General features: G+C 31.6%; 1 protein-coding gene across 1 annotated transcript; it reads right to left on the bottom strand.

Moving 5' to 3' along the window:
* Positions 1-33148: 33148 nt before the first annotated feature.
* Positions 33149-43008, bottom strand: LOC120084401 (putative disease resistance protein RGA4). The gene is made up of 3 exons (XM_039040167.1): positions 38885-43008; positions 38531-38660; positions 33149-33616 (listed from the first exon to the last, which is right to left on the bottom strand). The coding sequence occupies exons 1-2, from the start codon at positions 42216-42218 to the stop codon at positions 38629-38631; spliced, it is 3366 nt and encodes a 1121-aa protein (XP_038896095.1). The 5' UTR covers positions 42219-43008; the 3' UTR covers positions 33149-33616; positions 38531-38628.
* Positions 43009-72089: the final 29081 nt, after the last annotated feature.

Raw genomic sequence — 72089 nt, 5'->3', positions numbered from 1 at the left:
TGTAACAATTTTCACGAGCTCGGCATCCGCAGACCTAAAAACACAAAATAAGAAAATCTATGCATGAAAATGAAGAATCTGATAATTTCATCTTATTGGTATTGCTTGAAAAATCGAGAAGAATGTGTATATGAATTTTGTTTTAGTTTCAAGATTTATGTTTAGAATTCATATCAAGCTTTACCAACTATTTATAAGAAACAAGATTGACAAACTAATTTTCAAAATGTTTGTTTAAATCTAAATCAAATTGATCCAACTTTCAGCAGCATGAAAATTCTTTAAATGTTCTTAAATGTTTGTTATTTTCTATCTTTTATGCACAATGTTTTGCATTTTCTGGATTTTGTGCATTTTCTGTAATTTGGGGATGAATGGATTTTGGTTAGTGCCGATTTTTTTTTAATTAATTTATTTTTTAACATAACAATCAAATTGAATGAAGGCTATGTATGTAATTGTGCTATGAAAGATCTTTTGAAACAGATTACACATATTTGTAAAATTAGAAAATTTTGAATACTTTTTGTAAAAGGATATTTGTAATAGATGGAACAATATGACAAAAAAAATCTAAAAATATAGTAAATCTTCAAAATATTATAAATATTGAATAATTGATGAATCAATTTTTGATTTTTTTTAAATTTCCAATTTTGTCATCCCTTGTGCATGCCTTCTTCTTCCCTTTTTTTTTTCTTTTTTTTTCCTTTCATTTTCTCCAATTTCTTTCATTTTTTTTTTATATCCCAAGACTTGAAAATATTTAAGTCATAAGTAACCTAATACCAACAAGCCAAACATCAAGTTTGATTACTATAATGAAACGTTAAATATAAATAGCAAATGAAAACGGATTTGAAAGAAACTACTTTTTTTAATCCTCAAGTTTGCACCATTTTTAAAAACATTTATTAAAAGTTTGAAATAAGAAACAATAATAGTTATTAAACAAGTTTATTTCTCAAAAAAATGAGAAATGATAAGCCAATAGTTTTTTCCCCTTTTTATAGGACTTTAAAAGATGAAGTCTATCAATACTATCATTGATAATATGTTATCATGGATAGCATGCTATCAGTGGTACTATGATATCATGGTATCAATGAAAACTTTTAGGCATAATCAAACAATCTCGAAGAGTCATTTCATCTCAAATACTACATTACATAATACATAAATACTATCAGTGATATCCCTTATATTATAGCAATATAAAGATATAACTGATAGTAGCTATCAATGATATACTTTATGACTATCAATGTAAAAGGATATCATTCTATACTTATATGCATCGATAACGATATACAAACACACTATATATATCAACAAATTAATCAAAAGACTCTGATTATTTACATACAAGTATAACATGATATTAAATTCAAAACAACAAAAAGCATCAAAACATTACCATTGATAGAAAAATATCAGCAATAGCCACTATTTGGCTATCATAGAAATATATAAGTGATAGCAACTAATAACTCATTTCTTAAATTGAAAACTATAACTAATACATCACTGACAACAACTATCATTGATAGGAACTAAAAGCACATTTTTCGAATTGATAGCTATCACTGATAGCAACAAAACTTTAAGATGAGCTTTGTTTAAAATAAATTGAACAAGATTGAGAGGAAAACAATAATTGGACCTTTAGCAGCCGAAATCTGAGTAGTTTCAATTTCATGCGGACATTTGGAATGAATTTCTTCTGGAATGACTTTAGAAGGAGGTTTGTTTAAATCAAGTTGAACAGGATTGAGAGGAGGAACAATAATAAGATCTTCAACGGTAGGAATTGCACTAGTTTCAATTTCATCCAGAGATTCAGATTAAATTTCTTCTGAAATGACTTCAGAAGGAGTTTTGTTTATTTCATATTTCTCCACTGCCATTGTTGTTTAGCTTTTCAAGCACGGATACCAATTTGTAAACTAAATTCACTCTGATTTGAAGAAAATTTTGAATACGTGTTGTAAATCTACACATGATGGCATCACATCATAAGACAACACATAAGTATAAAGAAAAAATGTTGAGGATAAGTTGTTCTGCTGATATGCGTTAATTGTCATGCGATGATCATGCGATGGTTTGAAGAATATGCGTTATGCGTCAAGTGAATATGCGATAATCAATCGTTCCCGTCACAAGTTTTCTCGCTCTTTCGCCAAGTATCACGAGATCGCAAGTTTCTCAAAATGATCTAAGGTCGAACACAGGGATTTGATGTGATGTTGTTGAAGTAAAGTGAATCATGCAAATGTGTAAATATGCGTTGTTTGTTGCAATGAAAATAAAATACATACAAATAATAAATTTCTAAATATCTGAGTGCTTAACAATCGTGAGGTTGAGATGAGTGAGTAAAGCCACAGACTAAATAAGAGTCTATATGGAGAAGGAAGGGATAGAGGGAAGGCACTAAAGAATCAATAAATCTCATTTTAGATACTACCACGGTTCTTATTCCCGATTGGTGCACACCTTTCGATGGTTGTCTCAATAGTCATATTTCTATGAGTTGTTAATGGGAATGCTGTAGAACACAATGTTGTTTCTATCTCTAGAAATACTTCTTGCTTCGCTTAACAGGTTCTCAACTTTTCTCTCTCGAGGAGCTGATTGTATGACTCAACTCTGCTCTCGCGGCAAGTATCTTTTGACATATGTTAAACGAACGTGGTGATATATTAAGATGCGATTTAAATCATAAAAGTGACCTTCCCCCTACTCTAAAGATTTAGTGATTCATGAGAGAAGAGATGATGAATGCATGAACATGGAATAAAGTAAAGATGAACATGATAATGTATTAAGATAAGAGAATCTTTCGAATACAAGTTGTTCAAGAGATCGATCAAGAAAATTCTACAAATCGTTAATACACAAAGAATGAAATGGATTCACGATCAATATCAATCTCTTGATACGATATGATAGTGGAAATGACCGCTGACTATATGTAATGGATGGAGTGATGAAAGCCCTTCTCAGAATCCTTCTCTAGTGAGCCTCCTAGAAAGGAATGGAATTTGGAATAGAATGTTCTCCGATTGTCAGCTCTCAGATTCCTCCACGAGTTGTCAATGCATGAAGATGTTGAGAATTTGATAATTTCATCTGACCATTCAACAACTTCAGCAGGAGATTTCCTTAAATCAAAAGGCACAGGATCTTCAAGGAGAGGAGGAGGTTGATCCTCAAAACTAGAAGATTCATTAATTGGATGTTCACCGGGCCGCAACCACATAAGTTTCAATTTCATCCGACCTTAGGACTTTAGGAGGAGATTTGTTTAAATCAAAACCAAGAGAATCTTCAATGACAGTGACTTCAGGAGGACTTTTGTTTAAATTGAATTGAATAGGATTGGGAGGAGGAATAATAATCCAACCTTCAATAGTAGTTTCAATTTGAATCTCTTCTGGAATGATTTCAAGAGGAGTTTTATTTAAATCAAATTGAATGGGATTGAGAGAAGGAACAATGATCAGAGCTTCAGCAGCTAGAAACGTAATAATTTCAATTTGATTTCAAGATTCAAAATGCATTTCTTCTAGAATGGCTTCAGGAGAAGTTTGAAGTTTCGTTTAAATCAAATTGAGAGAGAAGGAACAATAATTGGATCTGCAGCAGCTGGAATCACAATACTTTAAATTTCATTTGGAGATTCAGAATGAATTTCTTCTCGAAAAACTTTAGAACAATTTTTGTTTAAATCAAGTTGTAGAAGATTGAGGAGGAATAATAAATTAGACCTTCAGCAACCGAAACCGTCGTGATTTTAATTTCATATGGAGAATCATAATGATTTTTTTTGGAATGACTTAAGGGGAAGTATTGTTTAAATCAAATTGAACTAGATTGAGAAGAGAAATAATAATCGACAGCAGAAATCACAATAGTTTTAATTTCATCCAGAGATTCAGAATGCAGTGACTTTCAGAGGAGTCTCTGTTTAAATCAAATTGAATCAGATTTAGAGAAATGACAATAATCGAACCTTCAGTAGCTGAAATTTTAGTACTTTCAATTTTGTTCAGAGATTCAGAATGAATTTATTCTGGAATGACTTCAAGAGGAGGTGTTGTTTATATCAAGTTGAACATGATCGAGAGGAGGAACAATAATCGTAATTTCAATTTCAGAGATTCATAATGAATTTATTATGAAATGACTTTAAGAGGAGTTTTGTTTAAATCAAATTGAACGTGATTGAGAGAGGGACAATAATCGGAGATTCAGAAGGGTAAATCGCAGTAGTTTCAATTTCATTTTGATATTTAGAATGTATTTCTTCCGGAATGGTTTGTTATCTATGTTTTCAAAATCTTAGTTATATTTATAACGTCAGAATTTTGAAGAAATTTTTAAAACTTTATATTTTAAAAGTTTGGCCATACATACGTGTGTATGTATAGATTATACGTACAAATATTTTGGTCATAGGATACGTATGTAGGTTGGACATATACACATACGTACATTATGTTGACCAAAATTTTATAATTATTTAGATAATGTTATAACTTTAGTAAATTAAATTTTAAGGTTAAATATATTAGTTCATTAAATTTTATGGTTATATATTGGTATTTTCTTTTAATATTTATCATTTTGTGCTGAAAATAGAAAATCAAAGAGCTTAGAACCAGCTATTATAGCTCAATTTGATTTATACAAATCTGAACCAAATTCCAAATCTAGATGATGATTTTCATTATGAAAATGCACTTCATCTTCCACCTCCTCATTCCTTTCGATCTAAACAAAATCTCTAGCTCTAATGAGGATGAACTTCCTCCTCTCATTGAAGATCAATATGTCCTAGAACAAGATCAAGGTGATGAAGGCTTGAAGATCAAGCTGCAATTGCTGAAGATGATCCATTTATATTACTTAGTAGTGATGATGAGAGTCCTGATGAAGTGGGTTTACACATCTCTCCATGTAATAAGTTGAGTCTCATTGCCTTCTCCGATGCCGATTGAGCCTCTAATGTTAATGGCCGACGCCCGATGACTACTTACTGGGAGTATTTTGGGTCCATATTAGTTTCTTGGTTCTTTAAAAAGAAATTTGTAGTGGCTCGATTTGAATCTAAATATCGAGCATAGCTCATGCAACTGGTGAAATTTTTTGGTTGAAACAGCTTCTTCGGGAAATTGGTGTTCTTTCAGCCTCTACTCTAGTGTTGTGGTGTGATAATATGAGTGTATGTGCATTAGTTATTGAAGAAACTTTAACTCAAATACCTCATATTTCTGTTTGTTTATAACTAACACTTGTAACGGTCAGCTCGTATACTCTTATAAATACTACTGATTTTAAATTCATATTAACAGAGTTATCATTATTTTCTTAGTTTTCTGCAAACATCAAAATCTGTAAACAATCTTCATTAAGTACAAAAATTTCAGATCTTTCCGTGGACGTAGGCAACCTTGCCAAACCACGTAAATACTGTGTCTATTACTTCTTCCCTTATCTTTCTTGTTCAATCGAGTAATTCACATTTCAAATCGTATCAAGTAATCAGATTATCGAGTCAATCGTGCATCGGTTCTTCGCTATCAAGTAGCTCCGAGTACATCGTTTTCACCTCCGAGTCGCACCGAGTATCGTTGAAGAACCGTCGAGTACGATCGAGTACTAGTTCTGTTGTCATCGAATTGCATTGAGGATTTAACAGAGACTAGTCGTACGAAGAAGGGAATTCGATCGAGGATCGAGTAGCAAGTAGTCAAGCATCGGGTTCCGAGTATCGAGGATTTGGCATAATAGTTCTGAGTCATTTCTTCATCTCTCCAACGTTGATCTTGAATATTTAGGACTTGTGAAGAGTCATCAGCCCAATAGTTACAAATCCCCTTTTCCACGCTCACACAAAATATATTGTGATTGATATACAGTTCATTGGTTCATTGATGATCAGGTTCTTCAGGGGAATCTAGACATTTGTTGTGTTCCCCTCTCACATAATTTGGCTGATTATCTCACGAAATCCCTTACTCATCATCAATTTAGTACCTTAGTCCATACTGGGACTCGTTGAATTCCCGATTCATTTGAGGGGATGTTAAGGTGACAATTGACTCAGTTTCCAAAAATACAAACAAGGAGAAATTGTAAACAGCAAGTTTATGAGTCCATCTAAATCTTCAATTTTACCAAATCTGTGGCACAGCAATAATTGTTTTTAATTGTATTTTCTTAACTTACATGTATAAATTATTTTCTTAACGTATCATATATTTTGTAAACCAAGTTTACGGCCTTGAGTTGTATATAAAGCACAGTTTACCGATCAATAAAATTATCAAAATACAATGGAAAATTTGCTCTCCTTCATTGTCCATTAAAATCTTGATTTGAATGCTTTGAAGATTTGTTCAATATTGAAGAACATCGGACTGAGGGCAGTGTTGGTAAAGTAGCATGATTAGTTTGTAATGCATGTTATGGTGTCTTATGTTCAAGAACCACTCTTGCATATAACTTCTTCCAACATAATATTTTATGTTGAGGTGAACGTAATGGTTGACTCTTCAGAGTCACATCCTCTTCTTTCGATAGATTTTTGGATTTGGTTCATACTCATGTTTGTAATTACGTATAGGTGTGCATTAGCTTTCCTTTGTTTTGGTTTTGGTATTTGTGAGTCGTCACTGTCCGAGCTAGCTTTCGCGTATCCCGACTAATCTCACGGAACAACCCTCTTGATCCTACAATATTTGAATGTCAAGGAAATCAGTGGATATTAAATCCTAAGTAGGTAGCCACCAAATTTTCCTTATTTCATTCATTCAATGAAATGTTTCTTTATTAAAAAAAAGGTAATTGGCCACAACATCATGTTAGTTCAAGTTGACAGACAACTCAAATTCTGTTTGTGAAAATTGTTTTCAGATTTTATGATTCAAATTTTGTGAACAATATTTCATGTTTCATTGTATACAGATTTTGATTTTTAAAATTTTAAAATATAGAATTGTATTAAATATTAGATAAAAATATTTAGAAATACAATATGTCGTGTTATAAAGTCAATTCATTTTTTTTAAAAAAAATATAATAGGGATTATATGATGTATCGTATATTATATAATATTACAGATTAATTAATTTTTAAACATAAATTATATTTAAAAATAAATTAATAATAGTTTATTGTCAACAAAATATTAGTGGGTGAGTACAATTAGTTTTATGCAGTATCAAACTCAATTTAAATAAATTGTTTAAATTAGAATTCAATCCAAACACATATTTGAAAACATGAAATAACTCTGTTTTTATTGAATCCATTGTTTTTGTTTTCATTGAATCCCTTGTTTTCAAATTTTTGTTTTTATTAGATGATTAATTAGCCTCTTAATTCTAAACTTTCAAATTTAAACCAAACTATTTTTTCTACATTTTATATTTTGGATTAGATAATTTGATTATCCTCTTCACTTTATACTTTAAGTATTATTATTGTTTATTTCGAGATAATCTTATCTGTATTAATTTTTTTTTAAGTTATTGTGAATATCCTTCTAATTTTAAACTTTGAAATAAACTAAAATATTAATTTTCTATTTTTATATAGAATTTCGTAGTAATTCGTTCTTGGTTAAAAAAAAGATGATTTGATTTCTCTAATTTTAATTTAAACAAAAATATTATTTTTTATGAAAATAGAAACCCTAAAAATTTAATCTTCTTACAAAAATTAAAAAAAAAAAAAATAGAAAAACAACTACAAAAGCATTGAAAACAGTCAATCACTCACTTCTCCATCATTTCCGACCTCTAAATTACTTGAACCTTGAGAAATTTCTTGAATTTCAAAACCCTTGTCAGGTGAATCTACGTGTATTAAAAAAACTATAAAAACATATAAACAATAACATTAAATTCAATCAATATGTTGAGGATTAAACAAAAAACGAAAGAGGTGATATCTTCTTCTAGACCTAAAAGAGAGAGGATATAATTTATATCTGAATTATAAAATAGCTATTTAGAGAAAAAAATTTAGATTTCAAATTATAAATTTGTTTTGATTTTTAATTAAATTATATTAACGTGATAATAATATGAGATTTTTTTTTTTTTTTTTGTTTAAAACATTATCATTAAATGTGAAGGATATAATTTATACCTGAATTATAAAATATAGTATAAATTTTGGATCTTATGTCAAATATTAGAATAATATATTAGAGATAACCAAATTTTAAATCAATTTAATTTACGGGTAATTTTTTTTTTTTTAATGATAAATTTTGGATCTTAAATCAAATATTAGATATAACCAAATTTTAAATCAATAAAATCCATGTGAGTGATATATGTATATATATATATTGGAATATGATATTATTGTTTTGTGAATGATACAATTTTTTCAATGCTAATTTTGGAATCAAATATTAGAGATAAATTTAATTAACGTGAACTATAAACTTTTTTTTTTTAATGATTTTAATGTGAGATTACATTATATAACTCTATAAGCCTATAACTAAAAGAGCAAAAGGTAAGGAATTCATATGTTTCTCGCATAGCTTCTTTTATATATATTTTTAATCGATTTTATTGTAAGATTACATTATATAATCCTATAATCAATCACTAAATGGGGCAAAAGAAGAATTCAAATGTTACTTTCCCATCCCATAGCTCTATTTAGATAGTATAAATTTCGATGTGATGGAAGTGTCTTTAGACTTAATTTTTTAAAACTAAAAACCAAAAGTCAAATAGTTACGGAACGTGGTCTAAACAAATAGTATCATTCAAACGGAATATCAACCTACTCGACCTCTTCTTGAAGATCTAATTTTTGTTGACACTCAAATAAATAATAATACATCGTATTCATTGATTTTGTTTTTGTTTTGGGTGTGCATATTTTTGGAATAGGGAGAGCCTAATCTTTCTTGTGAGTTTTGATCAATCAGTTTGAGCTTATGTGTTTGGCTCCATTGTTTTAAGCTTTGTCTCTTTGCCTCGTAACTTTGTGAGTTGTTAGGGTGAAAGATGAAGTGGTGAGTCTTTCCATCAATTAATTTGGCCACTTTTTTTTCTCATTGCATTGTGGCCTGTACTCCTACATGTATCTGCTCCAGCCATTTTTTCCTTTTATCAAACAGCTCTACCATATATTTTTCGATAGAGGTATTCATAGGTTGGGTTGGGTTGAAAGAGTTTTTAGATCTAATCCAATTATTTCGATGGTAATTTTTTTAATCCAAATTTCCCTTATTAAAAAATAACCCAACCCAACCAACTATGAAATATTTGGTTAGGTTGGTTCGGGTTACTCTGTCATTTATTAAAGTTTTTATCCTAAAAAAAGTAAAAACGTAAATACTTAAAAATCTGATGTTATTATTTTCATATATTGAATTAAGATTAACAACTCAATTTCATTTTATATAATGAAAATTTTCTTTTCAAAGTGTTAAAAAACTATTTTTAGGAGTTGTTAGAGAATAAATTATTCAAAAAATAATGAAACTAAATAAAACTAAAATCAATATATATTAAATAATTGTATTATAAGTAACATAATTTTTTTTTAATGTTAACAATAAGTTTGTGATGGTTCAGGTTGGTTTAGTTATATTTGGTGCCATGAACCAACCCATCCCATAAAATTTTCATTTATTTGAACTAATCCAACCCAAATGAGTTGATAACCCAATCGAAACCATAGAGATTGAATTGGGTTGATCGATTTTTCAGATTAAATCCGTATCATTCCTCTACTTCCATTCCCTTCAATCTTGACATTCATCCCTTTCAGTCTGAAAGCCTTCATCCTTTTAACTTGAATCTAGTTTCAAGTCACGGAATTCAACTTGATAATCTAGTTCATCATTCTCCTCATTTACCATTTGATCTCAATTTTCACCCATCTTATTAGCATTGAATCACTATATCTTATTTAACCATCATTGATTTGCCAAGTGATAAATATGAGGATATGACCTTGATCAAGGGCTAAGAGGTCATGTGTTCAATTCATTATGGCCAAAACGAAATGAAAATTATTAAGATGTTTTAGTGATGTGTTGGATTTGTTGGAATAAATGGTATATGACCTTTCGTGTATAGTTGCATCGTTTCATGAATAAATATGTCTTTTCATAAATAACTAAATTGAAGAAGAGATACAACTATTTGAATGACCATAGATTGGTCTATAAATGTTAGACCCCCTCTCGAGCTCACCTTTAGAACCTGAAAGGAGTCCCAAGGACGATAGACACCACCCTTTCATGATATCTACTGCCCCACTCCTCTAGCTCACTTAACAAAACTTGCAGCGGTGTTTAAGAAAACAACTCAAAGCATAACTCTTTTGAAAATCCGTTCATACATGTTCGATAAATTTTACAATATTAGTCCTGGCTAAGCTACAAACTAATCTAGTAACATTCTAACTCGTGGCTTTTGCTTCTAGGCATCGCATAGACTCAACACATGCCCTTGCGCCCAATGCTCACCTTACCTAGCTCATGTGTCAGAGCTTGCACAAGTCACTTGTCGCGCACATCAACCTAGCCCCATCCCATAGCTCCTAGCCTCATCGCATAACTTGCAGCCTCATCACATAGCTCTTAACCTCATCGCATAACTTCCAGTCTCATTGCATAGCTTACCTGCCTCATCGCATGGTCTTGGCATCGAATAGCCCACCAGCCATACGTCTCAACGCATGCCCAGTTCCCTCGCATTTAGCGTCTTGCGCCCATCCTTGCACGCAACCGAATGTTCACCCTAGCTGCATGCCCTTCGACTAGCGCCTCCTCGATCACGCATGGTGTTTACTCGATGCTCGATCTTTGCCTTGTCGAGCACCACACCTCAACACTTGGTGTCCCAGCTTGGCCGCGCATCACAAGGCATGGTGTATGCATCCAACCTTGCTATCTAAGCCTACACATGACATTGCCTAGGCTGCTTCCACTCGACCACCATTTTCACGGCCAATACTTAGTCATTAAATGGATTTGTCTAACCTCTAAAGACATGACCAACGCCTATGGCTCCCATATCAATGCATAATCCTATATTTAGCCAAATCTTGGGCTCTTGACCTACTCTACTTAGAAAATTTCCTTCTTCTAAAGCATAGCTTAGCAAAACTTTTGCCTTCAAGCTTTTACTTTAAGCTACTTTCTACTTCTTAAGAAATCCTGAAAAGGTGAGGGTATCACAATAAATATGTCTGTTCTTCAAATTGGTTTTCAACACTTTGTCATAAGCATTATTTTTCAACATGAAACTTCCTCCCTTTTTATAAAGTCTTTAAAATTATTTTCACAAAGTATAGTTCGTTAGATCTTGTGTGCTGCTTCCATGAGAAAGATAATACGTTATATTCTAGGAAATAATTACTCATGAAACTCAAGCATTGAAATGAGTAAAATTGTCTAAGTCGTTGAGCTTAGAGTCTCTCCTATATATAAGATTCTGTATTTTCTCATATTTTGTGATACCATTCATATAACATTCTAAAGATCGATGTATGTGGAATTTAACGCATCTAATTTTATTTCATAATCCTTCGTACCTCTGTGCATCTAATTTGATGTTTCTGTAATGCATCTGGTTCGTGCAATTCTTTTTAAGAAAATTGCAGTGAGTGGCAAAATAAATTAGGAAAATTGCAAGCATGACTTTGAACTTTTTGATTTTGCAAATATATTAAATAATCAAATTCTATATTTAATTTTTTACCCTTTTTTCAGCACCTTCTTTCTAATTTTTTCGGGTGGCTACTACTTATTTTTTTCACATATTCTCTCCCCAAATTTCTCCCCAGCTAATGAAATTAAGAAAACTCCTAACAGAGAGAGAGATTAAGAGAGGGAAGAAGTTCTCATTTTATTTTATTTTTTTTAACGTGGATTTACTTCCACGTTTTTTTTAAAAAAATTTTAAAATCAATATTTAATTTTCTCTCATGTATTGGTAATTTTCAATTTTTGAATCATCTTTCTTTTCTCTATCACCATTTTTCTTCTCTTTTTAGGATCATCATTTTGCATCTTTATCTGCAAGCCAAATTTTCATCTTCACCATACATTGTATTTTATTTCTGTTTGAGTTATTTTTTCATTTTTCATTTTTTTTTGGTTAAAGATTTAATGGTATATTAGATGTATAATTAATATATCAATTTTATATTTAAATCAAGTTTTAATCGTTCTATTTACTATAAATTTGATATATCAACGGTATATTTAATAACAATCAACCTTCAAAGTGTATCAGTAGTATATCTAACCTCGATTAATACCCACTCAATATTTTATTTTGAAATAAAGCAAAGCATGTGTGTTTAATCTTATAAAGCATGTTATTCCAAGTGTATTAACAATATATCATATACAATACGTGAGTCTATGAAACATCAATCAATCAGTAAATACTTGAAGTAAGACACGAGAGTATCAATAGTATATCTAACAACATATTCCAAGTATATCAGTAGTATATACATCTAACAACAATCAACATTCAATTAGTAACTTATTTAAAGTAAAAGTTGTGTGTTTTATTTTTTTCAAAAAAAAGAAAAAGACATGTGTAAATACATGTTAATATATTATATATCAAATGTATAATGTAATGATATTTCAAATATTGAAGTGTATGAATAGTTTAACATGTAAATATTTCAAATGTATCAACAATATATTATATATCAAATGTAAATACTTAAATAAAAAAAAAAACCATGTTAAAAGTTCAAGTACATCATTATGCTATTAAGCATCAATGATACACCTAATATAAAATATATATATCAGTGAAGTATAAATATTGAAGTGTATGAATAGTTTAATATTCATCCAAAATGCAAGTATAATATAACATTGGATTATTATTAGTATATTGACACCCATTCAAAATAATTTAAATATAATATTGACATATCAAAATACTCACTAAAAATACAATTTTATGTATGTTATTTATGTATTAATAGTATATCATTAAGACGATTGCTTAACTAGCTTCATTAAAAAAAAAAAAGTGTATATAAGTATATAAGTATACTTGGTTCTTTATTAATGAAATATATCTAATATACTTTGGAAAACTCACGTATTTTCCTTCTTCCTGGATGCTTGCATGATTTGGTGGTATAAAAGGACATTTTAGACTTTTACTATTTTATTTGGGTTGGATTGAATTTGTTTGCTATATTTGCAAAAGAGAAAAAATGTAGACACGCTTGCAATATACTCTTCTTTTTCTTTCTTTTTTTCTTTTTAAGATTTACCAAGTTCCCTAGACTTGAATATAGAGTAAAACAATAAAATGAAAATAGAATTAAGAATAATTCAGTAATGTCCATTATTTTTATACACATTTTATAGTCCACCAGATGTTTCTAAATAAAATGTGTGTGTATGGAAAGTTCATTTTGATCAACAAATGTTTTCAATCTCCATATGTTTCCTATTTATTGGGTGAAATTTTGTTATGATTTTCATATGAAGATATGGGTGTTGCAGATTTATTTTGAGGCTAGATTGAAGTAATGAAGATGAGATAATTAATGCAGTTACTATTTTGGAACTTCAAATTTGATTTTGGATGAGATTGAGTTGTTATGATATTTATGTGGGTTTGGAGGTAGAAAACAAAAACCTAATCGAACGCAGCCCAGGTGAGTTTGAGCCACCATCTTCTTCCTTTCCCTCTCCTTCTCACGAATTTCTCTCTCTCTCTCTCGCCACCTGCAGTAGATTCAATCGGAAAAGCTTCGTGCACCGCCCATCGTCGTCAACCAGCACCGTCCGTCTGTCGTGTCTGCCGTCGACGTGGAGCGTTGTGAATCGCCAGTCGCGGTCCAGTTAGTTTCCATTCCGCTACTGTCCACGCGCCGTCCGCCATTCGGTTGCGGCTGTCTGACAACCGTCCATTCATCTCTCTGACGCTCGCCCAACCCTCAACCGTCGCCGGAATTGTATATTTGGGTAAGCTTTTGGTTTGTCTGATGGTTTGTGTGAGTTTTCTTGACAATCATCTTTTCAAGTCTTTGCCCAACACTTGGTTTGCTTACACCCTTCAAGTCAAGAATCGGCATTTGGAGGTTGTTGAAGCTGTTGTCAAGCGGAATTTAGGATTGATTTTTGGGCATTTTTGGTAAGCATTCTTAGGGTTGGGCTTTTGTTGGTCACTTGAGTTGTAATTTGGGGATTTACTTATAAGATTGTGGTGTTTGGTTTAGAAACGTGTTGATTTTGAAGAGCTTGAGACAGTTTGACAATTTGAGGATCTGCGTATTGGGTAAAAATTATTGGAATCATCTAAATAAATTCACGAATTAATTGAAGCTTTAAGACTTAAAATTAAGTATGGGTTTGTGTTTACGATTTAATTCAAGATTTGTTGAAGATTGGCTTCACTTCATTACCAAATTCGAGTGCTATTTTGGACTAAATTCCAAGTAAATGTCTTATTATCGGTTTGCCCTCGAGCTAATCACTCCAACGAATTTGTTGATGTTAAGATTGAGCTTATACTGTGAACACATGCTAATAAATGTTATGGAATGAATTGCTATGCTTCAATATTGTAAGCACTGTGTGGTTGTTCTAGTAATCTATGAGCTATGTTGCTATGAATTGACACGAGATCGTATGTCTGCATTTTTGCATGCTAATATGATGACTATGTTAATATGACTATGATTTTGATATGAGATCTATTGGTTGATTCTAGCATGCTAGATAAGATGGAGATTGTTAGCTTTTCTATCGAGCCGTGTACATCTTATGTTTCGGAACCTTCGGGTTTTCCACTTATGTCTGATTAAATGTTCCTATGGGATCACCATTATTGCTTACAATTTGTGTTCCTTCGGGATCACTAAGACTACCATGATATGTGTTCCTTTGGGATCACTAAGACTTGTATGATATGAGTTTCTTCGAGATCACTAAGACTTGTATGATATGAGTTTCTTCGAGATCACTAAGACTATCATGATATGTGTTTCTTTGAGATCACTAAGACTATCATGATATGTGTTTCTTTGAGATCACTAAGACTATCATGATATGCGTTTCTTCGAGATCACTAAGACTACAATGATATGTGCTCCTTCGAGATCACTACGATTGCCATGTTAAGATGTATACATGAGAAGGTTAATAAGTTCACCTAGTGGGCTTAGTAGTAGGTCACTTATTGAGTATTTTATACTCATCATTTCCTATGATATGTTTTTTAGATAAAGGCAAGGACACACCGGTGGATTAGCCAGACGCTTTAGAGGGACTTGAAACAAAAGTTTCCAGATGTTTTAATGATAATTGATTAATTTTCATTTGGTTTAAGAGATTGTTTTGTTTTATCTAAGCCAAAAAGCTTTATGTTGATATGAGGTTTATACATGCATGTAGTAACGTCCTGTAGGTAGATGTTAGAAAAATTGTTTTGTTACAATTATCTTATTGATTTTATTTTGTGAGAATTTGTTAAGTAAGTTATTTACTTTATTTAACAAATATTTGGTGATCGGTTTCTCACAAATATTATCAACGATACGAAAATATTGTACCACATGTTGGTGGACACCATGGATAATATTTTTTGGAATTTAATTGCAATGATTTCAAAATCGATGATAGGGACAACGACCCTCAAATTATCTCCACAATAGTATGATATTGTCCACTTTGGGCATAAACTTCTCACTTATATACCTATGATCCTCTTCTTATCTAACCAATGTGGGACTTTGGTCACATTCCCAACAATCCTCCCCTCGAACAAAGGACCACGCATTCCCAACAATCCTCCCCTCGAACAAAGGACCACCGAGCCTCCTCTCAAACAGTCATCCATCCGTCTAACTCATATCTAAGCTAACTCCTTTTTCACCCGAGCATACTGCCTATCCAATAGAGTTCAACCACGGATCCCACCATGACTACTTCTAAGGCTCCATCTTTGTTCGGCACCGAGGATTCTACGAGCATGGCTACCATCTTGTTGTCAGGTACGAGGATTCTTAACAATGGCATGGTTAATTCAGAGCATGACTCTGAACCACTTGTTGAGAGTTTCTGAACCTAACTTAAATGGCCAAACAGGACGTAAACAATCAACACCAAGATGTATACTGGTTCGACCAGTTTGGTCTACATCCACTTTGAAGAACCAGCTTGAAATTAATTATTAATGAGCAATAAAGGAATTTTACAAATTACAGATAATCAACAAAATTCACCAATCTTAATTTCAGTATTCACTGATACCGAGAGAGATCTGCACACAACGTTGCCTTCTAAACCACTGAGAACAACCCGCTGCAAAACAGCCCAAATAAATGTGCTATTCCGCTTCTGACCGGAAACAGCCTCCACGGCGAACTTCTCAGACCAGACCGCGGACACCGACCTAACCAACAGCTGAAATATGCGAGAATCGGCTGCTGACTGAAACCAACCCGAGCACGCCTGGGTATGCACACCAAAACTACCACCCACGGTCGGACGAAATTAGAACCGACTGCTGACTGAAACCACCCGAGCACCCCGCGGATGCATACCAGCGCTGAACCACCCACGGCTCGAACGAAATCCGAACCTCCAATCTTCGTCCCAGGCGGCTCCGAATTCCAATTTGTCCCAGGCAGCTTCTCGTTCTTCAGCACGGCTGCTGCTGCACCGAAATCACCCAGGCGGCTCCCTCTCTTCAGCTTTGCGATTTTCAGCCCTATTTTTGGAGAAGAAAGGGATATTACAAAAATGCCATTGTTCATTATTTACAAGAATGCCATTGGGCCTTTAAATTTCTAAAAAACCCAATAAAAACCCATTTAAATACCTTGTTATTTTCTACAAATCTCTTTCATAACAAGAATATTTAAGTGTCAAGCTGATTCTCCAATCTTCCTATCATCCAGATTTAATATTCAGCCCATCTAATAAGTATTTGAACCTATGGGCTGGAAGAACCTTAGTTAACATATCTGACAAATTCTCAACTGTATGAACCTTGACCAGTTCAACATCTTTCTGGGCCACAATTTCTTTGATAAAATGAAATTTGACATCGATATGCTTAGACCGTTCGTAATGAGATGAATTCTTCGCAAGATGAATAGCACTCTGGCTATCACAACGGATGATAGGAATGAACTCCTGTGACAACAACTCACCAACTATTCTTTTCAACCACACTGCCTCTTTCACAGCTTCACCCACTGAAATATACTTTGACTCAGTAGTAGACAAGGCAACAACTGACTGTAGAGCAACCTTCCAACTGACCACATTACCAAACAAACGAAAAATGTGACCTAATAGAGACCTTCTTTTGTCAAGGTCTGCAGCATAATTTGCATCTGTGAAGCTTTCCAACAGTGCTGATTTATCACAATCCCTGCTAAAACACAATGATATACTGGCACTACCTTTCAAATATCGAAGCACCCATTTAACTGCATTCCAATGCTCCTTCCCAGGATTTGACATAAACCTACTTATCATACTCATAGCATATCCCAAGTCAGGATTTGACATAAACATTTAGCCGGATAGTCTAATTTACTATATTTCAAAAAATGTCCACATATTTGAATTATTTTGGTCTTGTTAGATAACCATTTTATATATTTTTTTTATTTAAAAATTAAGCCTATATCATCTACATTTATTTGTAACTTTTTAAGTATTGAATTTTTAACAAATTTCAAATTTCAAAAACAACTTTTTGAAAACTATTTTTTTACTTTTCAAAATTTGGCTTGTTTTTTTTAAACCATTCGTGATTAGTAGATAACAAAAGAAAAAATTGAGAGGTGGAATTAATATCTAGCTTTAATTTTCAAAAACAAAAAATAAAAGATAGAATGGTTATCAAACCAGACCTTTCTAATTAAATTTTAATTGATTTTCTTCAACCAATTTAACCTTTTATCTCTTCAATGAATACATTATTAAACCTTTAAATCTTTCCTTCGTTATAATTATACCCAGTAATTGTACTTCTAAAAAAAACCTCCATGGGCTTGGGTCTAACATCGCTTCAAGTCAAATGAGTCCATTACAGTTTTTCTCGTGAGATTTTTATATAAATAATCATCTTTGGATGATATTTTTTAAAATTGTCTAACTTTAAATTTTTTCAAGAAAGATTTTTAGTATTATTTTTGGACAAATTTACTCTATTTTTTTATTTTTATTTTTTATTTATATATATATTTCTCTATTTACGAAACTTTCTTAATGATGAAGAGATAAATTACATTTTTTTTGGAGAGAGAAAATGCATTTAATATGATTTTTTTTTTTAACATTTTCAAATGGAGAGAGTAATTTGAGATTTTTTCCTTTATTTAATTTAATTGGAGAGAAAAGACGCATTTAATGAAATTTTATTTTCTATTTTCGTTGTTTCACATATTGCTTTTTTTTTTCGAATTCATGGTTATTTAAATATACCTCATAACATTTTGTTAGGTATTTGAAAATATTCTAACAAATATATGAAATATACCAAATTAGAGATTGATTTAAGGGCTAATTGCATAAATAAAATTCAAGCCCAAAATAATAGAGTATGTAATACAAAGATAAAATAATTGCATATATAGATCAAGAAATGGTAAAAGACTAAAAAGCCCATGCCTAACCACCATTTTATTCGCTTCTTCCCAGTTTTCTCAAATTAAAAGCTATCACTGATAGCTGTTATCAGTTGCTATCGTTGATAGCTTCTATCAATTGCTATCGATGAAAGTTGCTATCGGCGATAGCTTTCAATTTGCGAAAAATTAATATAATCTTGAAATATTAGCTTTTAATTTGATATCAATTATTAGTAGCTATCATTGATTCACTTTCATCAATTGGAATCAACATTGAAATATTACTACTTAATGCTATCAGTGGCTATGAATGATAGATTTATAAATAGTGATCAACTTCGAAAGAAGACCAACAACTTTGATTACCATAGTAGTTATTACTAATAATCTTTATAACTATCAATGATAGATTTATAACAGCTATCATTCAACGTTGAAATATTACTACTTAAGGCTATCAGTGGCTATCAATGATAGATTTATAAATAGTGATCAACTTCGAAAGAAGACCAACAACTTTGATTACCATAGTAGTTATTACTAATAATCTTTATAACTATCAATGATAGATTTATAACAGCTATCATTCAACGTTGAAATATTACTACTTAAGGCTATCAGTGGCTATCAATGATAGATTTATAAATAGTGATCAACTTCGAAAGAAGACCAACAACTTTGATTACCATAGTAGTTATTACTAATAATCTTTTATCATGGCTATCACTGATAGCAACTATCAGTCGTTATCACTGATAAACTTTCATCAATTAGAATCAACTCTAAAATATTAACACTTAAGGCTATCAATGATAGACTTCTCTAATTGGTTATCACCTTTGAAAGAAACTCGATATATAGATATCACCTAAATTTTATCACTGATATCACTAACATCACTCATATTGTGGTTATTAGTGATAACTTCTTTCACTGATAACATCACTAATAAGATGCTATCAATGATCTCACTGATATCATGCTCTCAGTGATAGTTCTCTATCACCAATAACGTGCTATCAGAGGTAGCTTCTATCACTGATAACGTGCTATCAGATAGCTTCTATCATCGATAACATGTTATTAGTATTAGCTTCTATAATTGGTAACATGCTATCATGATAACTTCTAGGCATTCCACTTACATTTTAGTTCGAGATTCAACTTTATTAATTAAATTCACTAAGTTGGCTATCAATGATAAATTTCTATAACTGGCTATTAACTACGAAAATATAATTGAAGATTAAGCTATCAATGATAGAAAATATTAGTGGCTATCACTGATAGACTTTCATTTGCTATTTATATTTATTATTTGTTATAATAATCAAACTTGATGATTGACATGCTGGTGTTAAGTCACTTATGAATTGAGTACTTTCAAATCCTGTGTATGAAACTCAACCTCATAATTTTTGTGAAAAAAGAGGGGAAGAAGAAAAAATTCAAATAAAGGAAAGGAAAATTTTAAAAATAAGAGAAAGAGAAGAAGCAAAAACTGAAAAAAAAGGAAAGAAAATTAAATAGAAAAAAAAGAAGCAAAAACCGGACAAATGAAAGAAAAATTAAAAAAAGAAAAAAAAAGGGAAGAAGCAAGAAAGAAAAGAAAAGAAAATAATTAAAAAAGATAAGGGAAGAAGTAAAAATCGGAGAAATGGAAGAAAATAAAAATAAAAAAAGGAATAAGCAAAAACTGAAGAAAGAAAATAAAAAAAAAAAAGGAGAAGAAGCAAAAATTGAGAAAGAAAATAAAATGAAAAAAAGGAGGAAAGAAGCAAAAATCAAAGAAAAGAATGAAAATAAAAAGACTAAAAAAAGTGTACAACAAAATAAGACAAGGGAGGGCTAAATTGAAAATTAAAAAAAATTCAAAGATTGACTAGTCAATTCATTCATATTTGCAAATATTTTAAACATGTAATATATTTTTAGATTTTTTCTCTTATTCTATTAGTATTACAAATATCCTTGGTTCAATTCTCGACATAAATCACTATTTTGTTTTTCAAGTTCATTTTTTATATTATGTGAAATATTCCATTGTTTGTTTACTTGTGCATGAAATATATTCCATTGTTTATTTGGAAACATTCTAAAAAGTATATGAAATATACTGGTAAATATATTTGATATCTACTCAAATGTTCATGATTATTTTTAAATATAACTTAGGACTCAAATATGTTTTGATATGTATGTCAATATATTTCATTGTTTATTTGATGTATATATCCCAAGTATTATGATATATATGCACAATTAATTAAGTATCGATATTCCGTTGCTTTGATATGTATGTCTCTATACCTTGGAACATTATTTTAGATAATTTCAAATATTCAAGCCAGTATATGAAATATACTAGTAAGATGATATATATATATACTATAGTTTAGATTCATGGTTAATTTTAGATATACGTTAGAACATTTGCTTTAGAAGTTTGCAAATATTATAACCAACATATAAAATATACTAGTAAGATTGGAAACAAATATATATAAAGCATACTTATATAAAAAAAACTACACTATATATCATAGTATATATTAGAAAATCACCTTATATATCGAAGAATATATATATATATAAAACCATCCTATATATCGAAAACGAAAAATCACCATACAATAGTATATCATATAAAAAAACCCCCATATGACAATCTATATCATAGTATATATAAAAAAACACCCTAAATATCACTGTCGACCGTCATCATCTAAAACCCCATGCAAACGTTGATCCCGTGTTGGAACTGCTCACCCCCACGCCGGAAAAATAACCCCATGCTGGAAAAATCACCCTACGTCATATCTCCTAGCTCGACATTGGAAAAAATGCCTCGTGCTAGATTTGCTCGCCACGCCGAAAGATGTGTCGGATCTACTTGCCCTGCGTCGAAAGATTTGCTCCACGTGCTGGATTTGAGGAAGAATGTGACGACAACTGGTTAGTGGCCCAAAAAGAGAGAGGTGGCGGATGGATCTTGGCAGGCGCGTTGTTGACGGTGGCAAGGTGGACAGAGGAAGGGAGGTAGTGATAGAAAGATGAGAGAGAGACCATAGATGATGGAAAGACGACCGGTGGTGTGTGGAAGTCGACGATCGAATACAATAGGCGAATGGTGGCAACGGTGGTCGACCGAATGGTGGTGGCAAATGGCGGACTGGTGATCGATGGCGGCGACGGTCGGCCATATCCAATGGAAAGGAGAAAAGAGATGAAGGAGGAAGGAGAAAAAAAAGGAGGAAGGAGAAAGGGGAAGTGGGGAGTCAATGATTTTTCTTTTTTTAAGAAAAATATTGATAGACGTGAACAGGAGGAATATCTATGGATAATGTAATATAAACCCCCTATTTTAAGGTCTTTTACGTCGAAACCCCTTTTCTCATTTACAAGACACTTAATCCAAACAAATTTAAATAATTAAATTCAAAGAGAGTTTTAAGACAACAATTTTCTTCTTATTCTTGAGTTTTGTTAGAAAACAAATTTATTCTATTCAAAACTTAAAGGGATTTTTATTTTATTTCTTTTAAATAACATCCCTTCTGGAAATATATATTCCAAATCTCGTTTATAAAAAATTTAACCATTTCAATTGGGTATATATATTCTAAATCTCTAATATAAATTTTTTTATGAGTATTATTCATTATAAATTAAAATAATACCAAATAGCACAACTAACGAACGAAAATAATACTTAAATTTTCGATGTAATACAACCAAATGGATTTCAAAATATAACTTGACAATTAAGTTAAACAAAAGACCTTCCTTTTTTCCTTTTTAATAAATGTGAATTAGGAATGGCAGAATATAGGTCAATTACTAGGGTTGTTCATGGATTGGATTGAGTTAGGTTGAACAACTTGTTAAACCCAATCCAATTATTCATTGTAAATTTTTTCAACCCAAATGACGTTTATTAAAAAGTAAACCCAACCCAACCCATCCATGAAATATTTGGGTTGGGTTAGTTCGGGTTAATCGGGTCATTTATTTAAAATTTTGTTCTAAAAAGAAACAAAACGTAAATTGTAAAAATATAATTTAATCGTTTTCATATATTAAATTAAGATTAAAAACTCAATTTCAATTTATATGGTGAAATTTTTTTTTATCTAAAATGCAAAGAAACTATTGTTGAAAAATAAATTATTCAAAAAATATTGGAATTAAATAAAACTAAAATCAATATATGTTTAAATAATTGTGTTATAAGTAATAAAAAATATATATTTTAAAGTTAATAATAAATTCGGGTTGGTTCGGGTTATATTAGGTGAATCCATGAACTAACCCAACCCATAAAATTTTCATTTATTTGAACCTAAACCCAACCCAAACTGCACGGTTTTTTCAGGTCATCGGATTTTTTAAACACCCCTATCAATTACTTATAAGCACACTTAAACAATTATTATTCCAATTCAAATTTATAAATTCTTGTTGTTATTGAGTTCAAGTATTGTAAAACTGTAGGTGGTTAATTGTGTGTTCAAAATCCAAAATTGTAATAATCTTTTTGATGAAAAAGTTTATGAAATCATCTTGTGAGGAATTGTGCCTCACCAAATTGAATTATTGGTGTTAATAAATATATTGGAACTTTTACACACTATCTAAGATTTTTATAAATCAATTTGATCAATGTACAATATGGTTCATTGCCAAAACTCAATAAATTCGACAAAAAAAAAAAAAAAAAAAAAAAAAGAAAAAAAAAAAAAACATATAAGAAATGAAAAATAAAAAAGAAGACAATTCTATTGATTTCATGCAAGAGACATGTTCACATATAATTCACTAAATTCAAGCCAAATTAGCCCATTACAGTTTTCCTCATTTACAAAAGTAAAAAAAAAAAAAAAATTATTTTTATTTAACATTAATTTTAGTCGTACGTATAGTATATATATAATAAACATATACATTTTGTTGACCAAAATTTTATAACTGTTTATGTTATATACATTTACTTTATATATGAAATTTTAGGGTTACGTATAATCTAGGAAGCACAGATATTTTTAATTGTGCAGAGAATCAGTATCAGATACGGATACGTTCAGATATGTGGTAGATACGTGTCTAATACGTGATTTGAAGTATCTGATTTTTTTATTTTTAATTTTCAGATACGCGTATCTGCTTCCAGATACGTGATACGTAAAGGAGATATGGGAATCATTTTTTTTCTTTCAAATTTAAGCCTAACCACTTAAAAAACCCAACTCACAATCCATTTTATTTTAGTGCATGTTTAGGAGAGATTTTAAAATCATAAAAAATCACTGTTTTCATTTTTAAAAATCACTTAAAAACATACTTTTAATTACTTAAATTAATTTAGTTTTCAATTTTACACTTTTGAATGTAATTTTCATATCATCAAAATTAATTTTGAAGAATTAAACATGTTTCATAGTGATTTTGAAAATGACAAAAGTGATTTCAACCATTTTAAAATCACTTCCAAATATAAAAGTACACTTAAATTGAGCAATCCAAAATAAAATAAATTAAAAATGATAAAAATATAATAATAATTTTTTTTTAAAAAAAACTCGAAACATAATTAAATCTTCGTTTTTCCCTTTTCTTTCACTATTTCAATCATTGATTTACACCCACTTCATCCACAACTTCATTCTTCAATCTTCATATTCTACTTTTTTTCTACCGTCTACTCTAGTTGCTCAACAATCACTCGACGTTACTAGATTTTTTTTCAAGTTTTCACTCTCTTCTTGAATCTATTTTAATCTAACTTAAAATAAGTATTTTATAATAATTAACTAGACATTATATATATATATATATAAAACGTATCTTTGACGTATCCGTATCTTAGTTGTTTAGAAATCAACGTATCGCCATATCGTATCGTATCCATATCATATATCTGTATCTGTATCTGTGCTTCTTAGCGTATAATTATTATTTTTCGTTATTTTCATCGTTTGACTTGAATATGGAAAATTAGAGAGAGTTTCATCTTGAAAATGAAAATCAAAGTTGTACCACTACTCCTCTCTTATTCTCCTTGATCTAAACACTCATCCGTTTGATTTGAATCAAATTCCAAGTGCTTATGATGAAGATCAATCTCTTGATGTCTTCGAAGAAGATCAAGCTTGAAAGACTGGATTAAATTGTTAATATTTGTGAAATATTCTTGCTAATGATTTCTTATGTACTTTTATAAAATGTTTTCAAAATCAATGTCATATTTGAATCAATGTTTTTAAGAAAATAAACTTGTTTTTATTTTAAAATTTTGGTCATACATACATATGTACATTTTTTTTTTACCAAATATGTACATACATATATACTTACATTATGTTGTAGGTACGTACAAATATTTTGGCCATGTATGTACGTACTCACAAATTTTATAATTAGTTAGGTAATATACATATACTTTAGTATATGAAATTTTAGGGTTATGTAAATGGTTGTTTTTAATTTTTTTTTATCATTTGACCTGGATATGAAAAATTAGAGGAAGTTTCATCTTGAATATTAAAATCAAAGTCCTATCATTACTCCTTTTTCATTCTGCTTTATCAAAACACGCATCCATTTGATTTGAATCAAATCTCAAGTCCTTACGATGAAATTTCACTACAAGAATTTTGGACTTTAATGTCAGTTGAAAAAGTGAAATCAGATGTATAATGTTAGTTTTGTTTTTTTTTTTTCTAAAAAAGCGGATCTTTAATGTCGGTTTAAAACTAACATTGTTCTTGGCCAAATATCCCCGTAATTTTCAATACTCTACTTCTCAGTTTTAAAATTTGACTGAAAATAAATCCCCGGAAAGAAAAAAAAATTTAATAGATACCTTTTAACTTTTGAAAATAGAGCTCTAACAAATGAGATCAAAGATTTTTGTGACAGTTGCTTTTATTTACTCCTGATATTTGACATACACAATTGATGTAACCCACAAATCTGTAAAAACAGGAGAATGGTGGAACTCAGATGTTGAAACCTTAGTTAATCAAGCCAACAAATTGGGACTTCCATCCTAAGCCTCCGACGCTCACACCATCAACGGAAAACCATACCCTCTCTTCCCTTGCTTTGAGAAATGTATTTCCATTTTCCCCCTTTAAAATTTCTAGTATTACACACACTCTTCAAACTTCCATTCCTAATTCAACTTAAACATTAATTTGATGGGCTGTAAAGAAGTTTTTAGATGAATAAATATAAGAGCTTTATTTTTTATGATAGTGTGACAAAATATAGTAGAGCTCCTAAAAAGCAATTGTTTTACAATATGAGAAGTTGCATTTTTTAGCTTGTCATAGATGAGGCTAAAATGTATAGTGATGTATTTTATTTAGTAAGAACAATTGCTTCAGACTAACGAAAGAAAACGTAAAATATATCATCATTTGGTAGCTTCTATTCAAGTTCTTATTGTTAGTTTCTATTGTCCTTTGGTCTTGTCACAATTGAATATTGTTTTGCTGATTTTTTCATGTTTGCTGTTAATACCTTGCCTACTTGTTTTTTATTATCTGTGTGAGTTTCTGTATTGTTATTGACTATAGTTCTTCTATGTCTTTCATCTTGAGCAAGCTTTAATGAGTATTCTTTTATGGATTTATCTTTTCTGGTTGATATTGAATAATGTTCTTTTTCTTGGCTCAAGTAGCCAAATGATTGTAGGTAGGCCAACAGTAACAAGTGTAGTTGTGCAATCCCTTAGTTGGTAGAGTTCAATTGGAGTGTCTATTTATTCTTGTTTTCTATCCCTAAAACTTGCTTGTGGATTTTTTTTAGTTTCTATATCGTTTGATTGTAGAGAAAAGACATCAAGAAAGAGGAAAAATGGGTATGTTTCTATAGTGGACACATTGAATAAGTGGAAGAAGAAAGAGGCAAAATAGGTATTTGGGATTGTTTACTTCAAGATTTTTGTTCTAGTTTAGTACTTTAAAACTCTCCTTGTAGGTTTCTTCAGACATTCTTCACGTAGGGTAGTGTAGGACACGAGTCTCGAAATATACCTCGAAATTAATCTTTAGAGTTCTCGTTTCTTATTTGATAGATGGTTGTTAAGAGTTCTCATTTCTTATGCCAACTACTTGCGTTTGTTGGCTTTTGAAATCACTTCTTTCTATAGATTTTGTGGTTTATTTTGATATTTGTTTGGATTGATGGAATTTTGAACTTTGCTGAGTTTTTGTTTTTTGGCTTTTCTTTTCATCGATAGGAACTGAGTCCATGAATTTGGAGGTATAAGATCGAATGCCCATGTGACAACTTTTGAGATTTGAAGTCAAGTGATTAATCAGATCTGAGTTTTTGTAAATCATTGTTGTTTATGTTTGAATGTCTGTAGACACCTACAAGGAGAATTTTTGTAAATCATTGTTGTTTTTGTGACAACTTTTTGGATTTGAAGTACATCGCGAGCTAAATTTGTTTATTGATGTATGTGTTCTTGAATATTCTTTTTTTGGGCATTCTGATAATTCTATTGAGAACAAGTGGTTGTGGAATATTATTGGGCATGTGTTTCTTTGAACAGGTTCAAGGTAAATTTTTTATTTTGTTGTGGCATCGTATGCTGTCGAAAATTTTTCATCGTCTTCGTAGCTCATATCTAGGTAACCAAGCTTCCCTTCTTCAAGAACTTGAAAAGAAAGATTCTCTCATTTATTCAACTATTGAGTTTTCTTGTTTTGCAGGTGCAACAAAACCTCTTTATGCTTTTTCTTGAGGAACTCTAGATCCAACACATTCACTACAAGAATTTTGCCTTGAATATACCATTTATGCACATTCCCAATAAACACGGTCTGTCTCTTATACACATCTAGATGTGTATAAGAGACAGGCCTATAACTAGACACTACTGAAGCTAGGGGTTGGTTCAAGAAGAATTATGAAGGGATCTATACTTACCAAGTGGAGAGGGGACAGTAAACTCATAGTGTTTGTAAAATCATAATGCTGTCTCTTATACACATCTAGATGTGTATAAGAGACAGAGCTGGGGGGGTCTGTTCAAGAAGAATTATGAAGGGATCTATACTTACCAAGTGGAGAAGGACAGTAAACTGGCTGAGGAAATTCTTGCAGTTGGTCCAATTTTGTAATAAAATGGTAAATGTGTTGGGGTTGATGCCCTAAAGTCTCGTGTCCTGTAGTTTGTAAACAGTTTGTACGAACGCTTGTGATGTATAATATATGATATTTACTTCACATTTTGATTTTGCTCAGTTAATTATTTTATTTGCTTTACCACAAACCAATAAACCTAAAATCCTTGGTTATCTGGATGTAACTTAAGCATGTATGTGGTGACATACAAGTGAATCATGTCTTAAGTGATAACCAAAAGGGTCTGTAGTATATGGATATAGGAGGGAAACCTTATCCTGATAGTGCTACGGATGCGACCCGTTTTGTGGAATGGTCACAAGTGTTGTGACTTGTCATAGATGGTCTGATCCTGATCATTCATATAGGGGACATGTAAGCGGGGGCGTCTTATACAAAGAGTTTGTATAAGACCTGACCACGAAGTGTTAACGTCTCGTTATATAACACCATTCATGACAGAGACTTCACTTCATTAGGATGACTATAAGTAACATGACCTCAATCCTGAGTGAGTTAGGAACTTTTGCCATTGAGGGTGGTTCTTTGATTTGTATGGGTGCGAGTGGCTAGGTCGCCGACTCAAACCTATCACTTTGGGAATTTGTCTAATTTGGGAGCTGGAAACTCAGCTACACAAGATAGAATTCATTTCTTCCCCGAAGCAGGGGTAAGTAGATAGATGACTCCCTTAAAGGCTGATTCCAGGGCTTGAACGATGTGGCGCCACACACTTTTTCTTGGCCTGAGAGGTGTTCACACATAGTTAGACTATGTTGTATTGTTCATTAGAGGGATCAATGGTACTTAAGGAGTGAGATGTAACTACACGGGAAAAACGGTAAATTGGCCCAACTGTACTTACGAGCATCTGTGAAGGATCATCGTACTCATGATTGGTATATCCGATGGACATAGAAATATATCTGTGGTAAGAAGAGTTCAATTGTTGGTCTTTAGTGGAATTTCTAACAGTGAACGGATGGTGGATCTTGTCGCTAAAGAGTTTAGTCAGCTATTCACGTACCGTTGGAGCTTCGAGCCACAGGTCCATAAGGTCCCGTTAGTAGCTTGGATAAAGTTGAGAATAAGTTTTTGAGTCGTTTGAAATGTTCAAATTGACAAGAGGGAGTTCGATAATATATGATATAATTGAACTGGTTAATTATTTATGATATAATTGACTAAATGTATGAAATACATTATTTTGGAGGAAATTGGATATAAATATGATTTATATCAAGTAGAGGAGAAATTACTATAGTGGATATATGATATCAAACTATAGGTTAAGAATATAAATGATTATATTAATTATTTATTTAAATAGGTGGTTATGAGATAATTGGCCGATAATTTCTCCTAAATCGTGCGGAAGTGGGAAGATTGATTTCAGTTTTTGTAACTGAAGAATAAAATGAAAATTGTTTTCATTTTTAAGGGGTTAAAAATTTACTCACGGTGTGAAAATTCACATTGTTTAACGTTGAGAGCCCTATACGATAGTGCCCATTGTTCTAAACCATCGCACACCTGCACATTAAACGATCGAACACAATTTATAAACGCTCATGGATACTCTTGTTCAAGAGTTCCTTCAAAATGAAGCTCTTCAAGAATTTGGATGATATCATGAAATGACTGGCGTTGGATGGATTTTACAAATGTAAGTGTGAAAGTTTCAAAGTTGAGAGTTTTTGTTCACAAACAAGATATCAATCTTTCTTCCATGTGTAGAGGTTTTTTTCCCATTAGACATTGATTCTTGTTGCTCGCAAGTACTGCTTAACCTATGATGGTAAATGTTTAGAATGAGAGTTTTGTGGTAACTTTGTGATTATGAAAGTTTGTTTTTTTTTTTTGTTTTTTTTTTATCAACTTAAGAATTAAACATGACATGTTTTAAGCCTCAGTCACTTTGGTAATGTAAACAGGTCAAAGAGCATTATTTAGTTGGAAAGGTTGGATAAAAGACAAGGTATGAGTTCCTACCCCATGTTTATATAATGTAACATTTATAGTTGTGCTACTTTCAATGATGAGGTAGTTAAGATAAATATGATATGTTATTTATTTGTAAGTTTTGAGGCTATATTATTTGTTTTGGCTTCTTTCTTAGACACTTGGATGTATAGTTTGTGGGTGTGACATGTTTATAGTTTCGTGGTAACTTTGTGATACTGAAAGCTTATTTGCTTATTTCTGCTTGTTTGATCCATTGTTCAATCTTATTTAATTCTGATATAAATTTTGGAATTCTTTTTTGTTAGGCATTTGATTTTGACCATTATGACTTTGTATTGATTGTGTGTGTATTTTGCATATTTGGTAGGAAAAAAATGATGAAATGCAATATGATATTATTAAGATTGGGAACTTACACAAGAAGGTAAGACAACTATAATTAGGATCCGGAGATCAAATCTTATTATAATGGTATGGGTTACTGAAGATGATATCTCCAAGTTCAAATTTCTAATTCTTTGAGTTAAGACACTTAGTTTTGAATTTTGTTTTGCTAGATGTGCTTTTGAATAGTGATGTGGTCTGCCCTAGACTTGTTTCACTTTTCATATCTAATATTTGTTTCTATATTTTCATATGAGGATGTACTTAAGTCTTTTTCTTTCCAACAGGGGTTTGGTCATTTGCCTAATTGTGAGGGTTCAACTATGCTCGTTGTTTAATGCTCCTTTTTCTGCAATTTGTTTGAATCTAATTACTGTTGTTTGACCTTTATCACCGTTCTTGGTAGGTTTGTTAGCCTCTTGGTTAATGTGGAGAACTAGTTTATAGAACAAAATGATGTTCAGACTTTGGAATGGTTTAACAACTTCTTAGAAGATGATGATGTCCTTTGTAAATGTGGAGACCTAGTCTCAGAACAAGATGTCGTCCATAAGTTGAAAAAAATATTTTTAAGGTAGTCTACTCTTACAAGTTTTCCAGCCTTCTTCATTTCTTGTTTTTAAGCAATCCCACACAAATATGGAGCAAAAGCTAATGAATGGGTGGATTGCAGGCTTCACCAAGCATTTAATATGTTTGTGAAGATGTGCAGGCTTCCTCAAGCAAAAGCTAATTTCTGTAGCCTAGTGAATTGTATATTAAGTTTGTGAACATGTGCAACATTGAAGAATAGAGGATATATTTTCTTGATGTGCAACATTCTTTAATATATTTTTATAAGTTCTTATTATATGTTGTTTTCCCATTTTTCTCTGCTTGCAGGAAGTCATGCTTTGATTTGGATCAAATCTGTAGTGGATGGTGGAGATAACATAACGAAGGAGCAACTAAAAGACTATTTGGAAAACACTATATAATGATAACAAGTGTGTCTGCACTTTTGTTTTTATTTTTTATTATTTTTATTATTTTTATTTATTTTTTTTTGGGGGGGGGGGGGGGGGGGGGGGGGGGGGGGGGAAGGGGGATATTTATAAGTTATAGTTTGTATTTTATAGTTTAAAAGTAAGTTCTCACTCTTATTTGGATTAAAATTTTAATTTTGCTATGTAACGCTTATGAGTTTTGATAATTTGTTGATTATCTTGGTTTTAGAGTTAAATTATATCTCCAATTCCTCTTTTATAACTCATTATTATGGATTTGTGAAAGGAATTAAGAATTTATTTTGTGCATGTACAGGTTGATTACCTTGGTTTTAGGGACATGTCATTTTTAACTTTATGACCGACATTAAAAATGGATTGGACAATAATTATATCGAATATACGGACAATAATTGAAAAAAACGGACATGGTATTTACAAAAAACAGACAATAATTGAAAAAATGTACAATAATTCTGGGCTTTAATGTTAGTTTAAAATCGATATTAAAGGGCTTTAATGTCGGTTGATTCGGTTGACAACCGACATTAAAGATAGTATTATTAAAGCCCTTTAATGTCTGTTGTCTTTAATGTCAGATTTAAACCAACATTGTACACCATCTTCAATGTCGGTTTAAAACTGACATTAAAGACAATCGACATTAAAGGGCTTTAATAACACTATCTTTAATGTTGGTTATCAACCGACATTAAAGCCCAGAATTCTTATAATGTGCTCATTGGGAATGAGACAAGTTTTCTTGTTGATTAAAAAAATGACTAACATCGCAATTTCAAATGAAAGAATTAGGAGATGCATAATACGTTCTTGGGATCCAAATTATTCGGAATCACAAGAATAGAACGCTAGCGCTATCTCAAACATCTTATATTGACAAGATGTTGTCAAGGTATAATATACAAAATTTCAAAAAGTGTATGCTACCTTTTTGACATGGAATTCATTTGTCAGATGAACAATGTCCTAAGACGTCTCAAGAAGTTGAAGAAATGAAAAAAATTTCATATGCATCAACAGTTGGGAGTTTGATGTACACTATGTTCTGTACATATCTTGATATATGCTTTGCAATTGGAATTGTCAGCAAGTTCCAGTCCAACTGTTCGGAGCTAAGTAGGTGTCGTTAGTTCTACCTAACCCAAAACAAACAATATTTTTAAAGCTCCAACAACAACCTAAACTAACTCATAGTTAAATTAGAAGTAAGAGGTCGATCCATAGTGAAATATTATTTAATCTTTTCCTTAACCAAGCTTAACTATGAAAGCTATAAAACGGGGGTTTTTTTTTTTTTTTTTATTAAGATAAGAAACATGCGAAAAATCAAAAGACAAAGGATAATTGTAAACAAAATTTAGAACAATCTTGCTTCTAATCGAAGTTAGACATTCAAGCAATTCCTATCACTAAATTCTATAAATTTAATTTACAATCGGATTAAGCTTGCAACTACCTACTTAACTAGATTAAACTAGTCTTTACAAAGGTAGACAACTAGCATGAATCTAGTCAAGAAAGCGTCCTAATCATTAATTAAGGTAGGATAGCCCTAACCTTAATCAATCTATATGCTTCTACCTCTATTGGGTTCAATAGAGGACATATAGAAGAGAAAACACGTGTATTAAGTCATAGGATTCAATTGCGCTGATTAATTGTCAAGATCGCTTACTTCAATTAACTAAATTTCTTCAAATCTAGTAATTAGTGCATCCAAGGATAGCAATTAAACACACAATTACTGTTGCCTCTTGTAGATCTTGGCTAGACATTCTATTGAATACATTAAAAGAAACGCATTCAATCATGAGTGTGACAAAACCAAACATCTAGGCTAAACATGTTCAAGATATAGATCATTCAACATGCTTTAAGAGTGCTCAAATTAGATTGCTAATGATAAAGACAAGTAGAAAACTCAAAAGAATTGCAAGAACTCTTGAAATAGAAACAAGATTGATTACTTCATAAATCCATAGACAAATTCATGAATAATTACAAATTGTTTACTACAGTCCAAAAAGAAATCAAAATCTAACCTAAGTAGGAAACAAAATTACCATAGAGACTAATTGATACAAAGAGAAATTCCAGCTTCTACCGAAATCGTGCTTTCTTCTTTGCAAAAATGAAAGAAAGCTATTTATACTTGTAGGGTGCTCAACATCGCAATGCTAAATCCCAAAAAAGCCAAGAAGCGTTGCACTTGAGGCGTGACATTGGCCATGATATTGCACTGCCGTGGCGCGTGTGTGGATCAGTCGCATCAAATTCTGGAGCGTTGCAACGCTGGCCTGTTCTGCAGTAAAAATGAGCTTTCTATCTTCAAGCCGACGATTCTTCTATGGTCATGACGCTGAAGCTTGATGAAATTTTGGTAATTTATCTGATTCTCTTCAATTTTGTTGACTTTCTTGGTCATTTTTTTTTATCCTTTTTTGCCCAAATTTCTCAGAATGACTCCTAATCGCCTCTGGGACCGTTTTACCTACAAAATGAGCATTAAAAGCAAATAATCAATATTATTTGGGGGAATTAACATAGAAAATATATATCTTTTACCGACCTAACACCAACCCTGGACACAACCATCGAACTGCTATTAAGAACATCCTCAAGTATCTCTGGAGAATGAGGAACAATATGCTTGTCTATGGGCATAAGGATTTGATCCTTACGGGATACACTGATTATGATTTTCAGATTGATGGAGATTCTAGGAAATCTACTTCAGAATCAGTTTTCACTCTTAACGGAGGAGCTATAGTGTGAAGAGACATCAAACAAAATTGTATCGCTGACTTCACGATAGAAGCTGAATATATTACTGCATGTGAAGCAGCTAAAGAAGGAGTATGGCTACGCAATTTCCTGACAGATTTGGAAGTGGTTCCAAATATGTATATGGCTATTACTCTGTATTATGATAACAGTGGAGCAGTTTCCAATTCAAGGAACTAAGAAGCCACAAACGCGAAAAACATATCGAGAGAAAGTACTATATCATCAGAGAGATAGTACAGCGAAGAGATGTGATAGTCATGAAGATAGCCTCTGAGGACAATCTTGTAGATCCATTTACGAAGGCCCTTTCGACCAAAGTGTTCGAGGGTCACCTGGTCGGACTAGGACTACGAGCTTCATAATCTAGGGCAAATGGGAGAATGCCAACGGTATATAGATGCCCAAATTTATTGTATTTTCTCTCTGTCTCTCAAAATTGTGTTCATTATATATTTGTATATATTTGTAACTCACTGGAGTATTAGTCCAATTGGGAGATTGTTGGGAATATTCTAAAATTCACAGTTCGTAATATTGGCAACATATTCTATTTATCAATAAAGTATTATTGAGTTGTTCATTCAATAAAATGTTACTGATATTGAATTCTATTGTAAAATCTAATAATCGAATCCAAGACTATAGTATGAATACTTTAACTTTATGTAGAGACATAAAAGTGGATCAAGTTTTAGTATATAGCCAAAATGCTCTATACGTATATGGATGAGAGTTGGTACCTCATCCTCGTGACACTATTGGAAGCGACCTACTTTGTATACTGATATAAACAATTTAATCCTGAAATCGTTCATGTAGAGACATGCGAGTGGAGACATCCTATGCAAAAGATGTTTGCATAAGACAGAACCATGAAATAGTCAATTTTCTTTATAATGACCGTTTACTGTAAAAACTGACTATTTCAAATTCGATGACTTAGGGTAACTCAATCTTAATTCTGAGCTAACTATGAACTCTTGTTTATTTGGGATTATCCTTTGATCTGCATAGGTGGGATTAGTGCAATAGTACTGCTCAATAAGCCTCCCATTTTAGGGGTAATACCGAATAGACAACTGGGGACATAGTCCTACAGGATGGAATTCACTCCTACCCAATTTAGGGTTAGCAGATAGGTTGTTCCCTTAAATACTGACTCCTGGTTTCGAACAAAGGGGTTCCGCCCTCTCATGGTCGAGAGGGATATAATTTATTCGTTGGACTATAAACCAATTGTGCAATAGAGGATCATTGGGAGCTTAAGGACTAAGATGTGTTTATAGGGATAAAACAATAATTTTCTCTTAGCTATAAATACGAACAACCTGTGAATGATCGACTTACTAATTATGGTTAAACTGGATAGAAATATATCTACCGTGAAGAGAATTCAATTATCGAGTTATAGTGGTATGTGTCAATAGTTAACGAATATTAATTAATTTAATCCAAAGAGTTTAGCCAATTGATCTCAAATCGTTGGAGCTCATGATTTGTAGGTCCATAAAGTCATTCTACTAGCTTGTAAAATTACTCATTTGATTATTGAATTGAGCGAATTTAAAATGTTCAAAATCGAAATTAGGGTTTTGAATTTAAAGTGTTCAAAATTCAATTTAGGGTTTGGTTAATTATATTCGATATTATTAAAATGTTTAAATTTATCAAAATTAGACGTAATTGGAGAGATTAAAATATTTAAATATTGATTAACATGAATAGGATTCATGTATAAATTAAGGTGTTTAATTAATTTAATATTTGATATTAAATTATTAATTAATTAATTATTTAAATAAATTATTTTCATTTTTAAAAATTCAATATTTATCATTGAATTTTTGTTTAAATTAATTTTGAAAGAAAATTAATTTAATGAAATAAAGTTAAAAATTTGAAAAATGTTGAGTTAGTGGATTAATCCAAAATTTGTTGGATTAATCCACTAACCAATACCTAGCTCACTCACGTAATGCTGATTGAAGTGTCAATCAGCTGGTTAAGTGAGTGGTTGCATGTTTAAACACCTTACATACTCCAATTTTTAGATTGGAAGAAGTTCATGGTATTTGAAATTCTGAATTTCTGGTTTTCTATTTCAAACCCTCATCCTTCCCAACCAAATTGGCCTCAATCAGAGTTTCCACCACTCAATCCAAGTTAGAGGATAGTAGAGAAGATCATTATGGTGGTCTATTAATGATTTGGAGGTTCAATTCGTGGAGAGGAGCTAGAATTGAAGAGTTTCATCAAAGGTATCGAATTCTTGAGACCCTCTTATATGAAAATGTTTCTTTGCATGCTTTTTAAATTCAAAATAAGTGTAGTTAGATTGCTTATTGATTCTGATTTTTTCTGCTGCATATGTGTTTACTCTATCACTAACAATATTCCACTTGGGCTATGTTTGTGTATCTGATGTAATTAAATCACATAAACATTAAGCGCACATAAACAAGTTATTTTTATAATAGATTTTTCCTTAGTTCAATCTGGTCCATATCTTGCATTAGCACAAAATCAAGACAACTTTTGTCACTACTCTGGTAACTAAACCTTCTTTGATCACCAGTTCCAATATATTCAATGACATAGATCAAGTATGGATGGATAACATGTAAATTACATGTAAAGTGATCTAGATCATACCTGTTTCCAACTAGTCCAAATTCCTTAATGAGATATTTTTTAAAATTTTTATAAAAAACTACACTTGCAAAACCACATGTATGATAAATAAGTTCAGGTAATAAAAAATAAGCCATCAACTTTATTCTATATAGAAAATAAACAAATAATGGCTCTATGTTTTAATTTCCCTTGATTTTGATGTACATACCCTACACAACCCAAAACTTTAATGTTCTTTAGTTTAGGATGGTGTTTAGTTTATCTTTTCTCAGGTGTTATGAAACTTGTAGAGTGATGTAGACATCTATTTAGTGTATAGATAGTTTATGATACTATTTCTGCCAAAAAAAATTTAGGTATCATTCCATCTAACATTTGGCATCTAACCTTATCCATTATGGTTTTATTTAGCTTTTCAGCTACTCTATTTTGTTGGAGTGTTGCCTAAGAGTTCTATGTCTAACTGCACTGTTTTGTTCACAAAAGTTATTGAATTTCTCATTAAAAAACTCAAGCCTATTGTCTGTTCTAAGATATTTTATTTGTCTATAAGTTTGATTTTCAACTAAGATCTTCCCTTCTTTGAATTTATTAAGAGCTTGATCTTTTGTTTTTTGAAAGAAAACTGAGCTTTTTCTTGAGAAATCATCAATAAGATATAGAAAATACTTGGATCCATTGAGTGAAGGTGTTTGAGTAGGTCCCTATAGATCAAAATGGACATAGTCAAAGATCCCCATTATATTATGTTTTGCCTTTGAGAACCCTTGCCTTGTGGCTTTCTCAATAATGCAATGTTCACAAAAACTCAAATTTTCAGATAAACTAGTTGGAAGTAATCATTGGTTTGACAATATCTTCAAATATTTACTACTAATGTGTGATAACGTTTGTCATTGGTTGCCTCTGAGAATTTATCGCTCGAAATTAATGCTGCTTGAAGTTTTCAAACATCTCTAATCAAATAGAGTCCATTGATCTTTTCTTCAACTAATACCACATTTGAATCTTTTGTAACCTCAAATCTTCCTCCATATCCATGGTACTCACATTCAATAGAATCCAAAATTCTTAAAGAGATTAAATTCCTCTTTAGTGTTGGCACATGTCTAACATTTCTTAACAAAATTGCTTAGCCATCTTTAAATTTTAAAGAAACTGATCCTATTTCATTGATTTTGCATGAGTTGTTGTTTCCCGTATAAATCAAACGTTCATCACAACTTTACTTTTATAAGTGGTGAATCAGCTTTTTGAAGGTGTCATCATATGGAAGGTACATCCCGAATCTAGTACCCAATTGTATGTTTCATTTATATTATTACTGATTGTATTGTACCGAGATGTTGTAGGGCATCAGAAAAGACAAAAGAACTCTACTCTGCCACAGATGCTTCAACTTTAGGTTCCTCTACTTGTTTTTTTTTTCCTTTTTTTTGGTTACTTTTGATTTTGTTTCTTTTCTAAGAAGAAACAATCTTGTCTTATATGCCTCATCTTGTGACAGAAATTGCATTTCACTGATAGAAATTTCATTTTTAGGGATAATAACTAAGTGTATAACATCATTTTAAAAAAATTGCAAATATAGGCAAATCTATACGCGATAGACTTCTATTGTTGATATATTCTTACCAGCAATATGGTCTATCACTGATAGACTCCTACCAACAATATGGTCTATCGTTGATAGACTATCTAAATTTTGTCATATTTATAATTTTTTTTACATTATGTCATCTCTGCTAATAGTTTGAGGCTGATTGTTATATTTGTAAATGTCCCATATAATTATATATAAATATATTTATTTNCGTCCCCGTCTTCGACCGAGGACCCGGTTAGGATCCTTGATTTGACCTCCATCCTCAGTCAAATCGGAGATTCCCTGTCTTGATCGGGGCGGGAATATTTAAAGGTAGATTTAAAACGTATAAACTAATTAAATTAAAAGGAAAAAAAAAGTTAAGTAGAATTTTCATACCAGGAACATGTTGGTGACTAACAGTTTCATTTTTCTCCATTTTTCATTCTTTGCTTCTACCCCTTATATATGTTGAATATCGATGTGGATGTGGATACTTATGGACGTATATGGATAAATAAGGTCATGTCTGCAGATCCAAAAGTTTATAAACATTATGTCACTTCCGTAAGCTGCATAAGTTATTTATCTTTATTATCGTCTAGTTTTTCAATAATAATTTATAGATTACAAAAACATTTTGAAAAATGAACACTAAATTGCATTGGGATCAAATTCAAAATCGAGGTAACCAAATGTAAATTTAAGGTATATTTTTGTAGGAAGAAAAGGAATTATGAGAAGAATGAATACCTGAAGATGAAGAAGCGTGGGCAGTGTTAGCAGTGCCGTGGTCTTGGTCTTGGCCCCTCTCGAAATAGTAAAAATACTTGGAAAAATGGGGGACGTGTGAAATTTTAGGCCAATCCTCACCTCCCTCTTTGCATCTTTCTTCTAAATCTGGGCAGCCGGCTATCAAAGATTTGAGTTGCCGCATCTCCTCTGGGAGCGACTTCAATTCAGGGCAGTCGATAATATACAGTAAATGAAGTGAAACCAGGCAACCGATCCATTCTGGTAAGCTTCTCAAATTTGGGCATTTACTTATGATTAGATATCGAAGGGAAGTCCAATGGCGAGCTTCAATTGGGAGCGAGACCAGTTTTCGAAGTTCCCAAAGCCACAACACCCGGAGATTATGGAGTAAATTCCATTGTGTGGCTTCATGATCGTCACACAGCGACTTCTCCAAATTGTGGCATTCTTCCATATGCAGATACTCCAAAGAAGTTAGCTTTTGCCGTAATTTGCAGGGTAGATTTTCGAGATCTCCGATTCTTTTGAGGTTTAGACTCTTCAAACTGGAAGATGATGATGATGATTGAGAGGCGTCTAAGCTGGTTCCTATGCTACTCATCATCTGAAGACCAACATCGTCTAACTTGAGATTTTCTAAACATGGGTGTTCTGGAATGGAAGCTAGCTTGGGACAGTTGGAGATTGATAGCGTAGTAAGGCATGGAAAAGCTGGACGCAACCCAGCTGTTGATTCCTTTTCCCACCATCCTTTCAAGTTTGGCATATTTTCTAAACACAGAGTCTTGAGAGATGGAAAAAACACTGATGAAGGGCAGGGATCATTCTTGTCTATGAACTTAACAGGTATTATGCTTCTCAAAATTACTTCTCTGAGACTAGGAAGATAGTTCAACTGAGTCAAATGTTGCAATCTATGGCATTCTTGGATCCGGATACTAGTTAACTTCAAGAGTGGTCTAGACATCCAATCCGGTAATCTTGCTCCACTATATCCATGAATGCTCAAATATTCAACATTTTGTTGTGGCTCTAGACCTTCCATTACTTTTACATCACTACAACCACCAGCTTCATCAGCTTTGTACTTTACATCTTTGCTCAGGTTCCATGTCAGTTGGAGATTTTGCAAACCTTTTTTATCTTTTAGGTTTGCGCTGCTGGCTTCTTTTGGATTAGATCTCAGTTGATCTAAACCATCAATAGTTAAACACCCTCTTAAATCCTTCAGCCCATTCAATTCACTTAACTTGCTGCTACGTGTATCCTCCCTGTTGTTGTCTAATACGAAGAAACTCAATGTTTGTAGGCAAGTCAACTTCCCCATTCCTTCCGGCATATAGGTTAGACAAAGAGGTAGGTAAAGATGCCTTAGATTTACAAGATTGCAAGTTCCTCTTGGCAATTCTCTTAGTGCAAAGCACCTCTTTAGATTGAGTGTTTCCAAATGTTGCAACTTAGAAATAGAATTTGGGAGTGATACCATATTCTCATTCCCAGAAAGATCTAGATATCGAAGTTGCCTAAGCTTTTCAATAGACTTTGGCACTATTTTAATCTCTGAGTCTCCTAGACATAATACTCGCAAACGTGGAAAACTAGAAAACAGTGCATTCAAAGAAACTTTATTGACTTCAACCACCGCCTTATAAGGATAATATGATGGAAGAAACGTCCTTAATCCTTCACCCTTGCACAATGTAGGTAGATCATCCCACCATGATTTTATTTTATGATCAAATGAAACATGACGAGTTTTTTCACTAACATTGTCATAATTATTTTTTGAACTTATACATACATATTCATTTCCTGCTACCGTCTTTGCAAGATCGTGCATCACATCATGCACAAAAATATAAGAATCCGAGACTCTGCCTGAATGTTCAAAAAAAAACCTCCAACATAATTCCATGAAATAGTCATTTCCTATATCTTCCATGGATTTACCGCAATTAGATGCCTGGATGAAACCTTGAGCCATCCATTGTTGGATCAATTCATCTTTATGGATGGGCCAATGTTTAAGTAACAGGGATGAATAAGCAAAACATCGCTTCAAATTTGGTGGAAGGTAGTTGTAGCTCAATCTTAATATGGGTATCATATTTTGATCATGTTGGATGACTCGTGAAAGTTGGTTGTTCTTGAAGGATGTCCACTCTTCTTCTGATGTGTTGTTGTATAGCAAACGTCCTATATGCCTTATTATAAGAGGAACGCCTCCACATTTCACTACAATTTCTTTTCCTACTTTTATGAATTTCGGATTTGTAGGCTCTATACCATCCATAAATGCCACTCTTTTCAACAATGACCAAGAATTACACTCGGATAGGCCCTTTAGAGTGATCAAATTGGTCATGTTTGAGATCTCTACTGCTAGTGTACTGTCACGCTTTGTGATCATAATCTTACTCCCTCTCGCACCACCCATTAACAAGTTTTTCAAATCAAACCATTTTTGTTCACTTTCATTCCATATATCATCCATAACCAACAAGTATTTCTTTCCTTGGATCATTTTTTGAAGCTGGTTTTGTAAAGATTCCATCCCTTGTACATTAGGACGACTCTCAGTTATGGATTCTATAATTTTTTCCATTACTATTTTTACTTCAAAATTTTGAGAAACCCAAACCCAAATTTTTAGATCAAAATATTTGGATACCTGTGCATCATTGAAGAGGGATCTAGCTAGCGTTGTCTTGCCTATTCCACCCATTCCAACTATTGCTATGAATGAAATATTGTGTTTGACTTTCATATCTTGTAAAAGGTCTTTTATTACTCTCTTATGACCATCCCTTCCAATCACCTCTTCATTATTTGATTTAGAGCGAGTCTCTGCCCCAATATGAATTTGATCAAACAGAGGATACTGAAACTTTTGTCCAAACATTTCAGCGAAATGAAATTCTTTTCTTTCAGCAGCAATGACTCCTAACCTCTCTCTAACATTCTTTATTTGACGTGCCATTTTATAATTGAATGCAACTGGATTAGATTTAGAGAAGAAGATCCTTACTTGCTTGGCTTTTTTTCCTGCAGTCATCACTTCTCGATGTAGAGCCTCATAAGAGATTTCATCAAGTACATCTTCCGCATCATAAAGAGCTTCTTTCAGTTTTCCGAGCCAATCCTGTAGAGAATTACTTCCAGTTTGACGTTCTTCGGCATCAAGAAGTACAGCCTTGATGGCTGAAACAGAGCTGGTGAGTTTGGTAAGATCATCGTTGACTCCCCATAGCATTCCAAGTTGTTGAAAAGCTAGAGAGCTTAGTTTCTTAATGATCTCCCCAGCAAGATTGAACAGAATTCCTTCAGCCATGGAACTGTTTTCTGAGATCTGAAGGTGGAGAAAAATGGACTTTTTTGGAGTCTAGCTATAGCTAGTAATGGCGTCAACACTTGTGTGTAAAACTCTTCCCCTTTTGCACAATATATAATCCATCAAACCGCGTAATTTACATGAACTAGAAGTCAAAACACTTACTAAATTTTTTTTAACTAGATTCAATCGATTAATTAGTTGTGGTTTAGTGGCCGAACCTTACAAGACAAAATTAGATCCAAATTGAAAACTATCCCAAAGTCCAGAGATATATAGTATAATCGAAATCATCATTTCAATGTATTTGGATTGACCTTTCAAGAGTTTACTCTTGGGAAAAAAAATAACCACCTTTTAAAGAATGAGTTTTAGAAGAAAGTGATTTTGAGTGAAACACATGAAATCAATTTCTTAGAAAAATGGTTAAGTATCTAATGGTGGATCTTTCTCACTGGTTAAGTATCAATAAAGTGAAGGGCCAAAGTGTTTGTCTGGGATTGATTTTGGGAGGACAAAGTAATTCTCAGAGAATCACTTTTCAATTTTTTTCTCACGTTCTAAACTACCTATGAGCTTTAAAAGTAGCTTTCCTAAAAATTCTGTCATATACTCTAGTTAGCTCATTGTTTTAAATCACATTCCATTATTATGAAAATCTTAAAGAATCTTGCAAAAGAAGAAAGGGAAACCCAAATCCAAATTCTTGGACCAAAATAATCTTCTAATAGTTTATAATTGAACTGATATTATTGTTTATGATCATTTCCGAATACCCGTACACTTTATATTATATCTTTAAACAAATACAATTCAATTCAGGTCTTTTTTTTTTTTTTTTTTTTTTTTTTTTCATAAATTATTATTTGCTATCTGAGCTTCCATTTTCCCTTCGATATAATTCGAGCCACTACTAGTTGGAAGGTACAAACGTGGTGTTTCTTAAGCTACTACTTGCAAGTCTTGAAATGTTTATTCAATTTTATCATTCAATTTATTTTCCAATCCAATGGTAACAAGCTAAGAAGCAGAGGCACAGATATATATACATGATATAGATACGACACGACGATATGTTAATTTTNTATATATATATATATATAATGTCTAGTTAATTGTTATAATAGTTATTTTAAGTTATATTAAAATATATTTAAGAAGAGAGTGAAAACTTGAAAAAAAATCTAATAACGTCAAGTGATTGTTGAGCAACTAGAGTAGACGGTAGGAAAGAAGTAGAATATGAAGATTGAAGAATGAAGTTGTGAATAAAGGGGGTGTGAATCATGATTTAAATAGTGAAACAGAAGGAAAGAATGGAGATTTAATTATGTTTCAGGTTTTTTTTTTATGTTTTTTTTTTTTTTTTAAATTTATTCTGTTTTAGATTGCTTAGACTTTTATGTTTAGAAGTGATTTTAAAATGGTTGAAATCACTTTTATCATTTTCAAAATCATTGTGAAACATGTTTAATTCTTCAAACTAATTTTGATATATGAAAATTGTATTTAAAAGTGTAAAATTGAAAAATAAATTAATTTTGAGGAATTAAAAGTGTGTTTTTGAGTGATTTTAAAAATGAAAAAAAAATGATTTTTGATGATTTTAAAATCTCTCTAGGTTGTGGGTTGGGCTTAAAAAAAATTGACCCACGTATCCCTTCACGTATTTGGAAGCAGATACGCGTATCTATTACGTATCTAGACGTATCCGTATCGTATCCGTATCTGATATCGATTCTCTAAACAATTAGAAGTATCTGTCATTCTTAGGTAACGAGGCATTGTATGGAATTCTTCTATATCTCTTCCATCCAATGAGTGATATGTGTCACTATTATGGTCTACCTTCATTTTACCTAAAGATTTCTTTCTTTTTATCTCTCTCATGTTTAATTTACATTATTTTCTTATAACAACTTTCTCTATCATCTTTGACTTACATTATTTTTCATAACAACTTTCCCTTTCATCTTTAATTTATATTTTTTTATACTTTTATTTTTTGGTTTGTTTCATTTTCTCTTTCTTAAAATTGATTTCCAACTCTCCAGTCCTTTTTTTTTTCTTTGGTTCTTTTTCTTTTTCTTTTTCCACTCTCTCATTTTTATTTTCTTCACCAATTTCTTCATTTTATTTGAATGTATAAAAAGAAAAGAAGATTTTATTTATTCTTTGAACACATAAATATATGGCTTATTCATCTCTAACCACCTATATATTTTTTTTTTCTTTTTAACTTTTATTTTCAAACTAATTTCAACACTTCAATCTCCATTCCTATTTTTATTTTTTTCCTTTTACCATTCTTTTAATTTATTTCGTGTATTTTAAAAATAAACTAGCAAGAATAATGATTTATTTCAATTTAATTATTATATTTATGTTTTATTTATAACTAGGTTATCCATTATGATACTTTTATTTGTAACTTAATAATTTTTTTTAAAAAAATTAATTCTTTTCACAAATTAAATCAACAGTTCATTAAAAAGCATTAATATGCAAATAATAAATTCACAAATTATATTGCTACTTCTACGTTATATCTCCACATATAAAAAATATTTGATTTTAGTCATCTTGACTCTTCTCATTTGAGAATGGTGTTGTGTTTGTTTGAGTGAATTGGATGGTGGTTCTAACGTGGAGCGTGTTGGTTGGAAATCCAATTTGAATAGAATATCTATGTATATCCAATATTCAAACATCAATAATAAATATAAATTAATTTGACAATAATATGGAGTTTTAAAATGATATTATGATGTGGCTTTATTTGAAAATAAAAATATTATTAAATTATTTAACAAATACCTGATTAAATGGAAACATTGGACGGCCAACATTATAAAATAAAGTATTTGGAGTCTGATTTGCTGGATAAATGGAGCACTCAAATGAAACACATCAAAATGAAGAAATTGGTGAAGAAGATAAAATGAGAGAGTGACAAAAAAAGAAAAAGAAAAGAAAAAAGAATGAGAAAATGAAACAAATCAAAATTAAGAATATAAAAAATATATATGAATTAAAGATGGGAGTGAAAGTTATAAAAAAATAATGTAAATTAAACATGAGAGACCGAAAAAAAAAAGATGAAATCGTTATTTAAAATGAAGGTGGGCCATAATATGGACACATGTCATTCATTGGATGGGAAGAGGTATGGAAGTGTACCATGCAACAATAGGACTAGAAATTTTCTCCAATTTACCAATATTCTAATTAATGGTGGGCCCCACTCCTAAATCCGTGATCTCACTCTAAATAGATTCGATCTAAATAGATATCGGATTACCTTTGATTATAGGACTAGTTGCATAAATAGAATTTAAGCCCAAAATAATAGAATATATAGTACAAGGATAAAATAATTGCATATATAGATTAAAAAATGGTAAAAGACTAAAAAACTCATGCCTAGCCACCATTTTGTTCGCTTCTTCCCGGTTTTCTCAAATTAAAATCTATCATTGATAGTAGCTATCAGTGATAGCCACGTCATTGATTGTTGCTATCAGCTGTTATCGCTGATAGCTTCTATCAATTGCTATCGATGATAGTTGCTATCAGTGATAGCTTTCAATTTGAGAAAAAATAATACAATCTTGAAATATTAGCTTTTAATTTGCTATCAATTATCAGTAGCTATCATTGATTCACTTTCATCAATTGCAATCAATCTTGAAATATTAATACTTAAGGCTATAAGTGGCTATCAATGATAGATTTATAAATAGTGATCAATTTTGAAAGAAGAAGAACAACTTTGATTACCACAATAGCTATCACTAATAATCTTTTATCATGGGTATCACTGATGTCACTAATGGCAGCTATCAGTCGCTATCACTGATAGACTTTTATAATCGGTTATCACCTTTGAAAGAAACTCGATATATAGATATCACCTAAGTTCTATCACCGATATCACTAACATCACTCATATTGTGGTTATTAGTGATAGCTTCTTTCACTGATAAGATGCTATCAATGATCTCACTGATATCATGCTATCAGTGATAGTTCTCTATTACTGATAAGGTGCTATCAGTGGTTGCTTCTATCACCAATAAAGTACTATCGGGTAGCTTTTATCACCGATGACATGCTATCGGGTAGCTTCTATCATCTAGTATTAGCTTCTATCACTGGTAACATGCTATCAGTAGTACCTTCTATCAATCATAGCCATTGAACACCTTTTTGCCCCTTTCTTATCCTTCCCAAACATATATAAATCCATTTTCTTTTCGATGATAGCTTCTATCACTGATGAACATGGTATTAGTGATAACTTCTAGGCATTCTACTTACATTTTAGTTCGAGATTCAACTTTATTAATTAATTCACTAAGTTGGCTATCAATGATGGATTTCTATAAGTGGCTATTAACTATAAAAATATAATCAAAGATTAAGATATCAATGATAGAAAATATTAGTGGTACCACTGATAGACTTTCATTTGCTATTTATATTTATTATTTGTTATAAATAATCAAACTTGATAATTGGCTTGTTAGTATTAATTCACTTATGAATTGAGTACTTTCAAGTATTGAGTATGAAACTCAACCTCATAATTTTTGTGAAAAAAAGGGGAAGAAGAAAAAATTCAAATAAAAGAAAGAAAAATTTTAAAAATAAAAGAAAAAGAAGAAGCAAAGGAAAGAAAATTAAATAGAAAAAAAAAGGAAGCAAAACCAGAGAAATGAAAGAAAAACTAAAAAAAAAAAGGAAGAAGCAAAAAATCGGAAAAAGAAAAAATAAAATAATAAAAAAAAGAAAAGGAAAAAAACAAAAATTGGAGAAATGAAAGAAAATATAAAAAAACAAGCAAAAACCGAAGAAAGAAAAGAAAATTAAAAAAAGAAAAAAAAAGAAAGAAAAAAAAGAGGAGGAATTGAAAGAAAATAAAAAATAAAAGAAAGAAGCAAAAATCGGATAAAGGAAAGAATAAAATTAAAAAAAAAAGAAACAAAAAGTGAGAAAGAAAAGAAAATGAAAAAATGAAAAAATTGAGGGAAGAAGCAAAAATCGAAGAAAGAAAGAAAATACAAAGACTAAAAAAAATGGAAAATAAGATAAGACAAGAGAGGGCGAAATTGGATATTAAAAAAAAAAAAAATCATAGATTGAATTGTCAACTCATCTATATTTGTAAATATTTTAAAGATAGTAATATATTTTTAGATTTTTTCTCTTATTCTACTATGTATTACAAATATCCTTGATTATTACCCACACCATTTTTCATCATTTGCCTTTTCTCTCTAAATCAATAGCAATATCGACATACCTCACCCAAATTTTCCACAATAATTTCCAATTAAACTATGAAATCTACTCTCAAATAAAAAAAAAATCTTTTCAAAATAGGTGGGTAGCAAAAGGTTTTCAGAAAAGAAAAGAAAAAACTAAATAAAACATACTTGCAAAATAAAGTTTATAAACACTTCCAAATACTTGCTTCAAATTGTGTTTGGTTTAATTTTTCAAGTATTAATTTTGAAAATAAGTCGTTTTGAAAAAAAAAATGAAGTGTTTACAACCACTCAAAATAACTTTTGAAATACTTAGATTTAAATCGTTTTTATTAAAAGAGTTCAAATAAAATGACTTTTTTTCCAAAAAAATTCTCTCTAGTCAATGCAAACAGATTCTTAATCTCCGATTTTACTGCAAAAAATTCAAACCTTATATTTTTTTAATCACCAAAATAGGTTGTGCTCTGTGTTTTGTGTTTTTTTAACAAAGCATATTGTTAATTCAAAGTCTGTGTTTTGTGTTTTTTTTATTTTTTATTTTTTATTTTTTATTATATGGGCGGATCGAACCTCAAACATTAAAGTTGATGGTAAAAATTCATATTAATAAAACTATATTAACAATATGCTTTGTTAAGATTTTAATGAAACAATAGATTGCTTATGATAATTGTGCTAAAACTTCCAACAGTTATATACAACTCCTCACCCTCAGGCTACCCCATATTCCAAAAACATTTAACATCTATTCCAAGAATTTTTAAGAATAATGCTTAACTTTGCAACTAATATGATAATTTATAGGAAAATTGTATTGTATGACAAATACATTTTAAGAAACCAAAAGTGTGACTTAATTACAGTTGTGACAATCACATAACAATTATATAACAATCACATAAAAATCAAATAGTAATCACATAATAATCACATAAAAATCAGATAGTAATCAAATTTTCAAGTGTGAGTCATTTGCTATATTTGTAAAAAGGTAAAATTTAGGGGCATATGCCGAATTTTCCATTTATTTTTTTTTTATTAAAATTGTAAATGCCCCTGATATATACTTGAGCACAGAAATGGATTATGTTTTTCTAGATCACAGATTTCATATGATAATTATTGCCCACTGAAAGCTATCTCATAAGTCAAAATGAAAATGAAATAAAATATGCACTACAGTTGTTGGTTTTTAGGTAAGGATTACTTATTTAATAGCTAATCATTACCCAACTTTTCTTCAAGGGATGTATAATAGGTTAAAATAAGTTTGTTCAAATTTTATTTTTATAAATTTTCAAATTTAGTCTCAATAATTTTAATAAATTTTAAATTTAATTATTCAAAGTTAATTTTTATCCAAATTAGTTAAATAATAATAATAATAATTGTCAGCAAGAAAATACAATATATAAACATGTATTCAAAATTTAAGGTAAAAATGCTAATAGATAACAAAAATTTAAGAAAAATCGATAATAAACTAGTCGTAAGGACTAAATTTAAAATTTATCGAAAGTAAGACTAAACTTGGACAATTATAAGGACTCAAATTGAACAAACTTCAAAGTATAGAGACTAAATTATAATTTTAACCTATTTATTGTTATCATTATTATTATGTATTTTTTTCCAATTCTCCTCCTTATCTTTTGAGGCACAACCAAGTTTCAAGCTTTTTATTTTAAAGGTTAAAAATCACTTTTGTCCATAAACTTTTTTGAGAGTAACAATTTAGTCCTTGATTAGTCTTTGTACTTTCAATTTTGTAATGATTTGGTCCTTGAATTTTAGTATGTAACGGTTTATTTATACATGAAATCTTATTAAATCTTATCATTAATTTCTACAATAAGGACTAAATTCTTACAAATTTTAAATTGTAATGACTAAATTGTTACATAGCAAAATTCAGGAGCTAAATTGTTACAAAATTTAAAGTATAAGAAATAAATTGTTATAAACCAAAGTTCATAAACTAAATCGTTACTTCTATGAAAGTTAAGGGACAAAAGGTGACTTTTAACCTTTGAATGATCTTTTTGATATTCATGAGTGTTTGGGTCAACTTACACGCACCCCAACTAGTTTCATGGGACAACCCACCTGACCTTATAATATTTGGGTGTCAAAGAAATCCATATGATATTAAATCCTATGTATAGATAGCACCATATATTGAACCCATAACCTCTTCATCCTTTATCGAGATCATGCCTCCTATTTACCACCAAACCAATTTAGGAAGATTTACATTATGATTATCGCTAAATATTCATTTCTAATTTAGTTGTGATTTTTTTCCTATTATATTGTTATTTTAAAAATAGGTGAGTGAGATTAATCTTTGACAAGCAAAAGTTGGCTCGAATAGTTACAAGATAAAATAACAATTATCCAACTTATGATGTCAAAGTGAACTTAGCTCAATGATAATTGGTATGACTGTCCTCCCTCGAGGTCGAAGGTTCAATCTCTACCCGCACATTTGTTGTACTATATGTAAATATATATATATATATACTAAAGATCGTTGATGCCAAATTTTGGCCAAGAGAAAATGCACCTAACTGCCCTTCACGTGACAACATGTTGGCCATGTTTTGTCCAAATATTTTTTATGTTTTTTGGTCCAAAATCACCCATAACAAGGATCAAAGTTGGTAAGAGAGGTAGAAAATTTGATGCTAAACTGCCAACACAGATCCCAAATTGTCAGTTCAACTTGATCTAAGTTGTCAAACAAACTAGCTGAATTGTTCGATATAGATTTCTTCTAGCCCAAATGGTACAAAAAAAATAAAGAGAAATAGATAGATTCTGGATTCTATAGCAGCAAAGGAAGGCAGAAATACACTCCCCTGATTTCCTGATTTAAGAATTATTCTTCATACTCTTTCAATTTCCAGCATCTTTTCATTGTTTTGGATTGCAGATAATCCACCATTTCATTTGGCAATTTATCATTCCAAACCAGATAGCCTAGAATTGCCTACAGTTTCTTTTCTCTACAAGTTAACGGTCCCGTTCCCTATTGTTTGCATGAATTATGGCTCTTATACCAATTTTTTATGCAAATTATGCCTCTTAACAAAGTAACACTCTAAGGTACTTTGGGCAAGCAACAATGACAATTAAACAAGAAAGACAAATGAAAGAGGTTGAACGATCAGAAACAATACTAAAGGAGAGAAGAGAAGAGAAAAGTAACACAAAGATATATTGTGGTTCAGCTAGTTAGCCCTACATCCACTTGGTAACAGCACTCTTCTTGTTCATTAATCCTTATAGAGAGAATGAATTTATACAAAGAATTTCCACTCACACACTTCCATGTTCTGTGTTTTTCCTCTCCTTCAATCACCTGAATTCCCAACACTATGAATGTACAAATCTCTCTTTCTTCTGTTTTGCCTCGCACGTGCTGTAATGGTCCCACACAAGTTGCCACAATTAACAGATTTTCTGCTATTCATTTCCTTAGCTGGTAAATGATCACTCAGCTTCACCACTTGAAAAAGCCGAGGGGCAGCTACATCCATAACACACTATGTTTACTGATTGTTGTCCATTTTATTTTTCACAAATATAAAAGACTCATAGGATTGTATACATGACTCAATGTCTCGTACTAGTGTAGCCACCTCTTAAGATATTAATATCCTACATGATAATACGAGTGAAATTAGTAAAAAGAAGCACAAAAGTTCCAAACTGTCCAAAAAAACAATGTAAATCTATGGAAAATGCCTCAGTATTATAACAGGAAGTGCTTGAAATGATGCTATACAAGAAGTAAAGTAAAGGAAATATGCGTTAGAAGTATAAAGATAATACAAAATCCAAGTACATGTGAACTTGCTCAGGAACCTTCAAGGAAGTGAGTTATAAACTCATTCTAATACAGATATTTTATTTCATTTGACAATATATATCATCTACAAGACTACAACTATATCGGAGTTGAAATTCGAGTTCATTATATCGCTAGTCAGTCACTGAAATGAGCACCTGTTTTTAGATGTAGATGTTGTTGCTCTTCAATGACTATCATCCAAAGTGCCAATATCATCACACTTCTCCAGCCAAAAGAAAAGATTCAGCATGCACCCTACAGTATGGCATATTTATTCTTAATTAAGGCTGTTTGAGGACAAATTTTTGGCATGCACCAATTCAAAATTCATTACACGTTATAAACTTTATAGTATGAAAATTAGACTTGCCTTATAGAATGTGGAGTCATGTGGTCATGTCCATCTCACTGCGCAGTCTATGTAGTCTCAAAATTTCAGCACAAACTCTAAGCAGCTCTTCTGTTAAATTTCAGATAAAGAGAAAAATACAGTTTATGTTAATACTGACTAACATATTTTTTTTCGGATAAACAATCCTGAGTTGACTTAGTGGTAACAAAAGGGTTATTGATTTAATAAAGGACTCCGAAGAATGAATTCCATCAATATCTTGATAGAACTTTTAGGACTAATAATTATGTATATAACAACATTTTTAAAGAAGTGCAAATATAGTAAAATCTATATCGTTGATATAATTCTATTAGTGATTAGATAAACTCCTATCAGCGAAATAGTCTATCAATAATAGATTTCTAGGATTAGATCTAAATTTTGTTATATTTGCAAATTCTTTTGTATTGTGCTACATCGGTTAATATTTTGGATCTAATTACTATATATGCAACTATCCCTTACAAATTAAACTTGATTGTAAGAAAATGGTTAATAATCAAAAGTTTAAGAACATAATTAATTTAGTTTCAAAGGTTAGAAATTAAAAAGATACAATATTTAAGTTGGATCAAACCTAAACAAGAAATTCAATTCATATATAAAAAAGCATATAAACTAAATTAAAAAGCAATATATAATAATAATAGTAAAATAAATGAATAAATAGAAAGCATTCAAAAATCTAAAGAGAGTAGTTTTGGGATTCAGAATGTTCATACCTACGAGTATGAAAGAAGGAACGTATATTGGTTATGCAACCTTTCATTTTCCTCTTTATGTCGCTTTTTGCTATTTCTCCATGTTCTTCATCTAGGCAAAATAAAACAGTAAATATATAATTAGCTATATAGGTAACTATACGATCATAAAGACTAAACAAAACCACCCACAAACCATCTGAAATATATAGAATTGTAATTCAACCAAAAAAAAAAGGAAAAGACCTGAAGAAAACTCTGGTGTGACACTGTTTGTGACATTTATATTGGGGACGTGTGAAATCATAGGCCAATCCTCTCCTCCCTCGTTGCATCTTTCTTGTAATTCTGGGCAGTCCTCTATGTGAAGTTCTTTCAAAGATTTGAGTTGTTGCATTCCCACTGGTAGTGATTTTAATTTTGGACATTTCTCAATATGTAGCGTTTCAAGGGAAGTGAGGATGCCAATCCATTCCGGTAAACTCATGAGATTGGGGCATTTATATAGATCCAGGTATTTGAGGGGAATAGGCGAGGACACTGATGATGAAAGTAGGTTTTGTTCAAATTCATCCGGTAGACATTCCATATCCTTAATATCTTCTAAAGTTTAGACGCTCCAAACATGACAGTTGACTTACGACCATAGGTTATTAATTTTTATGCCAATTATTTAAATAATTAGCTTAAAAGGGTGGAAAAGAAAATACATAGAGAAAGGGTTAACTCTTCTCCATATAAATATATTTTTATAGCTCATTTAGGGCAAGGGATTCATTTTGTGAGAAAAGAACCCTAGCCTTCACCAAATTCCTCTCTACTCTCTCAACCGATTCTCTCTATCTTTTCCTCCACCAAGTGTTAGAGACCACACATCTAACCCTTGGAATAGGTTATTCTTACGGTAGTGTCCTTGATCGTTGAAAAGGTGTTCGTTAGACAAGTGAGAGGTATTTACGAGAAGATTGTGATTCAAAAAAGGTGAGGTCCTTCTTCTTTTATAGCATACTAATTTTGATGTTTATCCTCTATTCTTCATGTTTAGACTGTTATATTTTGTTTCTATAAAATTGAATTTCGAAATGTAAGGTGATCCCACGCTTCTGTAGGAATTCGATCCCTTTCAACTTTACACTAGGTGTCCATAGTTACTCTAACTCAATCAGGGAAATTGAGGCTTTCCCTTTATCCACCATATCAGCCTAGTAAGCTTTTACTCTCTATCTGGTTGACTTTAAAGATGTTATTTTATCCTTAGTTCCATCGCACCATGCAAGTAAATCTTGTGGTTTATGAACAGCCCCAACCATCTCGATTTAAGTTTTCCAGGAAATAGCCCCAGGCTAGAATTAAATAGCAGCATCTACTACCCCTAACCGAACTTAGATGATCTAATCCTTTGATTGGTACCTCTTCATTTTCTCTTTACTCAGTTTTGCATTCTCATAGGTGTGATAGTAGAGCTCTTTGAGTTTATCCAACCGCAATATTCTTTTGTCTTTAGCTCGTCTCATATTCAGATTTAGCTTTTTAATCATCCAATATGCTTTATACTATAATTCCAATGGTAGGTGGCACGCTTTACTAAATATGAACCGATATGGTGACATTTCCAGCAGAGCTTTGAAGGTGGTTCGGTGAGCCCTCAGTGCCTCATCTAGCCTCAACGACCAGTCTTTCCTTGAAGGATTTATTGTCTTCTCGAGAATACTCTCTGTCTTCTGGTTTGACAACTCAGTAGGTCGTTGCTCTGTGGATGATATTTGTGTCAATTTGGTGCTTCACATTTTATTTTTGTAGTAGACTTGCCATAGTTCAGTTGATGAAGTGAGTTCCTTCACTAATTAGGTCTCTTGGTGTTCTGTATCTACGATAAATGTTCTTTAGGAGGTGATAACACCTAAAATATGCTATCTCCCTTTCCTTAATTCAGGATCGTTATGCTATTTAATGAGTTTAATTGATGTTTTTATAGGTCTCGGGTGTACAAGAGGTTGAATGAAGCGTTCAGTGCAAAAAGACGATAAAATGACCAAGTTGGGAGCTAAATTGCACAAGGGAAAAAGAGCCGAGAAATTACCATTATGCCCCTAGTCGAAGCATTGCGCAACACTAAAAAGCAATTGTGTTACATTTTTGTGAAGATAGGGTAGTGTTGGAATGCTATATAGAATTGCAACGAACATCAGACGAAGGCGCGCGTGTTGTCTGTCGTAGGATTGCAATGCTAGGTGCAGTGTTGCAATGTTGCGACACTTGCTATATAATGTAATATTGGCCAATTTGTGAGGTTATCACGTTGTTCTTCCACTTTTTCACTTGTTTTCTTCTCCTATCTACCGAGAACACTAATTTCTTACCATTTTTATCATCTTGGAGCTTGATTATTGTCATTTTGAAGGATGATTAGTGGCTAAGGTATAAGTAGTCTAGCTTAGGTTTGATTGCTCTCCCCTCTTAGCATAGTTGTGAGACTTGATCTTGACAAAAATTGTTCAAATTATTAAAAATGCACATCTCTCATAACCTATAATTTTAATATGAATCTTATTTATATTAATTTTACTCTATAGTTTTAATATGAATTCAATTCATATTAACATAATATTCGAATCTTATTGAAATAAAACTCTCATATTATATAATTTTAATTATAATCATAATACTAATACTTATTAATATAAAATTCTCTAAATAAGTTGAACAATTTAAATTATTCCAAAAATTAATTGATCCTTATTTTACCCTTAGTGAGCTAGCATAGGGACCTAATGGACCTATAGATTAGAAGCCTCATTGATTCGAGATTAAATTAATCAAACTCTTTAATTAATATAATCAACATTCATTAATTGTAGGTCATTTCACTAAAGACCCACAACTGCACTCTTCGTACTATAGATATATTTTTGTGTCCATGGATATAACCAATCGTCAATGAGTCAATATTTCACAAATTGCTCGTAACTACAGTTGGGGCAAAATTACCGTTTTATCCCTATTATTACATCTTTCTCCTTATGTCCCATTGATTCTTTAATGAACAGTCTGTTTATGGTTATGCCATAAACAAATCTCTCTCTGGCCAATGAGAGGGAGGGGCCCCTTGTTCAAGACTCAGAGTCAGCATTTAAGAGAGCAATTTATCTACTTTTCATGAAAGCAGGAAGAAGTGAACTTTATACTTTTCATGAAAGCAGGAAGAAATGAACTTTATCTTGTGTAGTTATGTTCCCAGCTCCCTACTTGGACAAATCCCCAAAATGGTAGGCTTATTGAGTCGGCAACTCGGACCACTCTCACCCATACAAATCAAAGGATTTCCCTCACAGACAAGAGTCCATAATTCACTCGGGATTGAGATCGAGTTACCTATGGCCATCTTATAAAATGTTAGTATTTCAGTTAACGGTGTTTAAAGAGAGATTAATCATTTCTCGGTTCGGTCTTATATAAACTCTTTCCACAGAATACCCCAACTCACATGTCTCTACATGAACGATTTGAATCAAATCGTTGATAACACTTACAACTCTTGTAACACTTATGAAGTGGGTCATATTTTCAGAGTCACCGGGATAAGGAATCTAATCTTATCCATATATTGAAGACCTTTTAGGTTATTACTTGAACATGATCCAGTTATATGTCTACCACATACTGTTTAAGCTACATAAAATAGCCTTAAGTCTTAGTTTATTGGATTGAGTTAATGCGTTCTAAATGTCGACTAAAATACTGCTTATTTTATTAAATAAATAATTTTTATTTACAAATTACAAACTACAAAATCTACTAGATCTAGGACATTAAATCCAACAGTCTCCAACTTGTCCTAAAGCAAGTAGGGTGTACATTAAATAAAGTACAATACAATAATCTAGGTCATACTCTATACCCCATAATACTCCCATTTTCCCTAGACAAGATGACACATATCCCGTAGACCCAAACTCTCTAGGTAACTCTCTAAAACCTTAGTCGTGAGAGCCTTCATAAATAGATCAACAAAATTGTGCTCCGATATAATCTTTATGACGATCATGTCTCTTCGTTGTATAATCTCCTATTTGAGATTATACTTCGCTCAATATGCTTTCCTCTCTTGTGGCTCCGAGGCTCCTTGGAGTTTGCCACAACACCACTATTAACATAGTATAAGGTGATTGGCATTGACATATTTGGAACTACTTCCAAGCATGTAAAAAACTTCCTGAGCTAGTCAGCTTCTTTAGCAGCATCATAAGCAGCTACATACTCTGGCTCAATAGTAGAGTCAACAATACAGTCTTGTTTGATGCCATGCCATACTATAGCCCCTCCATTAAGAGTGAACACTGATTCTTATGTGGATTTCCTGGAATTCTTATCCTTATCAGTCTGAAAATCAGAGTCAGTATATCATATAAGGATAAAATCCTTAGCACCATACACAAGCATATAGTTTCTCATTCTTCTAAGATACTTTAGAATAGTTTTAACTGTCCTCCAGTGATAAATCCTAGATTGGATTGATATCTACTAACCATTCCCTCTGCATAGCAAATATCCGGGCTAGTAAACAACATGAGTATACATGGGGCTACCTATTGTAGATGCATAGGGAATTTGTCTCATCTCCTCAACCTCTTGAGATGTCTTAGGACACTGTTCCTTAGACAAAATTATTCCATGCTTAAAAGGTAATAAGCCCTTCTTAGAATTATGCATCGAATATCTGACAAGTATTTTGTCGATATACGATGCTTGAGACAAGCCCAACAATTTTGTTCTTACGGTTCCTTAATGATTTGGATCCCTAGAACAAATTGTGCTTCAACCAAATCTTTCATTTGGAATTAAACATTCCATTTTTTAACATCGGTCAAAAAGTGTGCATCATTCTCTATGAGTAGAATATCATCCACATATAATACTATGAAAACTACTGAACTATTGATGATTTTCTTTTACACAAGGTTCATCAATATTCTGGTCACAGCCATATGATTTGATCGCTATATCAAATCTTATATTCCAAGATCGAGATGTTTGCTTCACTCCATAAATGGATCGGTTAAGCTTGCAAACTTTTTGCTCTTGACCTTGGACAATGAATCATTCTGATTGTTTCATGTAGATATTTTCATTAAAATTACCATTTAAAAAGGCATTCTGATGTCCATTTTCCATATTTCATAGTTATAATATGTCGTAATGGACAAGAGCATATGAATAGACTTTAAAATGACAACAGGTGAGAAAGTTTCATCATAATCCACTCTTTTAGCTTGGGTATAATTTTCTGCCACCAGTCTAGCCTTACAAATGTACATCTTTCCATCTACACCCCTCTCTCTCTTGTAAATCCATTTACAACCTATAAGTTTTACCCCATCAGGTTGATCTACAAGATTCCAGGCTTGATTGAAGTAAACGGAATCCATCTAAAGATTCATGGCTTTAATCCATTTATCTTTGTCTATATCATCCACTGCCTGGTTATAGGTCAATGGATCCTCGACATCATCATCTGGTATGACGACTTGAGTTTCTGTTAAACCCAAATAGCGAGCAAGTTGGGTAATCCCTTGCATCAAGGCTCTCTCAACTCTTGAGTAGGTTGGGCAATAACCCTTTCACTACGTCGAGGCTCCCTCAACTTTTGAAAAGGATGTACTTGACTAAATGAAGCAACATCAACACCCCTTGTTTAAGTGCTAGGTTCTCCAACAACTCTTGTTGAAGTTTCAATAGTTTTATTGGAAATCTTATTTAAAATGATTTTGCTCTTTGGTTTATGCTCCCTAATTTAGTCTTCCTCCAAGAAATTAGCATTTGTCAATACAAACACTTTACTCTCTTTTGCATCATAAAAGAAACTGCCTCTCATTTCTTTTGAGTAGCCTACAAATAAGCATAACTTCGAACGTGGTTCCAATTTCTTTGAATTAGCCATTAGCATATGGGCCAGACACCTCCAATCCTGAAATGTCGTAAACTACTTTTACGACCTCTCCATAAATCAAAAGGTGTTTCAGAAACACTTCTTGATGGAACTTGGTTGAAAAGATAGGTTGCAGTCTCTACTGCATAACCTTAGAATGAGTTAAGCAGAGAAGCATAACTCATCATCGACCAAACTATGTCAAATAAGGTTCTGTTTCTTCTTTCTGATATACCATTTTGTTGAGGTATAACAGCTGCTGAAAGTTAAGAAGTGATTCCATATCCTATCAAATAGTTTTAGAATGTCATATCCATATACTCTCCACCTTAATTTGATCGAAGTGTTTTTATCTGTCTAAGAAATAAATTCTCAACTTCAGTCTTGTATTCCTTGAACGTTTCAAGTGTCTTAGACTTATGTTGCAATAGGTAAACGTACCCAAATCTAGAATAGTCATCTGTAAAAGTGATGAAGTATTCATACCCTCCTCTTACATTAACATTCATCGGACCACAAAGGTCTAAGTGTACAAGTTCTAAAGGCTCTTTGGCTCTATAACCTTTTCTAATAAAAGGCAATTTTGTCATTTTTCCTTCTAGAAAAAGATTCACAAACAGGTAAAGAATTTTCTTTTAACTCTTTTAGAAGTCCATTCTTGACCAATCTCTCTATCTTACTAAGATTTATGTGACCTAGTCTTAGATGCCAAATATGAGAATTTTATTTTGGAGAAACTTTTAGTCTTTTCTTTTGAGTTATTGTAATGTTGAACATTTCAACACCATGGAGTGATTTTGATGCTAACTACCATAGCACATATAAATTATTTTTGTTTATTTCTGAACAAATATCATTGCCATTTTTTCCAAAAGAAATGCTTTATCACGAATAACCAATATATTATATAATTATTCTAATAAATTGGATATAAATTAAATTCCTCTTAAAATGAGGAACAAACTATACTTTGTCCAACTAGATAAATTTTGAATTGAAAAATAACTTTAAGCTCCCAGCTGCAATCGTCGAGACGACCTGCCCTTTTCCAACTTGCAGTTTCTTTTACAGTGTCTATCCTGATTATAATGAAAATATGTTTCCTTTGCAACCTTGACCTTTTTGCCCTTTTGGGCAGCAACAATAGGGGTAGCTTTATTCTCCTTTCCACAATTCTTCTTCTTCCATTTTTTTTAGCCTAAGGAAGAAGGCGCTGACTTAGTCCCAGAGTGTTCGGATCGAGAATCGATGTCGTCAATTCGACTCCAAACTGAAGCAAAAGACGAAGTAATAGTGGTAAGTCTGAGTCGATTCGTAGAGAAGCGTGATTGATTTCATTAAGTTAATTTTCTAACTGGAGCGATAAATGGAGGGTTTTTATGTGGAAGAGATAAATGCGTGAAATTGAAATAAAAGGGTAGATGTAATCTAGGATAGGAGTCTATCTAATTTCTAGAGCAAAAGAGAGTTCCTATGCCATTTCTTTCATTAGGCATCAATTAATTACACTAAATTTTTCAACCCCTCAACCTATTAGAAATTCTAATAGCCTAATTAGCCAATTTTATAGAAATCCAAACCAACCCTAATTTAGTTTAAAACTTTTCCTTCTCAGCGACATACAAGTTAAAACTGAAAAGCATTAAGAAAGGGTTCAACTATTGAGACATATTACAAGCCGAAATACCATATCTTGTAGCATGATTTATTTGAAAAATATTATATTAAGGCATACATGAGTTTGGCAAGAAAAAGTCTAGACCCTAAACATGCGATCCTAATACGTACAACTAAATCAATCAATATTGTACAGGCTATGACGATTTTGCAAACAAGAATTTCAACAAATTAATTTGTCAGAAGAATTCATCGAAACTCTATTAAAATTTAAAACGAATCATCCAAAAAATTCACAACAGTACAGTTAAATTAATTAGAAAACCTTCAAGAAATTAACATAAGGCTCTTGCTTAAAGAAATTAGATAGAGATTACTTCTCAATTCATAGACAAATCAAGAACGAACCTCTAATCCATTGATTACAACCCAAAATAAAATAAAAACTAACCTAAAGATACTGAAAATTAAAGGAAAATGAAGAAGAATGAAGATTAACTTCGGCCTCCAAAATTCGATATATTTTGGTCTAAAGACGAAGGGGAGTATTTATAGGAAAGATTACAACGTCGCAATGCTAAAAACAGTGTTGCAACGCTGGCGTTGTGCAACTTCGGAGCATTGAAACATTATAAATAATGTTGCAATGCTGCACATTTTGCCTTAGAGCGTCAGGCTAGCGTTACAATTCTGTGACAGTGGCAGTTTCATAATTTTATCTATTTTGAAGTCTGGCTATTCAAATCACCTCCAAATTGCTTCAAACCAGTCTCGTTTGACTCCGATTTCATGGTTCTACCTCCTTGGTGCATGATACCTACAAAATAAGGAAAATAAACACATAAAATTCATTAACGAGCCTAAATTAAGCTAAGAATAATAACTCTTTTTTAGAGCTAATATAGAGGTAGAACCCTTGTGGAGAATTTTTGAGGAACTGGCAATATTTGCCTCATCGTGTTGTCCATTGACTTTCATCAAGGACTCATAAGTCTGTAGCTTATTGAGAAGTGCGGTAAGGTTGTATTCTATTTTTTTCATGATAGCATTGCTACGAAACTGCAGGAAACTCTTTGGAAGAGTCTCCAGAATAAAGCTTACCTGGCTGGACTTGTCTATGACAACCCCGTTCATCTTTGCCATGTTGACGTGGAACACCATGTTAAAGACATGCTCCCTAATAGATGATCCCTCGTTCATCCTTGCATTGAAGATGAACTTGAGAGCCTCATGCGTTGTTCACGTGTCAAATGCTTGTTACTTTGTGGCGAATGTAATGCCACCGCAAAGATTGATGATATGTATAATATGCGTTGCTTTGTCTTAATCACGCTTCTGGAATATATGTGATACTACAAAGTTTACTGTAGAATGCGTTCATGTAGTGTATGCATGTCACAAGTTTTTTTACGTTGGAACCAAGTATAATTCCACCGTAAGTTTCTCAGAGTGACCCGAGGTCAAACACGGGGATTGTGATGCTAGATACAATATTGATGTGAGACATGCGACCGAAATCAAAATAATAGTGTGTTGTGTTTGAAAAATAAAATGTGACGACAAACAAATAAATAAACAAATAAATGAATAAGTGTGAAGTTGTGCAAGTGTATGAGGGAATGCGATGGCAAGTCTTGTGAAAGGTATCAGAATGAGAACCGGTTGGGGGAAAGGACATTGCAAGTTTTTCAATCCTGTTGAGGATGCAACTAAGGTTCTGCCTTCCCTTGGCTTACATCTCTCAGTAATCGGCCGCGTTCCCATATCTCTATGGTGAACAGGGATGAACTTTGCGAACGCAAGGTTGTTTCCATCTCTGAAAATACTTCTTGCTTTATTTAACGCATTCTATCAACCTTCTTTCGAGAGGTGGATTAACATTTTCACTTCTGCTCTCACAGGTGAAAATGCAGTTGAGCATGCATTAGCTAAACTTAGCCGACTTCTTCAACATGGATTAACTTACTCACTTAATCCTTCCCCCTTATCCTGGAGGATTAGTTACACATGGTGAGAGAAATGGACGATAAATGTATGGTGGTGAACAGAGAGATGAAGATGAAGATGATAATGATATTATGGATAAAGATAAAGCGTTTGTTACAGATAGATGAATGAAAGATCAGAAATGAATAACAGTTGATGAACAAAAAGTAAGAACAAATGAGGACAACGTGTCAATGTCTTGACACGGATCCCGATCGGAGTTGTTTTGCTTGCTGCATGTAGAAGGAGTGAGGTGGAGAACTTCCTTCTCAGGATAGTTCCCCAAATAGAAATGACCCTTGCACAGAGCTTCTCTTCGGGATTGTAAATGAATTTCTGGCTCCTGAGACTTCCTTTCGGACTTGTCTCGCCTATCTCTCGGACTCTCTATGAATGTCTCTTCAGACTAGCCTCCTTTCTTTGGTGTTGATGTAGCTATTTATAGACCTTAGCACCTCCTTCGTCAGTGGTCCCGCTCTGAAAAGTTACTTTTTCTACCGAGGCTTGGTGGAAACGTCCGCTCTGCTCCACATTCAATTTTTCAGATCGTACAACAGAAAAGCTGTACAATTTCAGAAATTCTTGCGCATGCGTCACTCTTTTTATCCATGATCGATCGACGTATGCGATGTGAATGCGTTGCTCTTTTTGTCCTCGATCGATCATCGCATGCAGTGTGAATGCGTTGCTCTTTTTGTCCTTGATCGATCGTTGCATGTGGTGCGAATGCGTTGCTCTTTTTGTCCTCGAGCGATTGATGATACCTGTTTCTTGTAAAAAAAAGGCTTGGACATCCCTTTTTGCCATCGCAATGGGGTCAGCGAGTGTGCTTCCGACATTTTACAACTTTTGCGTTTCTAAGTCAATTTCTATATGTTCGATGTAACTTTTTTCTTTCTTTTGCCACATATTCTAAATAAGATGGTATAAATAACTTGTATTTCTACAAGTTATCATGCATGAGTGTTCGGAGCTAAGTAGGTATCGTTAATTCTACCTAACCCGAAACAAACAACATTTGTAAAGCTCGAACAACAACCTAAACTAACTGCTAGTTTAAGTGAAAGTAAGAGGTCAATCCACAGGGAAATGTTATTTAATCTTTTCCCTAACCAAGCTTAACTATGAAAGTTATAAAAAGGGGGTTTATTATTAAGACAAGAAACATGCTAAAAATCAAAAGACAAAGGATAATTATAACCAAATTTAGAGCAATCTTGCTTCTAATCCAAGTTAGACATTTAATGCAATTCTTATCATTGAATTCTACAAATTTAATTCACAATCAGATTAAGCTCGCAACTACCCACTTAATTAGATTAAACTAGTCACTATAAAGGCAGACAACTAGCATTAACCTAGTCAAGAGAACATTCTAATCATTAACTAATTTAGGATAGCCTTAACCCTAATCAATCTACATGTTTCTACCTTTATTGGGTTCGATAGCAGCCATATAGAAGAGAAAACACGTGCATGCTTATAGCATTTATATTAACCTGTTAATGAACTATATATATAATAAACATGCTTTTAATCGTACATTAAAAGAAATAATATCACTTATATTATAAATAAGCATATTATATGATATACATCATGCATGTGCATATTTTAGATATAACCTAAACTTTAAATATAACGTTTATATTGAAATATGATATACGCTTATGCTTAACCTATAGTGGAATTTTAAATCTATGTGGCATCAATGTGCAACATATGAATAATATAACTAAAACATACATCACATGCACATTAAACTATATTATAAGCATTAATAGACCGATATTTGGCATCCTAAACTAATAATTAAATTAATATAATCAAATTATATTAATTAGTTATAAAGCAAATAAATTACAAAAAAATAGGAGAAACATGGTTGTAGAGGCTCGAACCTACGACTAAGACCTCGGGCGCACCTGTGAAGTTCAGAGCGTCGTGGGGTTGTACTGTAGCACCATGATGCTACGTAAAAATCATCCGTCTTGCTTTGCGTCGGAGCAGTGCCACGACACTTTTTCCAGAAATGCCCAGATTTGCTCAATTTCTGCAATTCTCTGCTATTTTTCGACGTTCTCCACATCAATCAAGCACCATGAATGACCCAAACAATAAACTACAGACTTGATTGTATAAAATTAAATGCCCACAACAAACAGGCCGTTCCAATTTGATCAAATCAAATAGCAAATCTAATCTAAGTGTCAAATACCGAAATTATATATTATGCAAAACCCAAATGAAATTCACATCATTCATCATATGAAAACGGAATTTAAACCCATCATAATCAATTTTTTATTTTTCCAAACAAAAAAATAAAGAAAATTTAATCTGGCTCTGATACTAATTGAAAGGATTGAATCCCAATGCAGAATCGTGTAATCGCTTTGTCTTTGAATTAGGAAGGGAAAATCGCAAAATTAACTTTACAGAAAATGAAAGGTAAAGCATTCAACAAAGAGAATTAAAAAAAAAAAAAAAAAACCTTTGAAGACCAATTTCTTCAAATCCTATGTGGATTTCCTCTGCACGCACTCCCAAGAGCTAGGACAGCAAGACACTGCTAGTAGATTACCCAGAAGATCAATTGGATTGTGGGATCCAATTTGGCATGGAGTAGATGAATTATTATGCATAACGATGAGATTGAGTGAGACACAAAAAATTTCTGTTTCTGTGTGCTAAGGGGAAGTACACCCTGTAGGGGAATTATTTTTCTATTTAAAATTAATTGATAAATTTAATTAATAAATATATATATTAAATCATATTTAATATATAATAAATAATTAAATAAATATTAATCAAGTAACTGTCAAATCGATATAAGTATCACATATTTATTTTAGCATGCATTTAAATCATAAAAATGCATCTCTCTATTTACCTATGGTTTTAATATGAATATTTTTCATATTAATTTACTCTATAATTTTAATATGAATCTAATTCATATTAGTTTAATATTCGTATCTTATTCAAATATCATTTTCTCATGTTATATAGTTTTAGTTATAAATCATATTTATAATTAACTGTTTACTATAATGTATCATTATATATTATACTTTATATTAATCCTTATTAATTTAATTTTTCCTAAAATAATTTGAACAATTCAAATTATTTCAAAAATTGATTGATTCTTATTTTACCTTAGTGAGCTAGCAGAGGACCTAATGAACCTATAGACTAGAAGTTGAGTTGGTTGCACAAATAACAATCAGATCTAAAATAATAAAAAAAAATGTAGAACAAGGATAAACATATTAGGGATATGGTACAAAATTAACGTCAGATATCACTGATAGCAGCTATTAGTGATAGCTATATAGGTAAATTACTAAAAGGCCCACACGCAACCCACTATCTCATACTTCTTCCAGTTTTCTCAAATTGAAAACTATCACTGATAGCACCTGATAGCAGTTATCAGTAATAGCCAATGATAGCTACTATTAGTTGCTATCATTAATAGTTGCTATCAGTGGCAGTTTTCAATTTGAGAAATATTAATATAACCTTAAAATAGTAACGCTTGAGATATCACCTTTTAAGTTGCTATCATTTTTCAATGGTTATCATTGATACACTTTAATTAATTGGAATCAAACAATATTAGCCCTTAAGGCTATTAGTGGATATCAATGATAGACTTTTATAAGTAGTTATCTACTTTTGAAAGGAAACTATCATATTTCAAAGATTAACAATTAAAGTTATAAGTGATAGAAGTCTATTAATAAGAGGTCTATAAGTTAGTATCTCTTATATTTACCTAAGTCATAACACAAATATCATTAATACAATCATTTTATTGATATTTACCTAAATCATATCACCTAGCTATGGCTATCATTGATAGCTTCAATTAGTGGCTATTACTGATAACTTTTAGCGGTGACTATCAATGATAGACATTCATTAAACAAATTTTACTTCTGTATCATTGATTTCATCGATAAATAGATATCACCTAAGTTCTATCACTGATATCACCTATATCGTAATTATCGGTGATAACTTCTATCATTGTTAATATGCTAGTAGAGATAACTTTTGTCATTCCTTTTTACCATCAAGTAACATGTTATCATTAACTTTGATAGCTTCTATCATTGCTAACATGCTAGTGTGATAACTTCTAGACATTCCACTTACACACTTTAGTTCGAAATTCAACTTTATTAATTAAATTCACTAAGTTGGCTATCAAGGATAGACTTCTATAAGTGGATATTAACTGTGAAAAAAATCATAAAAAATTAAGCTATCAATGATAGAAAATATTAGTGGCTATCACTGATAGACTTTCATTAGTGACTATCAATTTTGAAAGATTAACACTCAAAGCTATAGTGGCTATTATTGAGAAACTTTTATCATGATTATCAATAATAAGCTTTTATCACTAATAGACTTCTACCACTAATATCTACCTAAATTCAATATCACTAATACATGAATATGACTGATATCTATCTAAGTTCTATCACTAATATTACTAATAATTGTTATTATCAATACACAAATATGACGATACACAAATACACAAATATTTCAATTTGTGCACTTCATTTTGGGCCATCTATGCAATTTTTTCAAGTTTATTTCTAATAGACATCATACTCAAAGTCTTATAAAAAGAAAGAAAAAAAAACTATTGGCTTGTTTGATATCATTCACATTTCTCATTTTTTGAGAAATAAATTTGTTTAATAACTATTTTCGTTTCTTATTCCAAACTTCTAAGAAACGTTTATAAAAATGGTGCAAATTTGTGGACTAGAAAAAGTAGTTTCTTTCAAATCCGTTTTCATTTGTTATTTATATTTCATGTTTCGTTATAATAATCAAATTTGATAATTGGCTTGTTGGTATTAAGTCACTTATGAATTGGATACTATTAAGTCTTAGGTACGAAACACAACCTCATAATTCTTATAAAAAAAGGATGAAGCAAAAATCGGATAAAGGAAAGAAAATTAAAAAAAAAAGAAAAAAAAGAAAAAAAAAGAGAAGAAGCAAAAACCGGAGAAATTGAAAGAAAAAAAATGAAGAAAGAAAAACTGGAGAAAGAAAAGAAAATAAAAAAGGGAAGAAAAACTGAAGGAAGGAAACAAAATAAAAAAAAAAAGAAGGAAAGGAAATAAAATAATAAAATTAGAAAAGAAAGGGAAGACAAAAACTAGAGAAAGAAAATAAAAAAAAAGAAGCAAAAACGGGAGAAATGAAAGAAAAGAAAAAAAAAAAGAAACGAAAGAAGCAAAAACCAAAGAAAAGAAAGGAAATAAAAATAAAAATAAAGGGAAGAAGAGAGTGTGCAACAAGACAAGATAAGAGAGAATCTACAAGAGTGTAGCTCAACCGACATAGTGTCAACTATCAACCTCACAAAAAATGAAAACTAGAAAAAATTCAAATGTTGACTAATCAACACTTCTATATTTACAAATATTTTAAAAAGGTAATATAATTTTAGATTTTTCCTCTTATTTTACTACCTATTACAAATATCCTTAGAAATACCAATAATTCGAGATTAAATTAGTCAAACTCTTTAATTAATATAATCAACATTCATTAATTGTGGTCACTCTACTAAAGTCCCACAATTGCATTTTTCACACATGTAGATAATTTTCATGTCTATGAATATAACCAGCCATCAATAATTGGATCCTTCATGAGTTGCTTGTAATTACAGCAGAGTCAAAATTATGAAATGCTAATAATAATGATTTATCTTCAACCTAACGGAAAATAATGTCATTCTACGTAGATTTCTAATATGCTCATATTTGCCAATTCTTGTTATCTTCTGATCAATTCGACACAAATATAATATTGAAAAAGATAATAGAATCGGCAACTGGAAAAAAATCCCACGAAGAAGGAAGGGAAGCTTTAAAAAGTGATTAAAGGAAACAAGTATTTGTTGGTTATGGATGATGTATGGAGGAAAGATGAAGATGAATGAGAGAATTCGAAAAACTTGTTAATGGTTGGCGCAAGAGAGAGTAAGATTTTGATCACAAAGTATGATAGTAGAGAAGTTTAGAGTTGTAATTAAAGTGTGGGGGTGGGAGAATCAAACCTCTAACCTCGAGGTCGATAGTACAAACACCATGCCAGTTGAGCTATGCTCATGTTGGCAGAGAAGTTTAGAGTTGATAGAGGTGTGTGCGCGCATGCGCGTGCGTGTCTTTCTATAATTAGAATTCTATTTCAAATTGTTTATGTGGTTTTTAATTTGGTCTCCATGATTGCAGATAATAACCTTACATCTTACTAAAAAAAAAAAAGAGTATGTGTCACTAACAAATATATATTTACTATTTTTTTTTTCTTTTTGTGCAACATATAACTAAATGAAAAGTTGCACTAAGTTTGGAGGCCAAATTTTCGATGATAGAGATGAAATTGAAATCTAAATTAGCACAAAATAAATAAGCTAACGATGGAAATGGTAATTTAAACTGTCTTTAATTATATTATCTGGTTCAAAACTAGTATTCATATAGATAATAATGTTTACTGTTTTATTGTGTCTATATTATATACATGAAGACGATGAAGATGATGCAAAAGCAAAGAGTGAAAAAAAGTGAAAAATAATGCATAACCAACATACGTTCCTTCTTTTCTACTTGTGGGTATGAACATTATGGACCCTAAAATAAAACTACTAGCTATATATTTTAATGCTTTTGTTATTAGTTCGTGGGATCTCATTCCCGTGGGAAAATTGGACACCTCTAGCTATATATTTTAATGCATTTGTTATTAATCTTAATACTATTATTTATTTAAAATTAGTTTATGAATTGAACAGTCGTGGGACCCTTTCGGCACGTGCAAGGAAAATAAATTAAGGAAAGAGATATTTGTACATGTACTACGGCTGTACTCTTGCTTCTCTTCTCTCCTTTTCACCCTCTTTACTTTGTATTTCTTGAAGACGAATTACTTTATTCTGCTTGTTTAATTGTTATTTTGTTGCTCGTTTCTATCTTACAAGACAATTTGTATATAATAAATTGGCATTATAGTCAATAATTTGTATTTGACACCATCGTCTTTGCTTTATCCAACACTTTGTTGCTTAAGGAATGTTAGCGTGAAAGACTCGTATACAAATTTTGAGAGTACTCACGTGGTTGTGGTGTGTCAATTGTATACTATGATATGCCTAAGTTGTTATATAGAGTATTTAGCTCAACTAAGTATAATGAGGGGTTAGAGTTTCTCACTTAGACTTTACTTGCCTCCCTCTTGGGTTGTCGAAATGGGACTATTTGATGGAAGTATTAAAGAATTCTTGATTAATAAACTTAAAACCACAAATTTATTTACCATGCCAAATTCAGGAAAATTAAAGTTTAAAAGTGGAAGCATACCTGAATCCATTGTAAAGCTGAAATACTGGGTAAATGATCTTCCAAGTCTAGATAGATCGTCATATTTCTTAGAGTTAGCATGCAATAAGCGGAAGCAAACAAAATCATTAAGCACATTAATTCATCAATTTTAGCATTTATGAAAGCATATTCAACAACTAAAAAAAGAGTTTCATATATAACTTTGTAGAACTCCTTTAATTCATGAAACTAGCTTCAATTTTGACTCCAAAAGCTTGTGGACCACAAATTGATCTTCCTTAATATTCTCTCGGACTTTAGATTGAATTGTGGGATTCAAAATGAGTTCTAATTTTGAGGAATCTTTGAGAAAAAGGATTGGTTTTTAGTTGAAGAGTGAAGAACTATTTTTTCAATAATTCAACTCTCAAAACCAGATTGCATGACCATTTTTCAGCACAATCAATTGAGTTTTATTCCTCTTCAGCATGCCAATACTCTTCTCAAGAGGTTGACACCTCCTACTTTAATGATTTGGGTGAAATTGTGAGACAAAGTGGAAAAACCCACTCAAAATCAACCCGCTCGAATTGGATTTTTGTTTTGAAATCTCATTTCCTTTTAAAATTGAAATTTGAATTAAAACAAATTTTTGTATTCAATTTTAATTTTCTAAGAATCAAATGAAAAAAAATATTGATTTTAAACATTTTGAATCTTCAAAAAATTTAAAAACTGAATTTTAAATAAAATTAATTCAAATAATTAATTTTAAATAAAATTTATTTAATAAATTAAATAATTTAATTAATTAAAATAATTTAATATCCAATATTAAATTATTAAAACACCAATTCTATGATCATGAAGATTCATGTATTTAGTATTTAAATCATATTTAAATATTATCTAATTCTCTAATGAGAAATTATTTCAAATGGTAAAACTGTTGAAAATATTTACAAGATATAGCAAAATTTTAGAACTATCAATGATAGATACTGATAGACACTGATAGACTTCTATTAGTGTCATTCAATATCATTGATAGACACTGATAGAAGTCTATCAGTATCTATCAGCTTCTATTATTAATAGTTCTAAAATTTTGCTATATTTTCTAAATATTTTAGTTTATTTTTCTATATTTAAAAACAACCATTCTCCAATTTCATTTGATTCGTCAATTAAACATGTAACTATATCGTATATAATTACTGATTCCCTCAATTTGTATTTGAACGTTTCAAATTCTCTCATTATGCTACTATAAGATTTAATCCGTTTGTGAGTTAGTAGGGAGACCTAATGAACCTACTATTGGGAATGTCCTAGAACTCGTTGTTCGTGTTAAATATTCTATTTATCAATAATAATGACTTGTTGTTTTTGCATCTTATGATGGAAATCCAATAAACGCATCGTTGGCTATAGTCTGAATACTGTAACTTTACGTAGTGACATAAACAGGACCAAGTTGACAGTATATAGCCTAAATGGTCTAATAAGTATATAGATGAAATTGGATATCTCATCCTAGTAACACTATTGGATGCGACCCACTCAGTAGTTGTTACAAGAAGTTGCAAGGTGCTAAAAACGATGTGATTCACAAATCGTTCATGTGAGACATGTGAGTGGGGGCATCCTATGCAATGAGTTTGCATATAGACTGGACCATGATTATAGTCACTTTTCTTTATAACGACCGTTTACTATTAATACTGACTATTTCATTTATCATGTGACATAGGTTAACTCAATCTTAATCCTGAGCCAGCTACGAACTCCTGTTTGTTCGGGATTATCCGATAATCTGCAAACGGCGAGAGTAGTCCAACAACACTGCTCAATATGCTTACCATTTTGGGGATAAGACTGGATGAATAGCTGGGGACATAGCCTTGCAAGATGACATTCACTCCTACCCTATTTAGGGTTAGCAGATAGGTTATTATCTTAAGTACTGATTCCAGGTCTTGAACAATCGGGGCCCCGCGTTCTCATGATAGAAAAATGATTTGATTCATAGAGATTATGAATCACTATTGTTCATTAGAGGATCAGTAGGAACTTAAGGAAAAAGATGTATTCACAAGGGTAAAACGATATTTTTGACCTAGTTGTGATTACAAAAAACCTGTGAATGATCGACTTATTGATTACGATTATTAAGTGGACATAATATATCTATAGTGAAGGGAGTTCAACTATGGGCTATAGTGGAGTGTCCCATTAGTTAACGAATAGGGGTTAGATCGAACTAATGAGTTTAGCCGATTAATCTCGAATCGTTGGAGCCCATGATCTGTAAGTCCGCTAGGTCCCCCTACTAGCTCGTAAATGGATAAGCTTTAGAGTAGCTTGAGAAATTAATTTGAAACGTTCAAATTAAATGAAACAGGAGAATAAATATTTAAATATTATTTAAATATATGAAAATGATTATTATGCAAAAATTAATTAATATTTGATATTAAATTAATTTATGAAATTAATTTATAAAATCATTTTTTAGTTTTATCAAATCAAAAATGGTTTTTGAAATCAATTTTGATTTTAAAAGAAAATTAGAAAATCAGTTTTGCATGCCTTCAAAATGGAAAATGTTGTTTTTTCATTATCATCTTTTTCAGACTCACACAAAGCCCATCTCCCTCTCTTCATTAATACTCCAAGCATGAGCTACAAGCCATTCAATTTAATCCTTTGCATGTTCATTTGCAATAAACAAAGAAGATTGGAGTG

The sequence above is a fragment of the Benincasa hispida genome, chromosome 9, assembly GCF_009727055.1.
Source record: "Benincasa hispida cultivar B227 chromosome 9, ASM972705v1, whole genome shotgun sequence".
Taxonomy (NCBI): Eukaryota; Viridiplantae; Streptophyta; class Magnoliopsida; order Cucurbitales; family Cucurbitaceae; genus Benincasa; species Benincasa hispida.
The sequence above is the reverse complement of the archived record's forward strand: the minus strand, read 5'-3'. Positions and strand labels throughout refer to the sequence as shown.

Excerpts from the sequence above, each read along its gene's own strand:
- LOC120084401 (XM_039040167.1), bottom strand. The coding sequence starts at position 42,218 with ATGGCTGAAGGAATTCTGTTCAATCTTGCTGGGGAGATCATTAAGAAA. Across the intron at positions 38,661-38,884 it reads CCACGCTTCTTCATCTTCAG|ACATGACCTTATTTATCCAT; the intron begins GTATTCATTCTT and ends TTGGATCTGCAG.